This window comes from Cyprinus carpio, chromosome A5, assembly GCF_018340385.1.
Source record: "Cyprinus carpio isolate SPL01 chromosome A5, ASM1834038v1, whole genome shotgun sequence".
Classification (NCBI taxonomy): Eukaryota; Metazoa; Chordata; class Actinopteri; order Cypriniformes; family Cyprinidae; genus Cyprinus; species Cyprinus carpio.
The window spans coordinates 35662681-35734769 of record NC_056576.1 but is presented as its reverse complement, the minus strand read 5'-3'; the positions used below and the strand labels follow the sequence as shown (position 1 = coordinate 35734769).

General features: G+C 39.0%; 1 pseudogene; it reads left to right on the top strand.

Annotated features, from left to right (window-relative positions):
* The first annotated feature begins 37142 nt into the window (after nt 1-37142).
* On the top strand, nt 37143-69881 carry LOC109086240 (annotated as a pseudogene).
* The last annotated feature ends 2208 nt before the right edge of the window (nt 69882-72089 follow it).

The following is a 72089-nucleotide window of genomic DNA, read 5'->3' as shown; positions in this document are numbered from 1 at the left end:
GTTAATTTTTCATTCAGCAGATGCATAAGATTTCCTGACAAAAATTAAGAAATTTCTGTGACAGATTTTTTATCATAATATTTTATAATAAAACCTTAGACAATTTTAATGAGTCATATTTATAGGCGCCTTGCATGTTAACAGGATTAAACACGTTTAAATTATGCTTACACTCTAAATGTTTGCACTTCAGTAACATTTACAGTATAACTCACCTCAATTTTGCCATTTTTAAAGCATCATTATTTTGAGTTGTTTCCAAGGACAAAAGGCAGAATCAACGTACAATCTAGGATATGGCCTAGGTGATGGCAAATCTGCTTGTACTCTACATGGTGGTTATTGAGAGTGGATACATTCATTAACTAACAAAATTTTAATTGTAATTTCTTTTGTATTAATGTATTCATATAATGTGAGGTCCAGTTACCAGCGTGACACTAACAGGTAGTAGTAATGCCTAGTTTTTTACTTAAGTACATGTCAGAGCATGAGTATCTGTACTTCTATTTGAGTGAAGGATGTGTGTACTTTTGAAATATCTGAAAACAGTCGATTGTAAAATGCTAAGTTCTCTGTACAACTCCAACCAACTGCTGAACAAGTCTAACTTATAATTCAAGTGGAGAATGGCGCTAACAGTGCAAAAGTCATTGGCTCAGGATATACATGAACTGATAAAACTTAAACCTGCAATGCAAGTTGTTTTGGTAAAAAAGCAACCACCACTGGCACTTAGAATGCTTTGTTCATGCTTCATCTTCAAAAGCTTAATGTCTCTCATGGCAAGTGAACTTTAATAACATTAAGATTTAAGGAAGGGTTTTCTGTCCCTACTATTTATCTTTAAGTTCTCAAGAAAACCATTTGCTTATGTTTAAATTTGGTGAATAACAGGTTTCATGAGCAGCTCCCTGAGTCTCCTAGCAACAGATGAGGAGCCCATGGCAAACTGTTACCTTACTATCCCATGACCAGGATTCTTCCTTTTTCAAGTGAGAACACTTTCATGTTGGGAAATATGAATTTGAGAGGCCAATTCCCTGCCCACCACCACTTCATTCCCAAAAACAGACACACACACATTCTCCTCATACCCCCCAAAGCAATGTCAAGCACGCCCCTCACCCCCACCCTGTCGAAGGGCATTGGCCTCACGTGCTTTACCCCAGCAGCAACTGTTCTTTGAATGGTAGCCAACATAAAAAGAGGCAGATCAGAGTGACTGCAATCTGCCGCTAGTGAACATGAGGAAAAACTGTGAAGCATGTGAAGATCAGGGAGATTTGAAGAGAGGGAGACAGAGATAGAGGGAGGGTGAGAGAAAGACAAAGAAGAAGGGAGATATAACACCTAGGAAACTGTCATAAGCCACGCTCTTGCATCTTTGCCTGATTGAATCTGCAGTGAAGAATGGTAGATGAAGATGTATGGGATGTTGATACAGGGTTTTATTTTTCCCTTCTGACTATACTGAATCAAGCTGTTAATGCAGGCAGCAGGACTGAATGCAACTGTTAAATAACCATTTAAAAAGTGACATAATAATGTATCATTATGGCTTGGCAAAAAAAAAAAAAAAAACTCATCTCACTCACCTGTAAAAGCATGAAATAAGATCCCACAAATCAGTGAATTTGAGTTTAGTGTGGGTTTAGAAACTCTGTGCATATATTAACATGATTAAAAGTATTTTTGTTGCTATACAGCAGGGTTCCTCAATAGGTGGCCAAAAATATTTGGCCCGTGCTAATTTCAAATAATGTGGCATGAGAATTCAAATGCTGCATCAGAAAGCGACATTAACTTACATCTTGTCTACACCGGACGTGAGCGGCACAACGCAACAAATTACAATAGAACTTATTATAATCAGTGATGCTGTCTACACTGGATGCGGTGCAGCACGGTGCGACAAATCCCCGACAGAAAACTGCTGAATTGTTTTATTTATGATGTGCTGACACAAAGTTCAAATGATTTGCAATGTTTTGTCTCGTCCAGTGTAGATACGATGTGACAGCAAAAACATGGCAAGTATAAAGTAAAGAAAAGTGGACACTGAAAATAGATGATTCAAATGTGAATGGACTGAACAGTTCTGAGTAAGTGACTGACTGATACCATCTTTGATATGGATGTTGGTTCGCAGTCAGTTTACAGTTTTAACTTAAGTTTGCTTTAGCCTAATTTATTTTCGAGATCTGAGGTAAATATTGTTGCTTTCACTATGGCTATAAAGAGATTACGCATAATATTATTCAAACTCACATTAGACACTTTTAACATTGAATAAAGCACATAATCATTACCTCAGATTATAACTGTCATATTTTGTATGTTGTTCCTGCCGCGATGTCGCAGAAAATAAAAACCAATTATAAAATAGAATTCCGTGTCGTTTATTGTCACGTGTCGCTGTCGCAGGTGGTTGGGAGAAAATTTACATGGAAAATATACTTTTTATCGCATTGTGTCATGTCTGGTTGGGACACATGGTTCTACAGTTTGAAAAAAATCCCCAAAAATCTAAGTATAAAAATATTAATGCTGACAGATCTAATAATTGAATCTGCAATTAGGGATAGAGGAGAGAAGAGATCCAACCAGTCTGGAGATGAGCAGGAACAGTTGATTTGCATGGCAGACATGGAGATGCAGATTTTTTGTTTGTTCATTTTGTTTGTTCACTTGTTTTTAATATTCCACAGGCAAAGTACTTCTGTATCTAAATGCAAAAATGTTCATAATTGTTTGAATAAAACAGACTACAGTACAGGGGGAAATCTGAATATTTATCTTGTGACCATCTTTTAAATTTTTTAACAAAAGCAACAATAATATAATATAATATAATATAATATAATATAATATAATATAATATAATATAATATAACATAATATATATATATATATATATAGGTTAGTGGCCCTTGGCTTGGTATTGTTGGCAGGATTTGGCCCTCTGCAAAAACTAATTGAGGAACCCTGCTATACAGTAACAATCTTATTTTGACAGATGTGGAGATTAGTATTATGAAGTTATAAAGTAACTAGTACAGTAAGCAGCATCATTTTGCTGTTTAAGTGCTAGTGTAATATAAATAATTTTAATGCACATGAAAAGTCTTGTTGCACACAACACATGGTAAAAAAACATTTGGGGCTTTACTGAAATCATCCGGGGCTTCAACCCCCTTAGCCCACCCCTAGCACCACCCTGCTAAGCTGTTAATGCCCCTTTTTGGGTGGAAGCAAATTTAGAGCTTGTGCCTCGGATACTCTGCGAACAATAAACAAAACATTGGTTTGTTTTTGTTTATCATCTCTATTGCAGTCAAATATCACTGCAGTTCTTCGTCATCATGAAAGTTTATCACCTGCATAACTTTTAAAAGCTTCTGATATGCGTCTTTCTGAATGCACAGCACAGAAAGCCAACTGTCATGCAATGTGTGAGTACATCTGCAAAAATGTCGTAAATGTCCACTAAGTAGCCTGTTCTTGACCAGAATAAACTACAGTGAAAACCAGAATTCATGCCAGTATGATATGATATGATATGATATGATATGATATCATATGATATATGATATGATATGATATGATATGATATGATATGATATATCATATAGCACTTTATTGGCAGACAAGTCTGAATTTTTTCTTTACAGTATCTTTGTTTACAACAATCAACATCCTCTAAGCAACAACATGCACTTCATCCACACAAGAACAAAACACATTATACATTACCCTCCTACTACACTTATACAACTACACAATGTTCACAATACTCTTGATCATATATTAAGTTTCTTATTCAACTCAAGGATTGCCTGATGCACAAAAGAATGTTTTAGCCTAACTTTGTTAAATCTTGGGAATCTGTACCTCCGGTTTGAAGAATCTGCTTTCTTACTCCAAATGACCTAAGACGACGAAGAAAGTAGATTCTCTGCTTTGCTCTTTTACAGAGAGCATCAATATGATCTTTCCACAATAACATATCATCTATCATCACTCCTAAATACTTATATAAATACATATGTTTTAACCTGTCTGATTTTTAGTAGTCAACGTTTGGCTAAATTCTTCCTCCTGGTCTGTCTTGGTGCATGGTACCCAGCTGACTGTGGTCAATCATCTTGCTCTCCACATATTACTAGCATCTACATCTCTGCCAGGCTGAACAGATGAAGTGGCCACTTACCTCTGTAAGTTTCATATGTTGCGTCAGCATCTTTGGCTCCCTCTTAACTTTGTGCCCAAGGTATGGGTCAGTTAACCAGATCATGCCTTTTTCTAGTATCTGCAATTGTTTCCTTTTACACACAGAAAATTTCTGTGCTGCCTTTTTAACAAATTTTGATGGTGACTCTTGTTCTTCTGGTCATATTTCTTTCAGTAGGTCCAAAAAGGTCGGAGGATGATCTCTTCATTCTATACAACACAGGTGACCAGTTTACATGTCAGTCACAAAAGACCACTGCAACAAATGCTCTAGCTTGGTTATCTATCCTGAATCCTGAATGGTCTGGATAATCTCTAAAGCTGGGATCCTTAGATTCAGTTATGTGTCCAATGTGTAACCAGTAACCTAGGACAAGTGGCATCACCTGTTTTGCATTTTTGTAAATAAATGCTGTATTATTTAAGTTCATAGTTGACGGAATTCTAGCTACTGTATGTGCATTAATTTCCCATCTCTCACATTTCTTCTTGTGGAAAACTGGCTCATCTTATCCCACTTACTTCTATAATTATTATTATTTGATAAATAAAGGAGACAGACAGTAAATCACAGCATCTCTCAACAGCACACACCAACAGAATATCTATGCCAGTGGTTTCCAACCCCCAAAACACTGCACATTTTACATCTCTCCTTTGTCTAACACACTCATGTCAGGTATTGGAGTCTCTACTAATGAACTGAATCAAGTGTGTTTGATTAAGGAGACATGGAAAACATGCAGTGTTTGCCCTGATCTATGCACTTCACTGTGACAAACACACTTGCACAACTTGGTCTTGCATGTACAAAGACTATATGCCATTATTTATGAATGTTTGAAGGTAAATTAAAGTCCCAATTTAAACAATTCAAGTTCTTTACAGAAAACAGCATGAACAGCACTGTGGCAGTAGTGGAGTCATTCGGGTTCTTGGGCACGACAATCTCACAGGACCTCACAGGAGCAATGGTGCACGGCTTCTCTTTTAATCATGCATGGAGATTTTAACAAATCAAATCTTTCCCGTGAACTGCCAAAAATACAAACAGCACATTACATGTCCCACCAGAAACAGTAATATATTGGATCACTGTTACACCACAATAAAGGAAGCATATCACTCTGTTTCATGGGCAGCTTTGGGGCTCTCGAATCACTCTCTTTGGGGCTCTCGCTCTGATCTGGGCTCTCAGTTCACCAACCTACAGGTAGAAGCTGAAATCAGCTAGACCTGTTCTAAGGACTGTTAATAGATAGACTAATGAAGCAGAGAGGGATTTACAAGCCTGCTTTGACTGCACTGACTGGAGTGTTGTGCAGTCAAGCTGCACCCACAGATCTGGACGAGCTCACAGAGACTGTAACTTCATGATTAAATGAATGAATGAATAAATTAGGCATTTATATAGTGCCTTATTGTGTATTGCTGTAAAACCAAAGCGCTTAACAATAATATCATGGTGTCTCTCCTCTACCACCACCAGTGTGCAGCATCCACTTGGATGATGCGACGGCAGCCACAGCACAATGGCAGCAGTGCACTCAGAGAGAGTGATAGAGCCAATTCAGTGAATGGTGATTATTAGGAAGCCATGATTGATAAGGGCCAGTGGAGGAAATTTGGCCAGGACATCAGGGATACACCTCTGCTCTTTACGAGAAGTGCCATGGGATTTTTAATGACCACAGAGAGTCAGGACCTCGGTTTAACGTCTCATCCGAGGGAGGGTGCGTTTTACAGTATAGTGTCCCCATCACTATACTGGGGCGTTAGGACCCACACAGACCACAGTGTGAGCACCCCCTGCTGGCCTCACTAACATCTCTTCCAGCAGCAACCTAGTTTTACCAGGAGATCTCCTATCCAGGTACTGGCCAGGCTCAACCCTGCTGAGCTTCAGTGGGCAACCAGTCTTGGGCTGCAGGGTGATATGGCTGTGGAAATCAGCTATATCACCCAAACTGATTAATACATCAGTTTCTGTGAGGATATGTGCTTCACCGCCAGGACATTCCTATCATTCAATAATATGAAACCATGGTTTACTGGGAAACTCAAACAGAGTTGTCAAGCCAAAGAGGATGCTTACAGAAGTGGGGATAAAATCTTGTAAAGCCAGGCCAGAAACAGACTGACAAAGGAGATCAGAGCGGCTAAAAAAAGCTGAAAATAAGTTTTCAGCCAACGAACTGGCATCAGTATGGAATGGTCTGAGAAACATCACCAAGTACAAGACACCACCCCCAGAGTCTGTGGAGAATCAACAATTAGCTGACGATCTGAAGGTATTTTACTGCTGATTTGAAAAGCCCAGTCTTACACCCTACACCTGCTCTGATCTGCACTACACACATTCATCTACCCCTCTTGCAACCCCCTTTCCTGCCTCCCCCACCATTCAACCTGCACTTAAAGGGATACTCCACCCCAAAATGAACATTTTGTCATTAATCACTTACCCCCATGTTGTTCCAAACCCGTAAAAGCTTTGTTCATCTTCAGAACACAATTTAAGATATTTTAGATGAAAACCGGGAGGCAAGTGACTGTGCGTCTGACACAGAAGAGCGTAAGCTGCCTGCGTACAGCTCATGTTCTCCAAAATGTCACTACGCTAATGTGGAGTGACACAGAGGAGACAAATTGTTGAATAAAGTCATTATTTTTGTTTTATTCGCGTACAAAAAGTATTGTCATCGCTTCATAACGTTACGATTTAACCACTGATAGCAGATGGACTATTCTGACGATGCTTTTCATACTTTTCTGGACCTTGACAGTGTATTTTACTTGGCAGTCTATGGTACAGTCAAAAGCCTCCTGGTTTTCATCCAAAATAACTTAAATTGTGTTCTGAAGACGAACAAAGCTTTTATGGGTTTGGAATGACATGGGGGTAAGTGATTAATGACAACATTTTCATTTTGGAGTGGAGTATCCCTTTAAGGGTTGTGTAGAGGATGTGAATTGGGTCTTCAGAAAACCGAAGACTAAGAAAGCTTCAGGCCCAGACGGTGTTTCACCTGCCTGTCTAAAAGTCTGCACTGACCAACTGGCCCCCATCTTCACACATATCATCAACAGAACACTGGAGCTGTGTGAAGTTCCCTGCTGCTTCAAATGCTACAACATCATTCTGGTCCCCAAAAAACACAAAATCACTGGACTTAATGATTACAGAATTGTCATTCTCACATCTGTGGTCATTAAGTCATATGAAAGACTGGTCCTGGCCTACCTATAGAACATCACTGAACCCTTGCTGGATCTTCTTCAGTTTGCCTTCAGAGCAAACAGGTCTGTGGATGATGCAGTCAACATGGGACTGCATTACATCCTGTAACACCTCAGTAGACCTGGGAATTATGCAAGGATCTTATTTGTGGACTTCAGTTCGGCCTTCAGCTCTCCGTACCCACCCCAATCTGTCTGTGGATCACCAGCTTCCTGACAGACAGGCAGCTAGTGAGGCTAAGGAAACTTCCATCCAGGACTCAATCAGCACTGGCGCCTCAAGGATGTGTGCTCTCCCCACTGCTCTTCTCCCTGTACACAAATAATTGCACTTCTAAAGACCATTCTGTTAAGCTCCTGAAATTCACAGATGACACTACCATCATTGGCCTCTTCCACAATGGAGACAAGTCTGCTTACAGACAGGAGGTTAAAGAGCTGGCTGTCTGGTGCAATCACAACAAACTGGAGCTGAACATGGTCAAAACTGTGGAGATGATATTGGACTTCAGGAGAATCCCCCTGCTCTACCCTCACTCACCATCATGAACAGCACTGTGGCTGAAGTGGAGTCATTCAGGTTCCTGGGTACCACCATTTCTCAGGACCTGAAGTAGGGCACTCACATAGTCTCCATTGTTAAAAAGGTCCAGCAGAGGTTGTACTTCCTTAGCCAGTTGAGGAAATTCAACCTGCCATAGGAGTTGCTGGAACAGTTCTACTCGGCCATCATTGAGTCTGTCCTGTGTACATCAATAACTGTCTGGTTTGATACAGCCACCAAATCAGACATCAAGAGACTATAAAGGACAGTCAGGACTGCTGAGAGAATTATTGGTTCCCCCCTGCCCTACCTCAAATATCTTTACACCTCCAGAGTGAGGAAAAGGGCTGGTAAAATCACTCTGGACCCCTCACACCCAGCTCACTTTTTCTTTGAACTGTTGCCTTCTGGTTGGTGCCACAGAGCACTGACCACCAGAACAGCCAGGCATAAGAACAGTTTTTTTGTTTTTCCCCACAGGCCATATCCAGCCCGAACAATTAAAAAGTTCATAACCTTCGACACTTTTATACATAGTGTCTGGAAATTGTATTTTCTCTTCAGGAATTTGAGCTGCATCGAAACGCTTTGGGAATGCCTCTGCATGACCGCGTTCTGAAACATGTGTGGAATCAGTCCAATAGAGAATCGAGATGTCACAAGCAATGTCACAATGTATCGTATTGACAGACCCAGAAACAGAGCTTCGCAACCCGTACCCCCCTGCACAAAGAGCAGAGGTCGGGGTCTTCCAGAAAGAAAGTAGATCTGCAACCCATTATTTTGTCTAAGAAGATCTCAGCCAAGCAGTCCTGATGCCACAAGCATCAAGGCCTTGAGGGCAGACCCCCTGGTGAGGAGAGGTACACCTGAGTATACGGTGCCTGATCCTCCTCAGTGCCCTCAGACAGCCATTCTGTCAATGAGTGCTGTTCTCAGTTGCCACCTTTCAAAGGTACAGCACGAGAATGCCCGTCGCCTCAAGTGAGGGCGCTAGAGCTGTCAGAACGGTTGCTCCCTGCTGGTCATCTGCTTCAGGGCTCTGAAGTGACTCCTCTAGCCACACCAGAGGCTAGCCTTGAGAGGTTGGTTCCCTTAGTAGACTTTCTTGGCTGCATAGAAACTTCTGCCAAAAGTCTCACAATGGGTCCTGCAGACTGTACAGGTCCTTCTCAAAAAATTAGCATATTGTGAAAAAGTTCATTATTTTCCATAGTGTAATGATAAAAATTAAACTTTCATATATTTTAGATTCATTGCACACCAACTGAAATATTTCAGGTCTTTTATTGTTTTAATACTGATGATTTTGGCATACAGCTCATGAAAACCCAAAATTCCTACAGTATCTCAAAAAATTAGCATATTTCATCCGACCAATAAAAGGAAAGTGTTTTTAATACAAAAAAAGTCAACCTTCAAATAATTATGTTCAGTTATGCATCCTTTTGCAGAAATGACTGCTTCAGTGCGGCGTGGCATGGAGGCAATCAGCCTGTGGCACTGCTGAGGTGTTATGGAGGCCCAGGATGCTTTGATAGCGGCCTTAAGCTCATCCAGAGTGTTGGGTCTTGCGTCTCTCAACTTTCTCTTCACAATATCCCACAGATTCTCTATGGGGTTCAGGTCAGGAGAGTTGGCAGGCCAATTGAGCACAGTAATACCATGGTCAGTAAACCATTTACCAGTGGTTTTGGCACTGTGAGCAGGTGCCAGGTCGTGCTGAAAAACGAAATCTTCATCTCCATAAAGCTTTTCAGCAGATGGAAGCATGAAGTGCTCCAAAATCTCCTGATAGCTAGCTGCATTGACCCTGCCCTTGATAAAACACAGTGGACCAACACCAGCAGCTGACATGGCACCCCCCAGACCATCACTGACTGTGGGTACTTGACACTGGACTTCAGGCATTTTGGCATTTCCTTCTCCCCAGTCTTCCTCCAGACTCTGGCACCTTGATTTCCGAATGACATGCAAAATTTGCTTTCATCCGAAAAAAAAGTACTTTGGACCACTGAGCAACAGTCCAGTGCTGCTTCTCTGTAGCCCAGGTCAGGCGCTTCTGCCGCTGTTTCTGGTTCAAAAGCACACGCCTGTGCACGGTGGCTCTGGATGTTTCTACTCCAGACTCAGTCCACTGCTTCCGCAGGTCCCCCAAGGTCTGGAATCGGTCCTTCTCCACAATCTTCCTCAGGGCCCAGTCACCTCTTCTCGTTGTGCAGCGTTTTTTGCCACACTTTTTCCTTCCCACAGACTTCTCACTGAGGTGCCTTGATACAGCACTCTGGGAACAGCGTATTCGTTCAGAAATTTCTTTCTGTGTCTTACCCTCTTGCTTGAGGGTGTCAATGATGGCCTTCTGGACAGCAGTCAGGTCGGCAGTCTTACCCATGATTGCGGTTTTGAGTAATGAACCAGGCTGGGAGTTTTTAAAAGCCTCAGGAATCTTTTGCAGGTTTTTAGAGTTAATTAGTTGATTCAGATGATTAGGTTAATAGCTCGTTTAGAGAACCTTTTCATGATATGCTAATTTTTTTGAGATAGGAATTTTGGGTTTTCATGAGCTGTATGCCAAAATCATCAGTATTAAAACAATAAAAGACCTGAAATATTTCAGTTGGTGTGCAATGAATCTAAAATATATGAAAGTTTAATTTTTATCATTACATTATGGAAAATAATGAACTTTTTCACAATATGCTAATTTTTTGAGAAGGACCTGTAGATGAGGCTACAGAATTCAGTTCGGTTCTCAACCGCCTCATTTCAGCTGGGTCATTCCCACACTTGTGGGACCTCAGGAACTGAGGTTTAGTCACTTTATTGTCCAGGAGTGGAAATTTGTCTTTGGCTACACCACACAAATACATTTAGCATCATCACACAAATTACATAAAAAACAACAAGTAACACAATCACCCCTGCTCTCACACAAATCTGATTATCTAAAATTCTAATGGCAGTTGGCACAAATTACTTTTGATAAACATTTTTGCTTGCGTGAGGTTGCCTAAAACACCTTTTTGATGGTAAAAGCAGAAATTTAATATTCAAAGGATGGGAACAATCTTCAATGATAACCTGTGCTTTTTGTTTAAATCTTGTTTGATAGATTTAATTCAATAGTAGACACTCTCTTGAGGAAGGAGGCCATAGAACGTGTGCCTCCTCTCTCCAGAGAGGCCGGGTTCTACAGCCGTTAATTTACCATTCCGAAGAAGGATGGGGGGGTTGCATCTGATCATAGATCTGTGTCTGCTGAACTACGCTCTCTAACACCTTCAGTACGAGATGCTCACTATCTAACAGATCATGTCTCAAATCAGGTCTGAGGACTTGTTTGTCATAATAGATCTGAAGGACGCATACTTCCACGTATCCATCCTTCCTCAACACAGGAAGTTCCTGAGGTTTGGTTGATACTAGCTCAATCAGAGCAGTTGGTGACTTGGCATCAAGATGTCGTCCTCACCCGTATGAAAGAGCTGTGGTTAAGGCTAAATGGCAAGAAAAGAGTGCCTTCTCCACCACGGAGAACCACTTATCTGGGCGTGGTGTGGGATTCGATAGCGATGCAGGCACGTATGTCTCCTGCTCATATAAAATCAATTCTCAGAGCCATAAGAAGAGTGAGAGAAGGCCAGTCATTCACTGTCAAACCGTTTCAGAGACTGTTAGGTCTGATGGCAACTGTGTCCAACGTGATACCTTTTGGCCTGCTGTACATGAGAACTTTGCAGTGGTAGCTCAGGACCAAGGGTCTTCCCAGAGGGGAAATCCACTTCGCATGATCAAGGTCATGCGGTGATGCTTATGTGCCTTTGACATGTGGAGGAAACCTTGGTTCCTGTCTCAAGGCCTGGTGTTGGGGGCTACTTGTCATCACGTAACACTAACGATGGATGCCTCCCACCTTCATCAACCAGCTGGAGGGGGTTCTGCGCTTGCGTCCCCTATACAGGCTGGCGCACCAGATCCTCTTGTGGGCTCAGGGGAAACTCCTCACACTCAGAGCAGTTTACATCCCTGAGCACCTGAATCAGGGAGCAGACATCCTGTCATGACAGGGGCTGAGGCCTGGGAAAAGGAGGCTCCACCCCATCCTTCACCCTCTCCCGGAGTTATGGAAGCTGTGGGCATGGACCCGGAGGAGGCACAGCTCTTAGCATCTGGTCTCTCAATCGAGGCTGTTGAGACCATAGTCCAGTCCAGAGCTCCCGCCACGAGGAAACAGTATGCCTTGAAGTGGAGACTTTTCAGTTCTTGGTGCAGAAAGTGACTGCAAGACCCAGTCAACTGCCCAGTTGGTACAGTTCTGGAGTTTCTGCAGGAGTGTGTCTCTATAGGGTTACCTCCCTCCACTCTGAAGGTATACATGGAGGCCATAGCTGCTTACCACGCCCTTCTGGGTGGTCAGTCATTAGGAAGACTTGTCACTTGTTTCCTCCACGTCACCCTGAGGCTGAAGATAGTACAGTGCACCAAGGTGCCTTCATGGGACCTGGCTGAGGTTCTGGAGGGCTTGTCCAATGCCCCTTTCAAACCCATTGAGGAGGTTCCAGACAAGTTCCTCATTCTGAAGACAATGTTCCTCCTTGCTATTTCCTCCCTCAAAAGGATAGGGGATCTTCAGGCATTTTCAGTTTTGTGCCTGAAGTTTGCCATGGGCATGGATAGGGTGTTCCTTTACCCGAAGCCTGTGTATATCCCTAAGAAAAGCTAAAGATATTGTACAGCATGGGTAACTCTCAGAGAGACCCCTAAAATATATATTGTTGCTCCACTGTCTCTTACCCTTTGACAGCCACTAACACACATACACACATACACACACACACACACACACACACACACACACACACACACACACACACACATATATTTATATATTCATATATACATATATAATATTATATTCATATATAATACATGAAAATATATATTATATATATTTAATTATGTTAGTCGCATGTTAGGTCTGTTAGGTCTGTTTTGTATATGCTATAGCCATCAGGCAGGCCCAGTATGCAGACGAGGCAACGTGTGTTCAAGGGTCACCATATCAATCAGTGACATACATTCTGACAGACATCCTACAATGGCCCAGAGGACACAGACATGAGCACAAGCACAGACATGTGCATATGTATGTCTGATTTATTATGTTTCATATTAAAAATTGGACCCATATCTTTACCCATTCACAGAACCCCCTAGCAACTTTCTTTTCTTTTCAGTTGTGCTGTAAGTAGTGTAGTTCTTGGTGTTGCTTTTCTCTTGTGTGTGTCTTCCATTTGAGAGTGAACAATTCGAGCCCAGCCTCCCTTAATAATGTTGTGGTACCATATTAAAGTGTTTTTTATGTGTTTCCATGGTACACCAAGTTACTTGCAAGAGTACTACGGTACATGTCCGACAACATGTTACATGTTCACAAAACATGTTTAGTTTATTGTGGTCAAACCTGACATTTGAGTTAAAAGACAGGGCAAGATTTTTCCTCATACAAAACTATCATAAGACTTCAAAAGATTAAGAATAAAAACTTCTCAGGTAACGAATGTAACCATGGTTCCCTGAGTAGGGAACGAGACACTGCGTCCTCTAGGGGTCGCTATGGGGAACACCTCGTCGTGACCCGTGTCTGAAGCATACATTGAAAAAACACCAACGAGTTGGCCGGCGACAGCCCCTGACGTCACTACCGGTGCGATTCGTAACCTGAGATGTTCCCTTTCAATGGAACTTCAAACTGCGTCCTCTAGGGGTCGCTATGGGGAACAGTATACCCACGCCGCCATGCTGAGTGGAGTGCAGGCCAGAATCATGGCGAACACTAAGTACCAACTCTACCATTTCCATGGGAATTGCCCCTGGGACGTTAGACGGCTGTCCGTGAAATTACCCCTTACGGCCAAAGGCCTAGGCTACATACCCAACTTACCTGTTAGGGCCTCGGCCTGGGGTAGAGCTGAAGGCTTGGAATCAAGAAAGATTCCTTTAAAGGAGTATGGCAAAGAACCTAGCATTTTATACTAAGTCTTGCCTGTCACACAGGGGCTACCGCTTGCTCTTGCATAAGCTTGCTGAAGGAGCTGTCTCAACAGATTCCTAGTAGCAACACCCTGTTTAGGTAGGTATCCGAGGATATATAAGTGCAGTGGTGCCCAATATGAACGTGGCTTTTACCAACTCAATAAAGGGCACGAAGCAACCGCGCGAAGCCCTCACCATATAGGACTCAATCTCACGTGAGAGGAGAACTCCGAATTCAGAAAGAGAGTAGCGCACTCATAGGTGACCCTTTTTGGTAAAGGGGAGTGCTGCTAAACTACCACGAGAACCGCCCAAATAGCCCCTCATGTTGAGGGAAGCGATGCTTGAAGTGTAAAAATAAAGATACACTGGCTGAGTGGAGCCCAAGGAACCAAGGTCTAACCAACTCAAGGAAAGGGAACGAAGCTGAGCGTGTAACCCTTACAGTACAGGATTTCAGAACATGCGCAGAGTCTTGCGTGCACACTTACCACTTATGTGGATTTTAGAAAGTGCGCAAAGTGTTCAACGTGCACACTCACCACCATATGATTTTCAGAAAGTACACAGAGCTTAGCGTGTGTACTTAAAGCTTCCTAAGCATCGCAGAGGTCACCAACAGCAAGGAAAAAACCAACTTAAATTTACAAACCTCTGGCAAGGGGAGCATCACCTGAGACAGCATATACAAGAAGATTCTCGCAACTGCCACCTCCACTTCCCGCTCGATGCGTCAGCAAGAAGGGATATCCAAGCAACCAGGAAGCCCCTCAGGGTGACCTGGCTGGACATCCAGGAAGTTCCTTGCAGTGCCGTGCCGGGCCTGATGATCAAGAAGGCTCCCGCAGAAACCTATGATCTGGCCACCTGATACCGGAAGCATGAAGCCAGAATCAGGGCTATCATGCCGACGAGTGTTTAGTAAACACTGTGATTGAGCACTGCAAAGAAAACTCACACACATAACCACCAGCAATTTAATACATATATAAGTATATATAGAATGGATCATACTCACCCACCCTGGTTCCCACGCTGGAGCCTCGCTCAAGAGACCATAATGCAGGAAGTTCCCACCTAACCTCAGTCAGGTGGAGAGCTGGTGGTTTATAGGGGAATTAGGAAGGGGAAGATAAGGGAAGATGTAAAAACCCCCAAAGGGAACGAGTAGATACTCAAGTATCAGTCTGATCCGGAAGAAGTGATGACGCCTTGTCTGGATCACCTCCCTTTGCCTATCTTCCTTTGACCAGCGATTCCTCCTACACCTACCCGCAGATGGGGGAGGAGCGCAAGCCGCGACACTAGCCTTCTGTGCCAGTCTCTGATCCTCAGACCGAGATGGACCAGGACCCCTATGTTGTTCGGGCTCAGACCTGGATGTTCGCTCAGCTACCTCATCCAGAACCATTTCTGCGCATCACCTCGATATTGCATACTCTTATCCTAGAATTGACGGATGCGCAAGAAAAACTGCCTCCTCCATTTCTACTTGATCTCTGTATGGAGTTGGAGGGCCATGGCCAGAAAGATAACGCTCATCGAGACAACCTTGCGGCGTCACCCTCTTAGCACGCTTCCATGGCAAATCCAACCTTGCCGCGGCGTGATCCATAACCTCCAACAGCTCAAGGGAAGCAGATGTCTGCCCCTCTTTCCTCGAAAAGAGAGACAGTTTTTTATAAAACGCTCACAAATGCCAGCAAATTGCCCCCTCAAGGACATTGTGTGCATGCTCTTAGCCCAAACAAACAACGCAGAGATTGTGTGTGTGTCATCGGCTATCAAATAACGATGACATGGATGCACACATCCTCTAAACATTTTGCTAGTGCTTGCTTTGCAAGGAGGAAGTCTTAAAAGACTTACATCTTTAAGAGGATTTTTTTTCTCTTAAGCCGGAGTGCAGCATAAACAAAAGAAAAAGACTGATAGGGAGAAATTTCCCGTCAGATCCTTTCCATGTTCTCACCGCGGCGCAACGCGCAGCATGCATTTAGCTCCCGCGGGAGCTAAACACGCTCTGCCCACTCGCTAGATTACCACAGAAATCAAGCGTGGGCAAGAACTGCTGCCGCGTATGCATCGCTATTCCCGCGAGAGGCGAATGCACTCATGCAAATGTTGCTACAAACTCGGGTAAATGGTGAAATACTCACATCCCCTCAGAGTCTCGCGAATGCATCACAATGACCTATTTATCCATAGTTGCACCAGTAGTGACGTCAGGGGCTGTCACCGGTCAACTCGTTGGTATTTTTTCAATGTATGCTTCAGACACGGGTCACGACGAGGTGTTCCCCATAGCGACCCCTTGAAAGGGAACTACATTTAGAAGAATTGTTCACACTAAAATGAAAATCACTATTTAACCACTTTCATGTGGTCCCAGTCCTATAGTATTATTATTATTATTATTATTATTATTATTATTATTATTATTATTATTATTACAGGTTCAAGCGCATAGCACTGAAACCCTATTGTAATTGTTAGAATGGTCAAGGAACAGCAATCCGTAGACCAAACCGTAAGTCATAGAGACTTGAAACTTGGAGGTATGGTAATACTCCTACCATCTACAACTTCACCAAGGCTCAACAAATTTTTTGAAAACCCTAATCTTATGAACTAGATCTTGATTTTTCGCCTGATCAGAACCAAACCAGTGTAGACCATATTTCAAAATGACCTTGTTATTATATATATATATATATATATATATATATATATATATATATATATATATATATATAGTTATGAACTCGTCCTATGTTTTTAACTCAAAATCAATAAAATCAATGCAGTACAATTCTCTGGACTTTCAAGGTCAATAATTATCAAAAAAATTTTGAACATTTGCATTTGGACAGCCATAACCGGGTCATTTTAAAATAGTTCTTCATATAGTGTACTCAAAAGCTTATAAATCCTCTAAAAGAAATCTCAAAACTTAAAAAAACTAAGTAAAATTGTTTGGTGAGTTGTTTCATGTCTGTAGTCAAGTCAAGTCTTTGTGTTTTGTTTGGATTTTGGATTTCACACTGTATAATAAAACTGCACTTGGATTCATCTACAACTTGCCGTTCAGTGGACTATTATTACAAAAATCATGCATCATATGATTATAAACAAGCATGCAATTTTATGGAGATCAGGCAAAAAGTGACACTTTTATAGTTATAATAGTTAAAAACAATATATTTATATGAGGAATTCCCTGAAATTGTAATTATAGATGGCAGCAGACGACCACTACTGGGCTCATTCAACTTATTAAAACAGTAATTTTCATACTGTAGGTTTTGCTTTTGGAATCATATTTAGGCATTATAAAATCACTATTATAACAGTACAAATCACATTTTATCAAAACTTTAACACTTAATATCTACAAAGAAATCAGTTTTTGCAATTATGCCAAAGAAGACTTGCAGTAAGTATATTGTTACCTATCATTTATTTAAAATATATCTGCATGCTTAATGAATGTTCATATAATAGTTTAACCATTTCATTTGTGTGTGTGTGTGAGCGTATTTCTCCATTGTTGATATGTTTTAGTGGCAAACATACTTTTTGGTTTGGTCTAAACCCTAACAGCATCCGTCATAAAGGCCTTAAAGTGCCTGAATCCCAGTAATCGCTGCTTGCAGCTATCATTATTATTATTATTATTATTATTATTATTATTATTATTATTATTATTATTATTATTATTATTATTATTATCATCCATAACTATGGAATTCCTTGGGGATGAAATTATAAGATGAACTATTCTGTTAATGGTGCATTGTAAAAGTCAAGTAATTTTTATCGACATAGCACTATATTATACAAATAAGTAATAACTGAAAATATAATTGTTTTCTTAAAATGTCTTTAAAAAATCAGAAATGGAAAGATATTAAACTTTGCTTCGTGACTATTATCGTATTTGGTATAAGTTATTGGTCTGATTTTATCCTTTCTGTCTCAGATTCCACAACTTGTTTTTCTTCTGTGGAATGCAGTGGTTCTGCTCTGTTCTTTCTTTCTCTCTCTGGCTCTACCCCAGTGGGCTTTGTGACTGGTGACCGGGGTCTCAACACCTGACAGTAGACTCAGCAGGATCTCAACGGCCCTGATGGAAGCCACAGATGGTCCATTCCCTTACAAATGCACACACATCCACATGTAGAGAGTTTAACACACACACGCACACACACACACATTTTAATGCATTGAGAAGTGTTTCCCGCTGACTCCCAACAGTTTCACACAATCTGAAGGGGTCAGAAGTCGGGTCTCCAGATGAAGCTTGTGTTGTGACAAGAAACAAAGGAAAATAGTCCCTCTGTCCACCCTTCTTCTCTTCCCCTTTCCCTCCCCTGTCAGAAAGAGCCAGACACGGACAGACAGAGGCTGGACTGAGGATTTGGGGGGCCCTAGCACAAGGTGGATTGTGAATCAGGGGCAGCAAGGGCTCAGAAAGAGGAGGAGGGGCTCAAGTGTAATGTTGGAATATATAAGGGCAGAGGGGGAAAGTCATGAAAAGCCAGAGCTTTGTGTGCAACTGTGCTGTGTGTCTATGTGTGTGTGTGTTCTTGTGTCCCAGATAGCAAGCAACCATTGAAATAATACTCAAGTCAACCTTGATGCATCAGTGTTAATGCATTGCTGTTAATATATTACAAGGTGATGTTGATTTGGTGTCAGTTTTGCACCCTCACTTAATGTTGAAACAATGTTAGAATAAAAAACAAAAACAAAAAAACAATGTTAACATCATTGACAATATTTAGGAAGGTTACTTTTAAAAATAATGCATTACAATATCACATTACACCTTACATTTAACTGGAAATGTAATAGTAATTTTATGCCAGGACATCATCTGTTTTTTTTGTTGTTGTTGTTTTTTTGTTTGTTTGTTTGATTGTTTTTTTTACAGATTTTGTGAGCCTTCTGTTTTTCTAAAAATAAATAAATAAAATACAAATTAAAAAAAGTGTAAATTTTGGGGAAAACCATCTGCTTGCAAGTACCCAAGCAGATGAAATTATCTGAATGTAAAGGGACTCTGTAAGATGCTTAGGGTTGAAGAGACACTTGCGAGCTATCTCTCCCATGGCATGATGTTTTCTCTGAAGGACAAATTCTTCCTCATTGATGTCTTTATCTCACCCTATGGCCTCTTTGGTATTGCCATGAGCACGGTTATTCAGAGGTTCATAAAGGCAAGAGTTCAATCTGTGGCATTTGAGAAATTCATTCCCATCCGTGGTCATGGTCTTTCAGCCCCCACAAGCCCTTCTGACCCTCAACCAGGGCCTTCTCTTGGAGGAAGGGAGGGAGAGTCAGAAGGTGAGCGTGGCCACCCATGCCTCTCCTACTAGGAATCAAGGAGCAAAGCGGCATGCCCACAGAAGATCCAGCAAGGATCTTATTTGCAGGTTATTTGCACTTGAACATCTAAGAAGCCTAAACTTAAGATCCTTCCTGGGGCAGATCCAGGGACAGGCACACTGCAGAAAAGAGTGGATTGAATTGCCATTGTTTTAATGTCTCACCCTTGTACTGTTGCCCCTATCCAGCATATTAAGCCTAGAGGTGTTAGTGCAGATGAGGGTTGCATCAACACTGGTCCCTGAAGAGTCAATGAGGGAATAAAGGAGATTGAGCACAATGCTCTTTTACTCATCACCCTTGCTTCGGAGCAGATAGGAGCCGTAGTAAAGATTACATGCACCTCTGTCACCCTCTCTACCTTCTCAGTTTAGAGATTAGAGGGGAATTAGACTATGTCCATTTGCTTCTCTAGAAGAAACATGCTCAGTGCTTACAGTGCTTAGGCCCAGAGAATGCACTAATTTCAGAATCAGAATCAGAAAGAGCTTTATTGCCAAGTATGCTTGAAATTCCATACAAGGAATTTGTTTTAGTGACATAAGCTTCCAGTACACAGAGATAACAACACACAGACAAAAAAAATGCAAATAAATAAATTGTATAAACAGTTGTGCTATAGATGATAATGGAATATAATTGAGTAAGATGTACTAGGACGGAAGGGTAACAAATAAATATAATGATATTGTATATTTTTATTGCATAAGTGGGGAACATTTAACTGTTCATCAGGTAGATTGCCTGGGGGAAGAAACTGTTCTTGTGCCTGTCTGTCCTGGTATTTGTGGCTCTGAATCTAAGCCCTTTTCCTCACTCTGGATGTATACAGTTGATGTATACAGTGACAAATTTCACGACTTTCACTTTTTTTTTTTTTTTTTCAGTTCTTGAAGGGTGGGCAGGCCGAACTGTTCTCTGTAGTCTTATGATGTCTGATTTTGTAGCTTGTAGAAGGAAGTACAACCTTTGTTGGGCCTTTTTAACAATGAGTCGATGTGAGTCGATGTGATTGTCCCACTTCAGGTCCTGAGAGATGGTGGTTCCCAGGAATCTGAATGATTCCACTGCATCCACAGTGATGTCTATGATGGTGAGTGGGGGGAGTGCAGGGGGGTTTCTCCTGAAGTCCACTATCATCTCCACTGTTTTGAGAGTGTTCAGCTCCAGGTTGTTAATACTGCACCAGACAGCCAGCTGCTCAACCTCTTGTCTGTAAGCAGACTCTTAACTGTCCTGGATGAGAGCGATGACCATAGTGTTGTCTGCAAACTTCAGGAGCTTGACAGAGGGGTCTTTTGAGGTGCAGTCACTGGTGTAGATGTTTTTGTAGGGAAAGCATAAAGTTGTGATGAGATAAGGCATACCACACCAATGCTGATTTCTTAGCATGCTTTCCTGATGTAAAGAATGCTGAGGGATAACCTTTGAGTGGAAGGTGTTGGTCATGGTGAGATGATTCAGCCCCGTTCGCTCTTATGGTCTCAGGGCATCCCTTTTTAAATCTGTTTCTTACTTCAGCACAGCACCAGAGACTGCTCAAGGTCAAGTTTCCCTCAAAAGGGAACATCTTAGGGTTATGTAACTATAAAGGTGTTCCACGAGAGGGGAATGAGATGCTGCATTGCATTGCTATACTTCATGCATGCCTGTGCATCTGTCTTCGAACAAAAAAATTCAAATAGTTTGGAAGCCGATAAAGAGAGGCTAAATTATTTTATTACTAAATATAATACTAAATATTTTAGTCAAAATCCTTGCAGCAGCAAAAACTTAAGTTTATAGTTTAAGTGATAAAAACTATTCTTGGTAATATAATTTATTCACTGGGTTAAGTCAAACTGCATTTTAAAAAGTCAAAAATTACACCAAGATTTCTTATGTGGGAGGAGACTGAAAGGGAATGATTACCAAGAAATTTAATAAGACCATCTCTATTTCAGTTTTTTCATTAAGTTTGAGAAAGTTTTTAGACAAACACATTTTTATGTCATCAGGAAAGTACATAAAAAGGATGAATAAAGTCACCAGCTTTCAAAGGTAGGTAGAGCTGAGTGTCATCCACATAAAAATGAAAAGAGACATCGCACTTCCTGATGATACCCGTTATTAAGAGGAAACATGTACAAGTTAAAAAGAAGTGGGCCCTCCCAGTATAATTATTGTAATGTTGCCTAATGTTGTATTTCTGTTACCCATCAGCAAACAAACAAACAAACAAACAACAAAAAAAAAGAAAAAGAAGAAGAAGAAGCGGGCCCAATATGGAACCCTGAGGCACCCCACTAATAATAGGATATGAGGAAGAAGAAAACTTACTCAGTGCTATAGAGAAAGCCCTATCTTCAAGAGAAGAACAAAACCACTGCAATAACTTCCCTTTTATGCCTCCCCAATGTTCTAGATGCAGAAGAATACTATGATTCACTGTATCAAAAGCAGCTGTAAGATCCAATAACATAAATGCGGCATTCTGGGCAGAAATTACCATGAGCTAAATATTGCTTGTCACTTTCAGCTGAGCAGAATCAGTTCTGTGATAGGTTGCAAAGCCTGATTGAAAATGGGTCAAATAACTTAGCTGAATTTAGGAGCAATGGGGAAAGTACAACTTTCTCTAGTAATTTAGACAAGAACAGTAATTTCAAGACTGTTCAAGCAGCTTTTATCCAACCCTTGTTTCTTAAGCAGGTGTTGAACAATAGTATGCTTAAAACAGCTTGGAACCACACTGGAGTCAAGGGCCATCGCTAGTGGGGTGAAAGGTGGTGACAATTATAGGGGCCCACGGCTGAGGGGGGGCCCCCTGGTGATTTCGACCGACTGCCCGAGACCAGCATAAGAAGACGGCTTCGTGCGTAGTCACGAAAGCTTATCAATTGCACGTGTTTTAAGTCTTGCCAATTTAAACATTCAAAACAGAGCATTCAAACACAAGACGCAGAAAAACTCAACTTAGAGTTTGCGCGCAGAGTTCGTTGCGCACATGGAGAGCCACGCAAACACTGAACAGAGCTCTTCTTAACTTCATCCCGTGCCTGAACGAACAAATACACCTTACCAGTTTAAACATAGAAACACAAAAATATATGAAAAGCTCAATTCAGTTCTGTGCATACAGCACGCACAGAGATCCGCGTCTCACAGTCCTTGAACACCGAACTGAGTTTGGTCTCTTCTTGCTCTTGAAACGACACATACATACAAAAACTCGTCTTTGCGAGTATCCTCTCAAAAATGGTCGGTTATGTCTTAAGTGAAAGTAAACAGTTGAGAAAGAAATCAGATGTGTATTATATTGGATGTATTATCTTAGGTGACAGCACCTAATTTACTAGCTGCTGTCAGTGTCCTTAATGTTAATCCAATAAATTAAATGGGAGAAAATCATTTACTGCTCTTTACTGAATTACTTTGTAGTTTTAACAAGAATTAATCTTAAATAATGTTTAATTTATACATTAAAGACTATGCAATGCTATTTACATTTGATTATTTAGTTTCTGTACCTGGACACCTACAACCTTGAAAAAACTTGAACATTGTTACATTTGTTTATTTGTGCTATTTACACAATTTCAAACAGGGCCCATGGGTACAACCTGCACCAGGGCCCCGCAAACCCCAGCTACGGCCCTGCCGGAGTCTAAGTGGAAATTTTTATAGCTTGGATATTGATGCCAGTTCTAGAGAAAGCAGTTTTTATAATATCAGAGTAAGAAAGGTTTGGGTTAATCAACTGATACTTTGGGGTTTATAGGACCATAAGTTAACCCTACTTTCTGGAATACTCTGGTGAAAATGCTGTCAATTAAAACCTTGAGTTCCCCCACCACTGCACTTTTATGTCACCTTTATTGGACACCTACATTTCCAGTCTTTCATTCTCTATTAATGAGTTGATGAGCTGAATCAAGCAAGATATCCAAAATGTGCAGTTGAGGGGGAACAGGTTTGAGGACCACTAGACTACAATTCAGTATCATCGTCAACAAGAGGGTGGTTCTCATTACTTAAACTGTCCATCCTCGTCTGTCTAACTTCTATCACTAAAGGAAAGAATGCATGGTGCTTTCCGAGAATTGAACAATAGATTCAAGACATAGGCTATGTATAATGTATACTATTTTTGCTCATGTATGTGTCACTTGTGTTTCAAAGGATCTGCTAATTGTTGGGGCTTTGTTAGTGAAGACATTTCTAGTAAATCTTACTGTAGTAAAATAATTTTTTAAAGGGATTATCCACCAAAAACGAAAGCTTTCAAATAATTTTTTTTTGTAACCACTGCCCAGACAGCAACATAGTGTTGGCCCAGATCCGGCCCACATGTGGTCCGCGTGAAATCCATGCGGGCCAGATATGGCCCGGATCTGGGCCGAAACTGCTTGCTGTCTGGGTGTAACCATGGTTCCCCGAAACGCTGCGTCTGAATGTTTTGGCAACACCTCTGCGTGACCACGTCCTGAAGCACATGTGAAATCAGTCCAATGCAATGGCAAGACTTCATGGGGTGACACAAAGGAGTTTAAGGGAGTTTAAAAGTGCATCAGAAACAAACAGCGTTAGCTTCCAAAACCAGCCGCTCATATGGATGCATGAAGTATATGGCAGGGCGACGCAGTGTGTCTCTCAGCCTCTCAGGGAAAGATGGTTACAGTCATAACCTAGAGGCATTCTCCTTCAAGAGAACTCAAGCTGTGTTGGAACACTTTAGGAATGGCAATACCCACTCAGCCATGCTGACAAAAGACTGTCTAACATGCAATCCTGGCAAGCACAGCTAAGACAGAAGCACCTGAGAGCCTGGAGGCAAGATTATAAAATATAACAAATATGAGTTTAGAGGAATAGCCCACTCCATCACACACATCTTGCATGGAAACCCCTGAGAGAAAGGCTTTAGAAGCCCCCATACTTCTCCTGGTTCAGATCCCTAAACTGGGGAGGACAGAAAGCCTGTAGCACTATGCAACAGATTAGCAGCACATAAGTAGGCACCTTTGGAACATAAACCAACTTCAGGTGCAAAAAAGCTTTCACCATGCCTGGTGCAAATTCTAAGCATGATGGTACAGACAAAATTGCCAAAAGGAACACTATCTTAGTGTTAGAAAATTCTCAGGGACTTCCTCAATGGGCTCAAATTGAGCTTTAGAAAGTAGGGGTGCAACGGTACACAGAAGTCATGTACCTGGAACTAAACATTCCAGATAGATGCAGCATTGTGCTCTCACTTGGTCTACAACACATGGTCTATGACAATGACAATTTATTTATATAGCACAATTAATTTCAACTTCTGTCGACCAATGTGCTTTCCAGTAAGTCAAAAACAGAAAAACCACACAACAAACAAACAAACAAACAAACAGTAAAATTATAAATCATACAAATATCCCATCAGCCATACGCTTTAGAAAATAAGAATGTCTTTAGCCTGGACTTAAAAATATTAACAGAAGAAGCTTGTCTAATGGAGAGTGGTAAGGCATTCCAAAGCCTGGGAGCGGCAATACAGAAAGCATGATCACCCCTGCACTTCAGCCTCGACTTAGGAATAACCAATAGATCCTGGTTGGAAGACCAAATGTATCTAATGGGTTGATAATCAGTCAGTAACTCACATAGATAGGTAGGGGCCAAACCATTTCGAGATTTATAAACAAGGAGCAAAATTTTAAAATTCACAGGCAACCAGTGTAGTGAGCATACAATAGGAATAATATGCTCGAACTTTAGAACTGCTATAGAACACATGATCTAAAGTGCTGCCTGTTTTCTTTGCTCACCATATAATGTTGTGATTGTGCACTGGCACTGACAAACAACATGTATTTCAGACTTACACACACAGAGCACTTGCTGAGAACACACAAGCTAATGTTGTTTGTTTCCAATGTGCTTTTGCACTTCCTGGTCTCTATATCACCCTGCCCGTGATGTCTTGCCTTTCCATTGCTCTGATTTCATACTTGCTTCAGGACATGGTCACTCAGAGGCGTTCCCAAAGTGAGTTCCCTAGAAGGGGAACAAAACAAATATAATATTTTGAATCATATTTCCCATGTTACAAAAACAGCATTCTTCCATCTTAGAAACATAGCCAAGCTACGAAACATGTTACCTGCTCCTGATGCAGAAAAGCTAGTTCACGCATTCATGACCTCTAGACTGGACTATTGTAATGCACTGCTAGGTGGTTGTCCTGCATCCTCAATAAACAAGCTACAGGTAGTCCAAAATGCAGTGGCTAGAGTCCTTACCAGGTCAAGAAAATATGATCATATTACCCCAATTTTACAGTCTCTGCACTGGCTACCTATTAAGTTCTGTATCAGTTACAAAATATTATTACTTACTTATAAGGCCCTTAATGGCTTAGCTCCTGCGTACCTAACTAGTCTTCTACCACGCTCCCTAAGGTCACAAAACGCTGGACTTTTGATAGTACCTAGGATAGCAAAGTCCACTAAAGGAGGTAGAACTTTTTCACATTTGGCTCCCAAACTCTGGAATAGCCTTCCTGATAATGTTCGGGGTTCAGACACACTCTCTCTGTTTAAATCTAGATTAAAAACACACCTCTTTGGCCAAACATTCAAAAAATGCATCTCATAATTTTGGACTGCAGTTATATCTAATCAAATGTGCATTATTATTCTTTAGCTTGGGTTAAACTAATTAATTTTACTTGGCTGGAACAGCAGCTACGCTAATTATGTCTCTTTTTGTTTCTCTGTTTCTGCTGGGATTTACATCCCGTGGTAACTAGGATTTACACAAGCTCCAGTCTGGATCCAGAACACCTGAGAAGAGATGATGCCAACCCCTCAGAGGACCTCAGATGATGCTAACCCAGAGACAACATACAGAACTACCACATTTTTGCTATAAGTTTGATTGCATAATTGCTGTTAATAGCGTTAATCGTCTGTTTGTTTACGTCTTTTATTGATTTTTCTGAACATTTCTGCCGTATGCACATGAACTGACAGTCACCACTGATAAGCTACTACTAAATATTGTAGAAACTTAATTTTCTGTAAAGTTGCTTTGTAATGATTTGTATTGTAAAAAGCGCTATACAAATAAACTTGAATTGAATTGAATTGAATTGAAGAATGTTGATAACCAAACAGATGTGGTTCCTTCATTGACATGATTTTCATGTTTGGGTGGACTTTCTCTTTAAGCAGTAGAAAAAATACTTTATTTATTTAAACACTATCATAACTTAAACTAATGTATTTAATTTCAGTCAGTAACAACACAAATCAAACACACACACACACACACACACACACACACACACACACACACACACACACATGTTTGTTTTTGTGAAAAGTGGGGACATCCCATAGGCGTAATGGTTTTTATAATACCTGTGTCATACCCATGACATTATACAAAGTTGTGTCCTGATATGTCACAAAAACAAACACACACACACACACACACACACACACACACACACACACACACACAGGTGAACACACACACACACACACACACATTTGATTATTTTATTTGGAATGACAAATACTGATTAGAACAACACAGCATCCAAATATTCACAAAGAGCCTATTATGTTTCACCTGACAATACAGACAATGCTAATAGTCGCAACCACATTAATAAGTAGACTATGGATAAAGATGACATCGTCTTCTCCAGATATGCAGACTGCCTATGATTGCTGACACGGAACAATATCTGGCTGTTTGCTTAGAGGTCTTTTTACTCAGTCCAGCAATCTGCAAGCCTCTGACACATAATCTGTGCACATTTCCCAAGCAACGAAAAATAAAAATAATCAGTTTGGTCCTATAACCACACACTGCCAAAGCATTTGTTAATGACTGATACTTCAACATTCTCTCAGAAAAACACAAGTCCATGTAAAGATCAAAACAACAGCCCACTTCCAAAATCAGAATGTTCTTAGAAAGTTCATTGATGACTACGATGTCTGGAGTGTTTGGATATTCCCTAAAAACACTACTAAGGGAGTTTATATTATTATCATTCAGGTTTAAAAACCAGCTAGTTTTAACAGTTTTGTTTGTATGTATTGCACTTTGTCCAGATACTTTGCGCAGTTCTTGAGCTGTTATGTTTACGATGCGATCATGACGCGCAATGTAAAGTCCTTTAAACGCGGGGCATCCGTTCAGTATGTGCGCTGTGGATTCCATTACCTTATCGCTTTGTAGTAAACAGAATGGTTCATGGTGTTTTGGGAACCACAAAGAGAGGTTGTATTTAGTTGGGAGAGTTTGCAGCCGAGCTTTAATAACAAATTTTAGGATATCTTCGTTAACGGCTGAATTTTGTAACGCAGAGTGTGAGACTGTATGATCCGCGCTCTGCAGGCATGCAAGTTTACCTTGAAGGCGCAGGTTAACCCGGTAATCACGCTGTTGTGCTTGAAAGTATTGGAGGATTTCATACCTGCACGTCCGGCTGTTCAACCTCTCACTGGTTCCAGTGTGATGTATAGACGCCTCTCTTTAAGCAGTAGAAAAAAATACTTTATTTATTTAAACACTCTCATAACTTTTAAACTAATGTATTTAATTTCAGTCAGTAACAACACAAATCAAACACACACACACACACACACACACACACATACACATACACAACAGTTCTGCTTGATCTGTCATCAGTATAGAGTTCTCGAGTGACATATGAAGTTGGAATCATACTCTTTCATCATGAAGAGAAAAGAGCTCTCATCTGCCTTTGATATGGCCTATATTACTAACAATGCCATGCAACTATCTGCAGAACACAATTTCAAACAGCTGTCTACATCTGAGTCCTGCTTAAGAGTCCCATGTTGAACTGAACTTTAGGAATTTATGTCAAATTTGATGTGCCCCCTTTTTCGATTTTCCAATAGAATTATGTTTTGTAAAAGAGTTGTTGTAAAGACATGTTTATTTATAACATGCGTGAAACCACACAAATTTTTATTAAATAATAATAATTACAGTCAAAGGGAATGATAATCTTTAGGCTTTTATTTATTTGGAAACAACCATTAAAGTCATGAAATAAAATTATATATATATATATATATATATATATATATATATATATATATATATATATATATATATATATATATATATATATATATATATATATATATATATATTTCTTCCTTTAATGGAATATTGTTTACATTTATTCAACATGTTTTGTGACCCTTTACCACAAAACCAGACTTGAGTGTCAATTTTTCGAAACTGAGATGTATACATCATCTGAAAGCTGAATAAATAAGCTTTCCATTGATGTATGGTTTGTTATGATAGGACAATATTTGGCCGAGATACAACTATTTAAAAATCTGGAATCTGAGGGAGAAAATCACCTTTAAAGATGTCCAAATGAATTCTAAGCAATGCATATTACTAATCAAAAATTAAGTTTTGATATATTTACGGTAGGAAATTTACAAAATATCTTCATGAAACATGATCTTTACTTAATATCCTAATGATTTTTGGCATAAAAGAAAAATCAATAATTTTGACCCATACAATTTTTTTTCAGCTATTGCTAAAAATATACCCCAGCGACTTAAGACTGGTCTTGTGCTCCAGGGTCACATTTATCCCTGCACTTTATGTTTTTTTTGTCTTTTTTATTTCCCATGCCCTTCTATTTCATGTTCATCTCCCCTTCACAACAGTATCTCTTAAATACATTTCACAGGCCATTAGTTAATGCAATTTTTTATTTTTTTTATTCAGAAAATGTGAAGACTAAAACTTTGAAATTTGGCATGTCAGCAAAGGCATTTTTATTCATGAAAAAAACACTAACGTAAATGAAACTGTCCATTTCCAGGAGCAGGACTGAATTGCATTACATTTACCGCCCTGTTGAAACACCTACAAATGTCATGGATAATATATGATAATCTTTCATTTTTAATTGTAAATTACCTATGATATGTTAAACATTATATAACATTTCTTAATGACTTATTATAAAAGCGTTACTGAAGTGTTATAACTTATTGATGCAGCATTAAATGTTTTGGGCATTATTCTCAAATCTTATAGAAGCTACATCTAATTATGGATACATGATTGCTCCTATTCCCATATCATGTGGTAATAGGGGGTATGTGTAAAAGACTGTGTGTGTGTGTGTGTGTGTGTGTGTGTGTGTGTGTGTGTGTGTGTGTGTGTGTGTGTGTGTGTGTGTGTGAGCCTCTGGCTATCCAGAAAATTAAAACGCTGATGATGTGTTACCCTCCTGTCAGCTGAATTAACAAATGAAATAAGAGAAGGAGAGGTGTTAATAAAGACACAGACATTCTATCTCACTCTCTCGCTCTCTCATCTATTACTAGTGTTCTTGTATTTACTTCTCCCTTTCTTAATCTTTCCATTAAGAAAGGGAGAAGATTTTCCAAAATAATAATAATAATAACTATTAATAAATACATTGTTTTATTTTTATTTTTATTATTATTTTTAAACGTATTTAATATGAAAATAATTTTAAATCATTTTTATGTTTTCTGGTATATGTTGATAATGCACTGAGGCTTGGTTATTGAATGGTTTCGTGTGATCCCATTACTGTAAATGTTTACAGAACTGAAGATGATTTGATGGAACCAAGAAGGCCAAGAAGAAAAATAAGATACCAGAAAGAGATGTTGTGAATAAAAAAGACAGAGAAAGAGAGAGAGTGTGAGAGAGAGAGAGAGAGAGAGAGAATGCCATAAATCCAAGTGACAGAGAGCAAAGGGTGAGAAAGAGAAGGGATTTTCACTCCATGGTCCCTGAACGACCTTATATTTTCAACACCACACTCTCAGGTGATGACAGCCTGTTTCAAAGTGCGGTAATAGGCAATTGATTTTGTTCTGCTCTCTTAGTGGCAGCCACACATAAATCAAAGAGTTTGTCAGAAACTGGACAAAAAATGTGTGTGAGGGTGTGTGTGTGTGTGTGTGTTAAGTCATGTGTCAGTATTTAGTAATACGATATATCACGATAATAAACATGCATGATATTGTTATCGCGGACACTTTAAAATATCGTTAATAATTATTTATTACAAATTTTTCAGTTCTTTTGAATGCATTTTAAGAATACTTCTCCCACCAACTGGTTACAATGCACAACACCTCTGTATGCTGCGTCAAAGAAGCATGCGCACTCAATCAAGCCCCACACGGATGAGAAGCACATGGTAGAACGAGTGAAGGAGACGTGCTGAATGAAAATACACATTCACTCTCTGACAGCAAATGGCACTTACCCATAGGAAAAATTTATTGCTCAGTGGTTGTTTTTTCTAAGCTTAGGAGACTTAAATGAGATTCTCATATATCTCTCATTTTAGTATCAACAGCATTTCTTAGGAGAAATGGAAGTAGACATAAATGAGAAATGAGAAATATTTGAGAAAAAAAGAGTCAAAACAGAGAATGTGGTGGAAGAAACAGAATATCTCTTTATTGTCTTGCTGCAATCTCTATCAAGACTCCATTATAGGTATATTTTATTGCTCAGTGGTTGCTCTTTCTAACCTCAGGAGACTAAGTTGTGATTCTCATGTGTTTCTCATTTTAGTCTCAACAGTGTCTCAGATGTTTCTCCTAAAAATCCTGTGGAGAAATAAAAGTCGACACAACTGAGACGTGAGAAAGTTCTGAAAGAAAGCGCTATATAAATAACTTGACTTGACTTAAGATGTCTTCAGTTTTTATTTTAGGAGAAAGATTAGACTTTTACTAATATTTTAAATACTAAAACTGTCATTTAATAGCATTAAACATTTCAGAATATCAAGGGTTACTAGTTTAAATGTTTAAATTTGTCTTTAGTGTCCAGCATTGTATACACCACATTTTCCAAAAATATTAGAAATGACTTACAAGTGCAATATGATTAGTATAATCAGAATCAGAAGAGCTTTATTACCAAGTATGTTTACACACACAAGGAATTTGACTTGACGACAGGAGCTTTCAGTGAAGAAGAAAGTACAAACATATTGCAGACGTACATTATAGTGCAGACATACATAGGAATAACACAGTAGGGATGTAATATAACACTAATATAAAAAGAAAAACAAAACATTAAATAGTGTAGTATATATACAGAAATAGAATATTTTTTAGATAAATGTACAGGTATGTTATTAGTGTGCAGATATGTTATTTACAAAGTGTGCAGTTTAATATAAATATGTCAGATAACTTTGTAAGTTGTGATGGACGATGTATAATTATGAAGATTAATTGTTCAGGTTGAATAAAGATAAAGAATAAAAACTGTTTTTTTTTTTTTTTTTTTTGCCAGGCTGTTCTGGTGGTCAGTGCTCTGTAGCGCAGACCAGAAGGCAACAGTTCGAAGAGAGAGTGAGCTGGGTGTGAGGGGTCCAAGGTGATTTTTTTAGCCCTTTTCCTCAGTCTGGAGATCTTGGAGGCTGGGCAGAGGGGCACCAATGATCCTTTCAGCAGTCCTGACTTTCTGTTATAGTCTCTTGATGTCTGATTTGGTAGCTGAACCAAACCAGACAGTTATGGATGAACACAGAACAAACTCAGTGATAGCAGAGTAGAACTGTTTCAGCAGCTCCTGTGGCCGGTTGAATTTCCTCAGCTGGGGAAGGAAGTACAACCTCTGCTGGGCCTTTTTTGCAAATGGAGTCAATGTGAGTGTCCCACTTCAGGTCCTGAGAGATGGTGGTGCCCAGGAACCTGAATGACTCCACTGCAGTCAAAGTGCTGTTCATGAGGGTGAGTGGGGGAAGTGCAGGGGGTTTCTCCTGAAGTCCATTAGCATCTCCACAGTTTTGAGAGTGTTCAACTCCAGGTTGTTAAGACTGCACCAGACAGCCAGCTGCTCAACTTCCTGTCTGTAAGCAGACTTGTCTCCTTCCTGAATGAGGCTGATGACTGTAGTGTCATCTGCAAACTTCAGGAGCTTGTCAGAGGGGTCCTATGAAGTGCAGTCATTCGTGTAGAGAGAGAAGAGCAGTGTGGAGAGCACACATCCCTGGGGGGTGCCAGTGTTGATGGTGATAATCCTGGATGTGAGTTTGTCCAGTCTCACTAGCTGCTGCCTGTCTGTCAGGAAGCTGGTGATCCACTGCCAGATGGAGGTGGGCACGGAGAGCTGTGTGAGTTTGTCTGAGAGAAGGTCAGGCATGATGGTATTAAAGTCCGAACTGAACAGTTACTGAAGTCCACAAATAGGATCCTTGCATAATTCCCAGGTCTGTTGAGGTGTTGCAGGATGTCATCCACAGACCTGTTTGCTCTGTAGGCAAACTGGAGAGGATCCAGCAAGGGTCCAATGATGTCCTTCAGGTAGGCCAGGACCAGTCTCTCAAGTGACTTCATGACCACAGATGTGAGGCCTACAGGTCTGTAGTCATTAAGTCCAGTGATTTTGGGCTTTTCGGGGACCGGAATGATGGTGGAGCATTTGAAGCAGTAGGGAACTTCACACCGCTCCAATGATCTGTTGAAGATATGTGTGAAGATGGGGGCCAGTTGGTCAGCACAGACTTTAAGACATGCAGGTGAAACACCATCTGGGCCTGAAGCTTTTCTAAATTTCTGTTTCCTGAAGACCCGGTTCACGTCCTCTACACAGACCTTAAGCACAAGTTGAATGGGAAAGGGAAGGAGGGGGGTTGCAGGGGTGGTAAGTGAATGTATGAAATGCAGATCAGAGCGGATGGGGGGTGGTAGACTATCCTTTTCAAATCATCAGTAAATCACATTCAGATCGTCAGCCAGTTGTTGATTCTACACAGTGATGCTGGATCGTTTGCTGAAAGCTCTTTTCACAGCTTTTCCGAGTAGTTTTTTTTTTTTTTAGCCACTCTTATCTCCTTTGTTAGTCTGCTCCTGGCCTGGTTATACAAGATTTTTTCCCCACTTTTGTAAGTATCCTCTTTGGCGTGACAAAGCTGTTTGAGTTTCCCAGTAAAACACGGTTTATCATTATTAAATGATAAGAATGTCCTGGTAGGAATGCACATAACTACACAGAAACTGATATATGAAGTTAGAGTGGCAGCAGCTTCAAAAACACTCCAATCAGTGTGGTAAAAACAAGCTTGTAAATCATTCACTGCTTCATTAGTCCATCTTTTAACAGTCCTTAAAACAGGTTTAGTTGATTTCATTTTCTGCCTATAGGTTGGTATAAGATGAACCAAACAGTTATCGGAGAGCCCCAAAGCTGCCTGTGGGACAGAGTGATATGCATCCTTTATTGCTGTGTAACAGTGATCCAATATATTGCTGTCTCTGGTGGGACATGTAATGTGCTGCTTGTATTTTGGCAGTTCACAGAAGAGATTTGATTTGTTAAAATCTCCAAGAATTATTAACATAAAGTCTGGGTTCCATTTCAGTTATTTGTTTGGCCGCATATCTCATCGCGGCTCTTACGCAGATGTCCGGGGGCACGTACACATTCACAAGAAAGAAAGAGGAAAACTCCCGCGGCGAGTAGAAAGGTTTGCAGTTTATGTTGTGTGCCCCTAAGCTAGGACAGCATACCTTTTTCAGTATTGTTGCATCAAGTGTTGAACACCAACTTTCATTGATGTAGAAACACAATCCACCACCTCTCGTTTTCCCTGTTAACTCCACAATGCAATCTGTTCTAAACAGCTGGTAGCCCGGTAGATGGAGTGTGTTGTCAGGAATGGCTTCACTCAGCCAGGTTTCAGTGAAGCACAGTGCAGGAGAGTTTGAAAAGTCCTTATTGGTGCGGGTGAGGAGAAGTTGTTCATCCGTTTTGTTAGGAAGGGAATTTTGTCAGTTTTTGTCCGTTTTGTCAGTCCGAAAGCTGCACGTGCGTAGCTTCATCAGCCTCTAACACACACACTGGAGAGTAAAATCTAAGAATTTTTCAGACAATAGCTAACAATAGACATTATTTAGTCACCCATAGTAAGATTTAGTCGCATATGTGAGTGATTAACTTACAGTGTATAGGGTTGCATAGTTATGGGTTTTTCTTTTTTCTCAGCATTATTGCCATTTGATTATTACTGATAAGATCATAGACACAGATCTATTTCCACATATCAGATGTTTTGTCCTGTTCTGAAAACATAACTGACTGTTTACATCAATTTTGTATCATAAAAGTAGATGCAAGTGCATTTAACTGCAGCCATGAGCTTCAGGACAAACAAACACAAAGCACACGTGAAAGTCTGTCAGTATGTGAGTTTCGTGCATCTAATAGTACTGCATTCCAAATGGCAGAAATGAAAGCATATCTAAAGTAAAAGACTAAAATAACAGCGAGTGGAAGAACTGTCAAGCAATAGGCCTACGCACATGTCTCACAGCGCATATTCTGTGCAATGAAGCCCGCCACATTTGTCTCAAGGGCACATTTTTAATACTTGCGTGACAAGCTTGCGTACGTACGTCATAGGCTATAATCGATTATGGTATTTTACTGCATTGATGCAGAATCGTCCACATCCATATCGATGCAACAATTAATTTTGACACCGCTACTTGCACAGCCCATTTTTGCATGTATGTAAATATAAGTTATGGTTGCAATATAAAACACTTGCTACATAAAACAACTCCGAATATGACAATGCATGTATTGTCTTTGATGGAAATGGTGTAGATAAATGACATTGAAGCTAACCAGAGGGAAGAAAAATAAAATAAAAAGAGATCTCTTTACCATTTCAAATATTTCTCCTAGACAGAAATGATGTTACCTTAAGACTGAATGGAAGATCCAAGATGGCGCCGAGCATGGCGGCCGAGTTACGAGCTCTGAGTAAACTTTACAGTTTTTTGTTTGTTTTACTTGTTATTTTGTTGTCCTACGTGTTTGATTTTTGTATAACTGTCTACGATTGTCATGATCCAGTCTTTGAACTGCCGTTAATTCACCACACAGACTTTCACACTCCACAGTACACCCTGGACTACATTTCCCATGATAAATTGCACCAATCACAAGTTCACCTGATAACAATCACACCATGCACCTGAGACCAATTACACACACACAATTAATCAGACAAGCTTTATAAGCATTGGACTTCCATTCACACAGGGCTGAGTATTGTTCTGCATATATCCCTCTCTTTGCGATAGCTGCGATACCAAGCCAGTCCGTGTGTGTTTTCATAGTCTTGTCTTAGTTTCTTGTTTTCATAGTCTTGTCTTAGTTTCTAGTCTTCATAGCCTTGTTTCAGTTTATAGTTTTCATAGTCTTGTGTCAGTTTGTTGTTTTCATAGTCTAGTCTTTTCCTTGCCCTGCCCTCCTTCTCGTGTTTTGACCCGTTTGCTCTGGGTTACTGGATTACCCCTCTTGTCTACCCCTCTGGATATTGTTCGCTCATCAAAGACCCACGCTTGCCCTAGGATTATTCTTGTGTCTTGCCCTCTATATACCTGTTTGCCATTGTTTGACCCATGCCTGTTATGACCATGCCTCTGTCTAATAAAAGCTTGCACATGGATCCGCACGTCTCATGTCTCATCAGCCCCGTTACAGAATACTCAGCCACACGAGGATCCAGCTGCTTTTCTGAGGAACATTGGCCAGGTATGGACACGGCAAGAATTTTGTTAGCCCTTAGACAAGGCCCGCGATCGCTGAAGAACTATGTTCGCGAATTTTTAGCCATAGCACACTATTCGGACCTACTGGACTGTCTTTTGATAGTTTTTTTGTGATGGCCTTAATCAACCTCTACTATCTGAGGTTAGACGAGAGGGTCCGCGTTCATCACTCTGTCAGTTTTTGGACTATGCTTTGTGGTGTGTTGGCTCTTCATTCACTCTGGGTGTTGCGGAGGAAGAACGCGACACCACACTCACTCATGTAATGGCAGCCGCACTAGAGCACAAGCACAAAATGGCGGTAACAGCAGAGCCCGATTGCAAAATGGCAGCCACAGCTGATCTTCACGAGTCAAGTCAAGTCATGGTTCATCTTCATGAGGCCAGTCAAGTCACCGTTGATCATCATGAGGCAAGTCAAGTCACCGTTGATCGTCATGAGACAAGTCAAGTCACAGCTGATCTTCCTGAGTCAAGTCAAGTCACAGTTGGTCTTTCTGAGTCAAGTCACATCTACGCTGACCTCCCAGAGTCTCTTCACTTCTCAGCTAACTTTCCAGAGTCCCGTCATGTCACAGCTGCCAATCCTGAGTCAATTCGAGTCACCGCTGATCTTCACGAGTCCAGTCAAGTCACAGCTGAACTACCAGAGTCTCGTCACGTCTCGGCTGAATTTCCAGAGTCTCGTCACGTCTCAGCTGAACTTTCATAGTCTCATCAGGTCTCAGCTGAACTTTCATAGTCTTGTCATGTATCAGCTGAACTTCCAGAGTCTCGTCACATCACAACGGATCGTTCAGAGTCACATCACTTCACAGCTGATATTCCAGAGGCTCATCATGTCTTGTCTGTTGCACCCAAAGCCTGGAGGTCAGCTCTTCAGTATCCCAGACTGGCATCCAGCATGGAGGATCCACCGCTGTTGTCAGTAAGAGCAGCTGGTATCCCTATACCAGCGTGCTCAACCCCTCCTGTTCAGGAACTAATTCCCCATTCTGAAGTGCTTCCCATGATGGGGATCGCTTTATGTTGCATTTGGGCTGCATACACCACTACTGAAAGGGGTGGTGGCATCCACTATGATTTCTCCAGAGGTGGCAACTAATGCTGTTGAACCTTCCGAGGTAGTGGCACTCGCTGATGTGTTCCCAGAGGTGATGGAGTCCGCTGCAGTTTCTCCAGAGGTGGCAGCACATGCTGCAGAACCTTCCGAGGTGGCGGCACTCGCTTTAGCTCCTTGCGTGGTGGTGGTGCCCAGAAACTCATTTTCAACCCGTTATGTCACTGTCGAAGGAACTATTAATGAACTCCCCCTGTTTTCTGTGGGTACCGCTGTAGAACTTCTAGAGGTTGCGGCATCTGCTGCAGAACCTCGAGAGGTGTCAGTGGTATCAACCTGTGAACCCTCTGCCTTTCCTGTCATGGACAAGGAGGCTGTCTGTGAACTTTCGTCCTGTCCTGTTACGGCTATGGAGGCCGTCCATGAACTCTCGTCCTGTCCTGTCACGGCTATGGAGGCCACCTTTGACTCACTGCCTGTCCTGTCACAATCACGGAGGCCGCTCATGAACTCAATGCCTGTCCTGTCACGGCCACGGAGACCGCCTACAAACTTCCTATCTGTCCTGTCATGGTTATGGAGGCTGTCTGTGAAACTTCGTCCTGACCTGTCATGGCTATGAAAGCCGTCTATGAACTCTCTGTGTTCCCTGCCTCGGTCCCTTAGACCATGAATGCATTGCCTATGTTGTCTGTCTCTGTTTTCCCTAGGCCACGGTCTCTGCCATGGGTCCCAGCCCCATCTGCTCCACCCTGGCGGGCTTCTGTTCCATCTGCTCGGCTGTGGTAGTCCTCTGCTCTGCCCTGGTGGGCTTCAGTTCCATCTGCTCCAGTGGGCTCCAGTTCAGCCTGCTCAGCCCTGGTGGGCTCCAGTTCCTCCTGCTCCGCCCTGGTGGGCTCCAGTTCCACCTGCCCTGGCTGGTGGACTCCAGTTCCGTCGGCTCCTCCCTAGCGGGATCCAGTTCTGTCTGCTCCGCCCTGGTGGGCTCCGGTTCTGCCTGCTCCACCCTGGTGGACTCCTGTTCCGTCGGCTCCACCTGGGCTTCCTGCTCTGCTGACTCTGCCTCAGTCCCCGGCCACTCCACTTCCACATGGACCTGGCCCCCCGTCCCTCCCCGAGTTCCGCCTCCGCTCCACCGCCCTCCTAGATTGTTTAAGAGCGTCTGGAAGCCGCTCCTTGGGGTGGGGCTATGTTATGATCCAGTCTTTGAACTGCCGTTAATTCACACACAGACTTTCACACTACACAGTACACCCTGGACTACATTTCCCATGATCCATTGCACCAATCACAAGTTCACCTGATAACAATCACACCATGCACCTGAGACCAATTACACACACACACACACACACACACACACACACACACACACACACACAGCACAATCAATTAGCTTTCCTTTCACACAGGGTGAGCTGTTTTCATAGTCTTGTCTTAGTTTCTAGTTTTCATAGCCTTGTTTCAGTTTATAGTTTTCATAGTCTTGTTTTCATAGTCTAGTCTTTTCCTTGCCCTGCCCTCCTTCTCGTGTTTTGACCATTTCAAATATTTCTCTTAGACAGAAATGATGTTACCTTAAGACTGAATGGAAGATCCAAGATGGACGGTAGCAGTCTTGTCTTAGTTTCTAGTCTTCATAGCCTTGTTTCAGTTTATTGTTTTCATAGTCTGGTTTGTTTTACTTGTTATTTTGTTGTCCTACGTGTTGGATTTTTGTATAACTGTCTACGATTGTCATGATCCAGTCTTTGAACTGCTGTTAATTCACCACACAGACTTTCACACTACACAGTACACCCTGGACTACATTTCCCATGATAAATTGCACCAATCACAATTACACACACAATTAATCAGACAAGCTTTATAAGCATTGGACTTCCATTCACACAGGGCCGGGTATTGTTCTGCATATATCCCTCTCCTTGCGATAGCTGCTATACCAAGCCATTCCGTGTATGTTTTCATAGTCTTGTCATAGTTTCTTGTTTTCATAGTCTTGTCTTAGTTTCTAGTCTTCATAGCCTTGTTTCAGTTTATAGTTTTCATAGTATTGTGTCAGTTTTATTGTTTTCATAGTCTAGTCTTTTCCTTGCCCTGCCCTCCTTCTTGTGTTTTGACCCATTTGCTTTGGTTACTGGTTTACCCCTCTTGTGTACCCCTCTGGATATTGTTCGCTCATCGAAGACCCACACTTACCCTAGGATTATTATTGTGTCTTGCCCTCTATATACCTGTTTGCAATTGTTTGACCGATGCCTGTTATGACCACGTCTCTGTCCAATAAAAGCTTGCACATGGATCCGCACGTCTCGCGTCTCATCAGCCCTGTTACAACGATAGACACACGCTTTTAAATATAGGTTCCTACATCACAAAACTCAATCCAGACTTTGAGTTCTTGAATGCCGGCGCTTTGTTTACAAACACCGCATCAGAGCCCTTTGTCTGGGCTGCATGGTCACGAACGAGGAAACGCAGCTGGAAAAGGGGGAAGAGAGCCGGCGTCCTTGTCAGACTCAGACGTCGTCCCCTCTGACCTCCTCTCCCAACCATTTTGCTGGCTAATGTTCAGTCACTGGACAACAAACTCTTTGAACTGTGGACACGTATCTCATACCAACGAAAGAAACCTGGATGTCTGCAGCGGTTCCAGACTCAACTATCGAGCTTATGGGGTTATCCATGCACCACTCGTACAGAATGAAAGAGCTCACAGGGAAAAGCAGAGGTGGGGGCATTTGTTTCTTTATCAACAACTCGTGGTGTGATGAAAGGAACCTACAATCTATTAAATCCTTCTGCTCCTCTGATCTGAAATTTCATATGCTTCTGTGTCGACCATTCTGGCTACAGAGAGAATTTACAGCGGTCATAATCACAGCTGTCTGCATTCCCCCTCAAGCCAACACAGACCAGGCACTCAAGGAACTGTATGGGAATATAAGTAAGCAGGAAACCGCGTACCCAGATGCGGCATTTATTGTTACGGGGGACTTTAACAAAGCCAACTTCAGAACAATAGCTCCAAAATATTTTCAACATATCACCATCAACATGCGTGGTGATTGTGCACTGGACCTCTGCTACTCTCCTTTCCAGGATGCCTACAAATCTCTCCCCCGCCCACCTTTCGGCAAATCGGATCACGCTTCCATTCTGCTCCTGCTTGCTTATAGGCAGAAACTGCACCCGCCCTCAGGACAATTCAATGCTGGTCTGACCAATCAGACGCTATACTACAGGACTGTTTTGATCAAGTGGACCGGGACATGTTCTGGGCAGCGTCTGATGACGACATAGAGGCGTACTCAGAAACTGTAACATGTTTCATCAGGAAGTGTGTAGAAGATGTCGTGCCGAAAAAAACAATCCACATCTACCCCAACCAAAAACGTGGATTAGTAGCGATGTTCGAGCAGCCTTGTCAGCGTGGATGTTACGGTCCGCGACCTTTTGCGCTGTACCTGTTGTTGTTGTTGTTGTTTTTTTTGTCTCTGCTCAGTTCTCACTCTCATGCTCTTAGCTACCACCTTGTATTTCTATTGGATTCTATTGGCTATCTTTGCTGTAAATCATCATTAACATCTCATTTCCTTTGCCAATCATGCTCTCGTCCAAGAGGTTTAAAAGGAGAACATCCACAGAAGAGAGGAGGGATGTTTCCTGCTGTGACTATTGTGTGCGGTTGTCGCATTGTTGCTTTCTGATCTGATGTCTTTGTCAGCTCGCTGTTGGTTTGGAAGACAAGGAAGGAGTGGAAGAGTTTAGTAAGTCACGTGACCTACATATCTGCATGTAGTGATCTTGGATGTATTAGAAACACTAGTTTAGTTGTGTGCACTTGTTTTTGTATGTTTTGGTTTTAGTACATTTAGTGTAGTTTATGACACTTTTGCGTGGAAGAATTTTTCTTTTTCTTTAATAGTTTAGGGGTTTGGGAATTTAGTTAGTGTTTTTTTTTTATATTTTATTTTATGATTTAAGCGCCACTTTAACTTCCCTTCTCTCCTTTGTCTTGTCTGTTTAACTTGTTGTTCCTTGGGGGCAATAAATATTTCTTGTAGTGCAGTTTGTGTCATGTGTTCCATTGCCTCCTCTGTCCCTGGCTTATTTCTTTAATATGTTAACTTAATGTTGCCTCCTTTAATCCCTAGACAAAAAGTTACATCAGAGACGTAACATTAAATGGGGGCTCATCCTGGATATATTTTATCATTTTTCTCCCTGTTTAGGAAAGAGAAATGGTCAATTATGCCCTTTATATAAATTGGCATGTTGAGAGAGGTTGGGGTGGTGGCAAATGGAAGTGTTGATTTTTGAGTAGTTGTGACATGTGGTAAAAGGCAGTGAGTAATGTTTTTTGTTGAAGGTAGTCACATTTGTAATGCACTTGAAACATGTTCAGTTTAGAAGAGTTTGTTAAGTGTCCTTCGTTGGAACAGCTTAACTTGTGTCGGAAACAGGATTTGTTTGCGATAGCTGATCAATTTAGTTTGACAGTCAATAGTCAGAATCGTAAGGCTGATATAAAGAGTAGAATAATAGATAAATTAGTCGAGCTAAATGTCCTTCTGACGTCAGGAGTTGTGATGGATGAAAATGCCGGTTTTCTCAGCCCTAGTGACGTGGCAGTGGCTTCTTTCAGTTTGGGAGATGCGGCTGTACTGTATGTAGTGGCGGAATTAATGTTGAAGCGGAGGTGGAGGCCGAAGCAGATACGAAAGCCGGCTTGCCACCATTTGATCTGTTATCTCCTCTTTCTTTGGGTTCCAGAGATGATATGCGAATGAAAGTCTGCTTGGCTCATCTCCATTATGATGCGCAGGAGCGTACTCAGACACGTCGGGGTAAAATTGATTTACGTTTGCAGATACGCAAATATGAAATCGAGGCTGATACGCAGGTGAGGCTGCGCCAGCTTGAAGTTGATGCTAAGGTTGCTAGAGAGCCTGTTATACGGCCAGTCCCAGCTCCTTTATCTGCTGTTTCTCCGGTGACTGTCATCCCACTGCAAATTTGCTCAATTCAGTGAATCAGAAATAGACTCCTATTTTAATGCTTTTGAGCGGATTGCTAAGTCACTTCATTGGCCTAGTGAAGTTTGGTCACTGTTGCTTCAAAGTAAATTGGTATGCAAGGCTTTGGAAGTTTATTCTACGTTATCTGTTGAAGAGAGTCTGAAGTATGATTCTGTAAAGTCTGCCATACTTCGTGCATATGAGTTAGTACCTGAAGCATATAGGCAGAAGTTCAGAACTTATAAGAAAACTTCTAGCCAGACGTTTGTGGAATTTGCTCGAGATAAAACAAAACTACTTAATAAAATTTGTGTTCTCAGGCAAACAATTAAAAATTGTTTGCCTGAGAAAGTGGTAGTTTACCTGAATGAACAAAAGGTAACTTCAATGTTATCTGCTGCTGTGCTAGCTGACGAGTTCATTTTAACTCACAAAAATGTTTTTGTACCTATACGTTCGGAAAATTTGCAACCGATTTTTGATGTTCCCGGAGTCCAGTTTGTGCGCTCGAAAGTTAATTCACCGCGAGCTAGAGAGGATCGCGAGTGTTTTTATTGTCATAAAAGAGGACATATTGGTGTAGATTGTTCATTGCTGAAACGAAAACAACAATTACTATCGAAGTCAGTAGGTTTTGTGAAAACTCTTAACCCTGCTGTTGTTTGCTCTGGTGACAAAGTCGAAGAGACGTATCGACCATTTCTTCTTAAAGGCCTGATTTCTCTTTCTGGAAATGCTGATGAGCAAAAGGAAATTATGATGCTTCGGGATACTGGTTCGATTCAATCTTTTGTAGTGGAGAATAAGTTGCAGTTTTCTGATGAAACTTCATGTAGCTCCAGTGTAATTGTACAAGGTATTGAGATGGGATGTTTAAAAGTGCCTTTGCAAAATGTGCATATGCAAAGTGATTTGTGTTCTGGGTTTGTTCGAGTGGCAGTTTGTATTTCCCTTCCTGTGAAAGGAGTAGATTTCATATTGGGAAATGACTTGGCTGGAGGGAAAGTTATGCCCTTGTTGGAGGTTTTGGATAAACCAGAAGTCTGTGTGACAAATGAGGTGGGTGAAACATACCCTCATGTTTTTCCCAAGTGCGCGGTTACCCGTGCGCAGTTGCGAAGCTTAAAAGAAGTGGAGTTGAACGACTCATTTTTTCCTGCTGTAGTTAATGGAGAGAAAGAAGAGACTCTTGTGTGGCAGCCATCTTACAACGGAGCTCTTCAATGTTAAAAAGAATCTCTTGAGTGACCGGCATGATGTGAGCAGGCTCTGGCTTGGAAGACGTGATGTGAAGAGGACTTGGCGTAGCAGGCATGATGGGAGAAAACCCTGGGGTAGCAGACATGATGTTAGAGGACTCTGGCTTGGCAGACATGATGTGATCAGGCTTTGACTTGGTAGACATGATATGAGTAAACTGTGACTTAACTGGCATGTGATGAGCAGGTCCTGGAGTAGCAGGCTTGACGTTAGCAGACTTTGGCGTAGTAAACATGACGTGAGCAGGCTGTGGCTTGGCAGACATGAGATGAGCAGGCTTTGGGGAAGTGTCATGTTCCTCTTCCATGACACCCACAGTGAAAGCAGACCCACTCAACTGTAATGCTAAGTCAGTGTATTGTTTAAGTGACCAGTGTGGAGTATTGCATGGCATTAACTGAGAAGAGTTCTTGTTTAAACCAAAATAGAATATGTCCTTCAGTAAAGTATCATTAATATCTACCAGGTAGTACAGTTGGCAAAAATCTGCCACGTAGTCCTCAACAGAGCGATTACCTTGACAGAGGCTCACTAGGCGATCTGCTGGATTCATTTTGCTGGTCATGTTTTCTGTAACGAGTCCACTGAAGGTGAGCGTAGATGAACCCAAGTGCAGTTTATTTACAAGGTGCAATCCAAAATCCAAACACATACACAGACTTGACTTGACTTGACGAGGCATGAACAGTCTTGACTAGAACAGACTAGACTCATCAACAGCAGGTACATACGTTAATACACGACATGGCACAATGGCAAAAACATGACTACTTATAACAAATAATACAGGTCACATGACAAAAGCAAACCAATGGGGAACAAGACACATGACTAAAACAAACAATCAGAACATGACACAATGAACAAGAGGAACCAATAGCATGAAGACAAGAGAGCAAGGGAAGCATGACACTAACAGAATGAAACAAACTACAAAATAAAAAGACATGAAAACAATGAAACAAGAAACAAAACCCATAACAGACCTTACATTAAGGCATCCGGTACATGATTATTTCCAACAACAAATTATGTGCCTAAGTACATAAACATTGTCCTATAAAAAAGTAACATTATCCTTATTTCTGCATAATTTCTCTCTCAATATAGCCTTTAACTCTGAATTTATGAGTTTCCTCATTTATTTAGGGCCTTTCAAGTATTTGACTTGATGCACACTTTGTAAAGTTGTTGAGATCTCTTCTAAAGCAGTACAGGAGACAAATATGAGACCCCGAAATTATTTAACTTAAGAGAAAAATCTGAGCACAGTGTGTGATGTTCTTGAGATCTCTAATCTAAACTTTTGAGGAGACAAATGTGAGACCCCTAGCCTAGTCTCTAGCTAAGGAGAAAAGTGTGAGCACAGTGTGTGAGTTTGTTGCAATCTCTTCTAAAGCTTTAAAGGAGACAAATATGAGACCACCAGAGTCTTTAGACTAGGAGAAATATCTGAGCACAGTGTGTGATGTTGCTGAGATCTCTTTTAAAACTTTCAAGGAGACAAATGTGAGAGATCCAGTGTCTCTAGCTAAGGATAAATATCTGAGCACAATGTGTGATGTTGTTGAGATCTCTTTTAACGCTTTAAAGGAGACCATTGTGGGAGTGTTAGAGTTTTTGTCTCAGGAGACAAGTTTGAGAAGCAGGAGACTCAAGCAAAAATCTCCATTCGATCTTAAAGTAACCTCATTTCTGTCTAGGAAAAATATATATGAGATGTTAAAGAGATCTCACTTTTGATTTTTCTTTCCTATGGGTATGGAACAGCAGAAATGCAGCCGTTACCTTGGTAACTCCGTAACCAAAGCAGCTGTGCTACTTTTTGTTTCTGAACTTTAATGTGTTTGAAACCTTTTTGATAACACTTTATAATAACTTTCATTAATAAATCATTAACAAATATTATATAATGCTAAATGGATCATTAGTTAAAATATATTCAAAGAGTTAGAAATGTGAGAATTGGCTTGTTAATGTGTGCTGATAAACATATTAAACATTACATAATGTTTAACAAATCATTATTTCATGTAAGTTAAAATGTTTAAAAATGTCATTAAACTATCAATTCATATGATCAAACATTTATTGAAAATCTACTGATTTTAACAGATGTTCTAAAATGATTGAAAGCTTCTATTAATTCACAACACTTTTGCTGCTGTTGAGGTGTGATATGGGTAGGTAAGGGACGGGTTTGGTGGTATGGGTAGGTTTAAGGGTTGGGGTCAATTTGATTACTATAAGGGAACACGGTTCAATCTGTTTATATCATATTGTTTTGATAAATAAAAAAGTATTTTCTTAAAAAAATTATTTGTTTTCCCTGTTTATTTATAATTCAATGAATATCCTGTTTAATGATACACTGAAGAGTAGTTTACTAATGTGAGTGTTGAGGCAATAAATAAATTTTTTTGCACCAAAATTACAATCGGTTATGTCTTTAGCAACCATTTAGCTTAACTTAACCAGCCACCCTTTACACAGTCTTGTTACATTAGCTAAAACGCCAATGCCCATAAATATACTAAATGATCAGTAATCATTTATAAACATTTACAAATGATGAATAGTTTCAACTTTAGATTGTCTACTGAAAAAGAAAAAACATGAACAAATGATTAATAAATGATTAGTAAAGATGCGTGAATAGGGTAAATTCAGGTCTTTCAGGACATTTTTTGCCATAGAGATGACTGCTCATGAAGGTAATAAAGGGGTCCTATTGTGCTTTTTCACTTTTTCAACTTTAGTTAGTCAGTAATGTTGCTGTTTGAGCATAAAAAAGATCTGCAAAGTTACAAAGCTCAAAGTCCACTTCAAAAGGAGATATTTTATTGAACAGAAATCACTTTTCAAAAACTACAACAAACGAATCGTTTGGACTACAGCGCATATTTTCCGGGATTTGTGACATCACAAAAACTGACAAATGGGATACAACCTTGTTGAGCTGTACTATAGAAGGCAACGACTGTTATCACTATGTCGGAGACGTGCTAGCTTTCTCAAAGCAGACGAACTTAGAATGGTTACCAGGGTCCCAGATCCTGTCGGAACAGGATCTGGGACCTCTCAGGTTTTGACTGTGTTTCGGTACCTACTTGTGCGGATCCACCACCTCACGTGGTATAAAATCAACAATAACACAAAACACAATATGTTACACACACACACACACACACATATATATATATATATATATATATATATATATATATATATATATATATATATATATATATATATATATATATATATATATAAAACATGCACATTTTTAAGTACATTTCACATTATTTATTAGTTTCTATTTTTTTATTAAGTGGGACTCAGACGTGAAAAGTGCTGCGTAATTACGTCATGTATGCAGCACTAATTGTCTAACTTCCAAAACTTAAAGCAGTCAGATCAAGTGTCGGAATAGTGCACATTAAAAATGTCAAAAAGACAGTTAAATTTGTTACCAATCTTCAAAAGAAAAAAGAGAATGTTGATGTTAAACGAACCAGGAGTGAAACGACTATACAGGAGGGGACTGCAGTACCGAGCAGGTGTACGATGCTGCTGGTGCTGTTAACGAGCAGGAGGCTATCATTGCCATGGCACCAGCCAGCCAGGATCAACAGCAAGGCGAAGCAGGCCTACATTGCATTTCGGATTTGGAGGGAGAGGAGAGTCTTTGCAGCGGAGAAGAGGTTGGGAAATCTGGCGACAGGTCAGGGATGGAATGCACTATTTGGACAGAAGCTCAGTTCAGTGTTAAACAGTCCTGCTATCCCTGGCTTGTAATGGACAAATCTAGATTGGGCTGCACAACATGCAAAGAGATGGGGTCATTAGGGCTAGAAAAGACTGGGGGAATGAAACTAGCAAAGGAGTGGGTAATGTGCACCGTGACCTCGTCTGCTTCGGATATTACAAAACAGCAACGAGCACTCAGAAAAAAAGTATTTGAACATGCCCGGACCAAGGCTCATTTAGCAGCTGCAGACATTCTTGAAAAGGCGAAAGAAGACACGATAGTACAGGCTATTGTTAATAGTCAGTCGGAACAGATAGCCACTACAGTTAGAGTTTTTTGCACAGCCTACAAGGAAGCTAAATGTCACAGGCCCGCATATGGCTTTGAACAGGAGACTGACTGCCAAGTCTTAAATGGAGTAGATATGGGTAGGATTCTACATTCTAATGTTGCATGTTCAAATATTCAGAGACATATTTCAGATGAAATGAAAAGAAAACTATTTGAAAAAATAGTACAGTATGCACCTAAACTCAATCTAATGATGGATGAGTCGACCAGCTTAAATAAAAAGAGTGCTTTGATCATATACGTTAGGGTTCAGTTGCCAGGTATGGACATGCCTACAAACATTTTAACTGAACTCGTAGAGCTAGATGACCTAACTGCTGAAGGAATTGTCCATCATCTATTATCTGCTTTGGAGCGTTTAAATTTGACTGAGGAAGTTCTTTCTAAAACCCTCATTGGAGTAACGTGATGGCGCTTCTGTTATGTTAGGTTGCAAAAGCGGAGTAGCAAGTAGGCTCAGGGACATTCCCAAATATTACTGTCTGGCACTGCTTAGCCCATAGGCTTGAACTTGCAGTAGGTGACGTTGTGAAAGAGATAGGTGCTATTAATTATTTTAAATATTGATCAAAAAACATTATACTAATAACACATCAAACAAAAAAAAAACCGAACTAAACTAAACTACACAGAATATAGATTAGATGTCCAGCTATGCAAAATTGGTCAGATGTTAGACACAAGATGGGTGGCATCAAGTTTTAGAACAGTAGAAGCTATGTGGAAAAACTACTCAGCACTTAACAAGCATTTTAAAATTGCTTCAGGGGATCCCGCTCGTGATAGGATCAAGAAGCAAACATACAATGGACTCGTTAAGCGCTTATCTTCCTTTGCGTTTGTAAACAACCTTGGCATTATGTGCGATGCATTGCAAGAATTATCTAAACTGTCACTTGAGATTAAAAAAAGAGAAAGTAGCATAATATCTGCCTACAAAGCAATCTGTAGGCAAATCAGGATATTTGAGGCAATGGCTGAAAGGCCAGGGCGCTACACTGAACTGAGGAAAACTGCTCGAAGGAAAACCCAGCGACAAAACGTTAAACCAAAGGCTGTTTTTCTCAAGTTTGGCTAAGAACATGGAGGAACGTATGTTATCTCAAGGTGGGTGGCTGCCAGATAAGACTGGATATAACAAGTTTATTGAGGAGTTGACATTGTTTTGACATTGACAGCCCACATGCAGTCATTCAGGCCCACAGAGAGTACAGAGATTTGGATGGAAATTGCATCCCTGATAAACTGAAGGAGCTGTTTGCGGCTGTCAACAGCGTTTCTATATCAAGTGCCGAGTGTGAGCGTGGATTTTCCCAAATGAACTTGATTTGCTCCCCGAACCGTGCATCTCTGCACACAACAACCATATCATACATACTTTTTCAGAATCTTGTTGGACCGCCCCCCCCCCACCCCGTCAAAATTCAGTCCAGTTCCTTGTGTAAGGTCGTGGATAACCAAAGGACACAGAACTGCCACAGACATATGCAGTAAAACCCGAAACCGGGAGGAGGAGATTCAAGAAATTGCTTTGGAGTGGGGTGTTTTAGACAACTAGATAAGGTAAGCAAGCGTTTGTTTATCTATTAATATTATAGACAGCTGTGTGTAACTGTGAAGTATGCTATACGTGTTGCAAAATTAATTTCTGACTGCAAATGCTGTAAGTTCAACAGTTAAGCATGAGGTTGATGTGGGCTTTTAAGTGTTGTGAAGATTAGTATAATAGTAAAAGGGTAGGCTATTTGAGGACATAGAATGCTGTTGTCAGCACCGTTTTTGTGCATTCCGTGACCTGCACCTGCCTCGTCACCCTTCCGCTTTAATATCCATTTTGCGTTCCGGCACCTTTTGATTTACAAATTAAGGACTGGTGGTTACAATCATCCAGGTTTAAATCTCGCTCAAATTGATTTGATTTTGATGCAATATTTACATTGAAACTTGCAGGCAGCTATGGTAAGGGGCATGACATTTCCCGGCGAGGCGCCAAGTGGAGCCAATCACAACACACACTGGCCCAGCTAACCAATCACAGCACATTTCATCTTTCAGAAGGCGGGCCTTCATTTGATACAGGAACTATTCGAGTCGTTCATGCCAGACTGGGGAGAGAGGTGCTGTAATAATGTAAAATATGTGAAAAATAATTTATTTTTATATAGTATGAGAGCCTGTTCTAGTACACCCCCAAAATAAAACCAAGACTTTGTAAAAGAGCATTATAGGAACTCTTTAATGATTAGTAAACATTTATAAACATTTGCAAATGATGAATAGTTTCCACTTTAGATTGGGTTCTGTAAAAACATGAACAAATAATTAATAGATCATTTTTTAAAATGTGTATAGAGGTCTACACAACAAACAAAGAGCAACGAATTATATGAACAAAGTTTACTGATATTTGTAAGCTTTTTAATTTACATTAAATAATCATATGTTAATTATAAGGTAATGTTTAGTAAGTTCATTAGTAAACATTAACAAGAACAGTATCTCATATGTCTAGCTTTGTGAATATATATTAACCAATGATCTGTTAAGAATTATGTCACAATATGTGAATAACAAGGAGCGAGGAACGAGGAAACACAGAATGCACGATACTCTTCATTTAATTTCAATAATTCAAAGGGTGCACATGGTAGACAGGACCACATGACACACTGACTGACTGACTGACTGACACACACACACACACACACACACACACACACACACACACACACACACACACACACACACACACACACACACACACACACACACACACACACACATACACGTCTATGTTAGTAAGAGGGGACTGTCACTCTACACTGACCAAGACGGGACCAGTGTTTCTGGTCATTTTGAAGAAACAAAAATGACATACAAAATTTTAATTTAAGGTCTTTTTTAATAATATAACTGAAAAAAAAAAAAAAAATTTATATATATTTTTTAAAAACATGCCAAGTGGAGACCTGAAGCTCTGAGCAATGTCTACCTATCCAACAGGGGACCTCCATAGACTGCAATGCAACTGTGTGTGGAAACACAAGGGCAATTGTACCAAGTGTTTCTTTACAATCTAACTTTATTTAAATGCAACTCTAAACTTTGAAACATTCACACATTATCAACATTGCACAAATATTCTGATAGAAATCCAAAATGCTTAATAAATTAGTATAAGCCGCAGATATTTTCTGGGCTTGAAACTAATACAAATACACGTCTCAATGTATGAATGCAATCATATACAGTCAAACCAAAAATTATTAAGACAAAACATGCAGGACACTAGTTCATTTATGTAAGTGAGGATAGCAAAATAAAGTAAACTGTGACATATTAATCACAAAAATTCATCATACAGTGAACTACCAGTAAAACTGATACAAATTTGAGACCAAAAATTATTCAGACATTTGACCTGACCATGTTTTGCATAAGTGTTTTCTGACATTATCAAGATGAATTTGTTCTGTCACAGTTGATTGTCAGTTGTCATATTTTATTAGCATTTTCTAAATAATGAATAAACTGGGATAATGTGTGAAATGTTGAAGGTGTCTGAATTAATTTTGTTTTGACTGTATATATATATATATATATATATATATATATATATATATATATATATATATATATAGAAATTATTTTTAAATTAACATGTAAAAAAAATAAAAAAAATTTATACAAAAAAAATATAAGGAAATTATATATAAATTAACAACAACTATTAAGAAAGGTTTTGATTATATGTATGTATAATACTGATACACTGAGAAGTGTATTGTGCATTGAGAATTGTCATTATAGTTAGTTTGTTAGTACTATTTTACAAATAATAATAATAATAATAATAATAGTAGTAGTAGTAGTAATAAAATTAGTCAGCCATATGACATTAGTTCAAGAGCAGAGGCAATGCCTCTTATAATTAACAATAGCATCTGTTTTATTTAACATTTGCTTGGCTTAACCCCAATACAATTCTCAACGTATGAATGCAATCAAAACCTAGGCTTCCTGGGAAGCTCCTATCATGATGATAATTTCATCAGACAGACAGACAGACGGACGGACAGATAGAAAGACAGACAGATAGATAGATAGATAGATAGATAGATAGATAGATAGATAGATAGATAGATAGATAGATAGATAGATAGATAGATAGATGCAATAGTGCTAATGTTCATCAAAACACTTAGGTCCCCTGTTAGATGGTAATTGCGATGTCTCTTTGGTTGCTTTGACATTTCTTGGCAATTTCATGTTGACTTTGAAAATGTTCAATTGGCTAAATTACTAAATTAATGTTACAATCAACATAAATTGTAACTCTGTATTATCAACATTGCCATTGCATTCAGAGATAGTGAGAATGTGAAATATTGTTAAATGTAAAGTCAGCTAAACAGGTGTCGCACTTCACCATCTAACAGGACCAGTGTCCTTTAGTTGTCAAGCTTGAAAACAATTGTCTCTATTTGCGCTTTGAATATAGAGAGAGCACTTATTGTTCACACTTAATATGACAGTTTTTTTTTTGTTTTGTTTTGTTTGTTTTGTTATTTATTCTATTTTTATTTCTATGTTCAATTTGTGAAAAGGAGTTCAGTTAGGAGGTCAAACGTTCTAGAAGCTCATAATTTATGTACAGTTCTAAGGTCTGAACAGACTCAGAATAAAATCAACAAAACCTAACAAAAACTGCGTTACAGTGCTTGAGTGTTGTTGTTTTTACTGCATATGATAATTCATACTCAGAAAATAGAACTGAAATGACATTTATTACAAGATGATTAGTTAAATGAATTTTTTCCAGTCATGTATTTGGTCATTGAAAATCTTTTCTTACAAATGTGTAAAAATCTCGTCTCGTCTCGTGTCTTGAGTTAAATGTCGGCATTAATGATAATCAAACAACAAAAGACGAGGAGAAAAATCACTCCCTGCTCTTGACAGAATGGCATTTGTGGCTTTTATAAGGCCCCATCCACACGGAGACGCGTTTTGCTGTATACGCATACATTTTGCATTGTATAGGCGTTCTGGCATTTTGGTTGAGTGAAACCAATATTTTTTGAAACCGGGTCCCAGAGTGGATAAATCTGAAAACGCCGTCCTTGCTTTTCCATGTGGATAGTGAATCCGTATATTTTCTGAAATGATGATGTCATCAGCCCACGTCTTGCCCCTAGTCAGACACCGCTACGTCACGTAACAGCAACACAAACATGAACAAACACCGAACCATTGTCTTTTTATTAACTAACATTAACACAGATTAATAAATGTATTGTTCCATGTTTGTTTGTATATCGCGCCTAAGGGTAAATGCGCAAGTCTACTTTTCCGTTTTTAGTGTATCTCTGTGGCAGAATAACAGCGCCACATTCTGCTCTGGCATGTATACTACATAGTTTTGTGTCAGTTTTTTTTTGGTTTCGTTTGGACGCAGATATTTCTTGGGATGAGGAAAAAAAAAAGATCGGATAGGGAAAGCTCTGGCTTCATGTGGACGTAGTCTAAGAATTGAAATAGTGTAAATTGTTCCCTGCCATCACATTCACATCTATCCAACCATTAAATAAATTACTACTACTAAGAAAGAGCACATTCTTCATTGATCTAGTCACTTGATTCTGTTCTCAAAATGCATCAGATTTATGCATTTAAATTTAAAATGAACAAAATTTTCTAATACCCGCAGAGCCCCCTAGACTAGAGGTCTCACAGTCTCACAAAATCCCGTGGAGACACCGGGAATATAGAGGAAACATTCTGTTGTGTGTGTGTGTATGCCAGTCAGGGGCGTAGGAATAAGTTTAACATTGGGGGGGACACATATTGGAAACCTGACAGATCCGTTAATGTATGCAGTGTTAAATTTGACGTATAATTAGCTCTGCCAGTAGAGCACAACGACCAGCAGCATCCTGCCGATTAAAAGCCTTAATAATCAAACCTGATGAACCTGAATTGTTTGCCACACACTTTTCCCTGAATTTTTTGCTTGGCACTTGGGCCTTGAAACTCTATTGCTATTAATATGCTGTATTAATCTTAGTTAATAAAAATACAGCTGTTCATTGTTTGTTCATGTTACTTCACAGTTTATTAACTATGTTAATAAATACAACTTTTGATTTCAATAATATAGGCTATTAGTATAGCCTAAATATTGAAATTAGCACTAACAATGCTGTAGAAGTGCAGTTTATTAATAGTAAACATTAACTAATGTAGTTAACTAGAGTTTAATAAATGGAACATTATTGTAAAGTGTTACAGATTTTTTATTCACCGATTCTTGTGAGTTCAGTGTTGGACAGATCAGTTGTTTTAACCATTCATTAAAGTTAATCGGTTCAAATGAGTCATTAGTTAGCGAAACGTGTCATTAGCGGACTACGGCACGCGTTGTGTGACTATCCCGGCAGTTTAGGAAATCGCACAAGATTTGTGTCAACACAGAAAACATTTCATCACTGGATAGGTTTTTTCGTTTATTGAAATGATAATTTATGTCAGCTGAATGTGTGGAACGCTTTTCAGAGAAGATAAGGCAACGTTTTTTGCACAATTGTCACACCCTGCAGTAATTCAGAAGAAAAAAATATCCAAATGCTCCACGTGAAACTTCGGTCTTCCCACCTTTTACAATCATGTCAATTGTTTGTGATTAAGATGCACGAGGGAGAGAGAGCAACTCACCACTTGCTCGTGTTGTTTGAACTTGACCAAACAAAACTCATTTTATGGGTTAAAACAAGCAGAAAGAGCTCTTTAAGATAACAACTGCACGTCAATAATTTTGATAGTAAAGAGTGAATTTGTTAAATAAAATGACTTTGGCCCCCAGTTAGATGGTGAAGTGCGAGACCTGTTTGGCCTTTTCCTGCATCACAAACACACTGTAAAAAATTTGGAGGTCAAGACACAACATTATATGTTGACTTAATGCATTGAAAAATTTTAACTGACTTCAATAAAATACCTTTTAACATTGGCACATTAGTTGTTTAACACACTGAAATTTTTCAATGCAGCGCTTAATTTAGAGGCTCCATTTTTTAAGGTTATTATCAACATTGTCATTAAGTGAAAAAAAGTGAAAGTCGTGACATTTGCCAAGTATGGTAACCCATACTCAGAATTGGTGCTCTGCATTTAACCCATCCAAGTGCACACACACAGCAGTGAGAAGTGAACACACCATGAACACACACCCGGAGAAGTGGGCAGCTATATCCAGGTTCTGTGCCTTGCTCAAGGGCACTTCAGCCATGGGTATTGAGTTCATAAAACACCCCCCCCAACCAACAAACCAACAACCCCAAAGGCATTTTGAATAAAATTAAGTCAAACTTTATTTAAAGTCAACAGACACTCCTAAAATGAAGGTTTCTCACTTGCTTCTGCTGCACTCCTCAGTTGAATGGAACCTTATTGAAAAGCTATTCCAGTGTGATAATGCATCTTAAAACTTATGTTTAATTGCTTAACAGTCAATTTAGTTTTCTAAAGTGTCAATGTTAAAAGGTTTTTTTATTGAAGTTAGGGGAAAATTTTCAATGCCGCAATTTATCATAAAATGATGCGTTTGGCCTCCAAAACTTTTAAAGCTCTTTCTGCTTGATTTAAACCATAACTAAGTGCATGTAGTAGTGATTTGACTAAACTAAAGGACACATCCAGGGATTTGAACTGTACTTGGTTAGATATGAACTGCATTGAAACAGCACTTTGACAACAACTGATGAAGTTTAACAAGAAAACAAGTACAGAAAAGAACGCATATTGAGAAACAGCCTGTGTGTTTATTATATGGGTTATAATATGTTGTAAACGCTGATGTACTGCAGTAATGGTGAATGGGAATGTATGTTGATGTGTCTCAGAGTCTGGCTTGCTGTATAGAGATGTAAATGAGCAGGGGGGCAGTGACGACTCAACACATTAGAGTGGAGGAGGGGAAGATGGCAGCTTTTTAATGTTATTTTCACACAGAGATTGGAAGGTCTGTTAGTAAAATCTCTTGACTTTAGCCATCTTTGTTGAAAAAACAACTTTCTAACAAACTTTCTTCAAAGTTTGCATACCTGTAATTCAAGAAGTAAATATATTTTGCCATTTTGCTTGTTGTTTTATAAAGAAAGCTTTATAAAGAATTTTTGAGGGCACTTTTTAATGACAGTAGTTCTATTTCAATAATTTTCACTACCATTGCATTTTTTTAGCACATTTGATAACTTATAGAAGTATACAAACTTTTAAATATTATTAGAGTTTTTGTATAGAGTAAAGCCTGCTTTCTTCATTAATGCATTTGGCAGATTAATAGAAATGTTGAATGATTTTTATACAGCCGCATCATTCATGGAAAGACTTTACAATGAGGTTCCATTTATTAACTTTAGTGTTAAATTTGTATTGTACTGTAATGTATTACAGTATTTTATTTATCTTTGTTCATGATAGTTAATAAAAATGCAGTTATTGGTTTATTTTCATTAATTCAGCCAACTACTGTTAGTTATGTTAGCTAATGTTAATTAAACATGAACTGACAATGAGCAATTGTATATGTATAAGCTAATATAAATAAGATTAATACACCATAAACAGATGTTGCTTTGAAATGATGATTAGTTGATGGTAAAAGTGTTTAGATAATTTAATTTAGCCAATTGAACATGTTCTATGTCAACATGAAATTTCCAAAGAGACGTTGCATTCACATTCTGATTATCGCTGAAACAACAATGTTGATAATAACACTAAAACACCAATTCTTGCCATCAAAAATACACTCTAAAAGATTTAAGGAGTCAAAAATCAGTTTTATGATTTTCCCACAAAGAAAATCTTCAGTGGGTTCAACTAAAGTAATAGAACAATAATAATAATAATAATAATAAAAAAACATTAAGTTTAGATTAGGGATAACCACAGTTAACTGGTAAACCGTTAACCGACATTTATTTATATATTTTACCTACTAATACTATTTGTAAAAAAGTAATTTAAGTCATTTTAATGTGATTTTTTTTTTCAAGCAATTTTTACAGCATCTGCTGCATAGTTAGAAAATTTGCTACACAAATCAAACAAAATTGTGTTTTTGACAGAAAAAAAAGTTATGTTTCATTAAACTCAGTAATAATGTAAAAGTATGGCTAATTAAACAAATAAACACTATAAACACAGCAGGCTATTTAAGTTTCCCTCAGTCCACAACAAACCCTTTAAATTTAATAGTATTTGACGTTGGGCAAGTTACTCTGAAAATGTAATTAAATTACTGATTACTCTTTTTAAAAGCAATCACATTACTGTTCTGATTATTTTATTTCAAAAGTAATAAGTAAAGTAAAGTTTCATTACTAGTTACGTTACTTTTTTCTCTATGAAATTTATGAAATCCCAGCATACACGCTCCCAATAAATATTTGTTATTAAAGCATCAACATTCACAGAACACTGTTATTTTTAACTAAATCAAGCGGTTGCTGTGTGCATGGTTTATATTGCAGAATGCCAGCAAAGAGCACTGCATTTATAATGTCTAAAAGACATCTCAGTTCATCACAATCTCACAAATCTCTGTTATAACAAAATAAATATATGCATAATGAATCTTTCATAATGTCTACAATTCATGTGTTATAATGAGAGGATTCGTGAGCACGCAAATTTCAGCTCTGCATTGCTCAATGTTGCAAAGACGTGTTATAACCTAAATAGAAACTCTGCATACATTTGCACCTGTTAATCGTTTATATTTTATATTAGTTCATGTTGCTTTTGTGCAATAGATGAATAACAATTTATTTGTTTTACATATGTTATGTTTAGATATTTGCATTTTGCGAGAGTTCCGTGAATCATTTTATTCTCCCGCATCCCGCACACACACACACGAGTGTCTACCCGCTCAGCATCTTGTCCCGCGCTGCGCTCAGTTGCGTCGGGTCTCGTGGGAGCAGGTCTCTAATCCTTGTACCTATACTCTAATTACTATTTTGAAAATTATAAGGCATTAAATTACTCAGTTACCAAAAAAGTAATCAAATTACAGTAACAGGTTATTAAGTAATGCATTATAGCCCAACACTGTTTGACAGTAATGTAAATGTTGAATTTTTAGCTCCAGAATCTTTATAGTGTGTTTGTGATGCAAAAAAATGGTGAATCAACCAAACAGGTGTCGCACTTCACCATATAACTGGGGACCAAAATCATTTGAACAAATTCACCATTCTGTTTAGGTCACCGTTTTATTCACTACTGCATGGCCATTTCCACACAGGCTAAACTGTACATGCTAAACATTCACAGCAACAGGTCTCTGCATATAGTAGTGATTTCACTAAACTAAAGAACACTGGTCCCCTGTTAGATGGTGAAGAGCAATGGTGGTTGACATTACATTTTACAATATTTTACAATATGTCACTCATTTGCAGAGCTGGGTATTAACGGATTACATGTAATCTGGATTACGTAATCAGATTCCAAAACTCAAGTACTTGTAATTAGAGTAAACTACTTTTTAAAATACTCGTAATCAAACTACAGTTACTTTTTTATGGATTACATGATTACATATTATTTACACAATGGTAATAAGTCGTTCAAAATGCATTGATTCTCCTAAATTTCCTTTTTTTAACGTTTATATTTTTCCTATTAAACCTGCCGCTTATATACGTTCGTGATTCTTCGAGTTTTTCCGGCGGAGAGGGGGAGGGGTGTCAGAATCGTGCTCAGAAGAAATCGGTAACAAGATAAAGGAAAATGGAGGGGAACGCAGCCTTTAATCACTGGATGTACATACATGATTTAATTTTTAAAGAAAGACACTGGAAAAATGTCACTGTTCAGTGTAAGATCTGCCTACCACGGATTAAATCTCTGACCTAGCAAAGTTATTGCTGGGAATTTCATGTTCTTTAATATATTTTTTGTAATGTTGATTTTTCTTCATTGTTACTACCTTATGCACTTCCAAGTGTTTTGAGATTAAATATTTGACCTAGAAATGGTCTTTAAAATATATATTAGCAATGTTATTGTGAGTTTCGTGTTCTTTAATATTCATTTTTGTAATGTTGTTATTGTTTGTCTTTAACTCATTTTCACTATGCACTTAAATGTTTTGAGCAAGGTACATTACTGTTAGTATTTTTTTTAATTATTAACTTTCCATACATTGCACTTGAAAAAGAAGCAAGTGTGGCTCTTGTTGGTGAATTAAATATATTTTTTGGAAAACATTTTTTTCTTTGTACCTGTCAAAATAGTACAAGATTAGCCTAATTCAATATATTACATTAAATTTACAATTTGTCATTTAGCAGACACTTTTATCCAAAGCGACTTACAAATGAGGATAATGGAAGAAATCAAAAACAACAAAAGAGCAATGATATACAAGTAATATAACAAGAGTCAGTTATCTTAAACGCAGTACACGTAGCAAGGGCTTTTAAATAATATAATAAATAAAAAGAAAACAGATAGAATAGAAAAAGAATAGAGCAAGCTAGTGTTAGTTAGTTAGTGTTATGTGATATCAAATAAAGGTTAGCACAAATGTAATCTAAATGTAATCCAAAAGTAATCAGATTACGTTACCAAAAATGTGTAATCTAAGAGATTATACAGGTCCTTCTCAAAAAATTAGCATATTGTGAAAAAGTTCATTATTTTCCATAATGTAATGATAAAAATTAAACTTTCATATATTTTAGATTCATTGCACACCAACTGAAATATTTCAGGTCTTTTATTGTTTTAATACTGATGATTTTGGCATACAGCTCATGAAAACCCAAAATTCCTATCTCAAAAAATTTGCATATTTCATCCGACCAATAAAAGAAAAGTGTTTTTAATACAAAAAAAGTCAACCTTCAAATAATTATGTTCAGTTATGCACTCAATACTTGGTCGGGAATCCTTTTGCAGAAATGACTGCTTCAATGCGGCGTGGCATGGAGGCAATCAGCCTGTGGCACTGCTGAGGTGTTATGGAGGCCCAGGATGCTTCGATAGCGGCCTTAAGCTCATCCAGATTGTTGGGCCTTGCGTCTCTCAACTTTCTCTTCACAATATCCCACAGATTCTCTATGGGGTTCAGGTCAGGAGAGTTGGCAGGCCAATTGAGCACAGTTATACCATGGTCAGTAAACCATTTACCAGTGGTTTTGGCACTGTGAGCAGGTGCCAGGTCGTGCTGAAAAAACGAAATCTTCATCTCCATAAAGCTTTTCAGCAGATGGAAGCATGAAGTGCTCCAAAATCTCCTGATAGCTAGCTGCATTGACCCTGCCCTTGATATAAAACACAGTGGACCAACACCAGCAGCTGACATGGCACCCCAGACCATCACTGACTGTGGGTACTTGACACTGGACTTCAGGCATTTTGGCATTTCCTTCTCCCCAGTCTTCCTTCAGACTCTGGCACCTTGATTTCCGAATGACATGCAAAATTTACTTTCATCCGAAAAAAAAAAGTACTTTGGACCACTGAGCAACAGTCCAGTGCTGCTTCTCTGTAGCCCAGGTCAGGCGCTTCTGCCGCTGTTTCTGGTTAAAAGCACACGCGTGTATTTCAGTTGGTGTGCAATGAATCTAAAATATATGAAAGTTTAATTTTTATCATTACATTATGGAAAATAATGAACTTTTTCACAATGCTAATTTTTTGAGAAGGACCTGTATTACTAACTACAAATTTTGTCATGTAATCTGTAATCAGTAACTGATTACAATTCATAAGTAATCTACCCAGCTCTGGTCATATGTCATTATTACATTCAGAAATAATAAAAAAAATGGCTAAATACAATTAAAGTTTTATAAATAAACACAGTAAGCTTTTGATGCTAGGCAAATCAACCAAACAGGCATTGCACTTCACCATCTAACTAGGGCCCAAAGTCATTTTAACAGATGTACTATTCTGTGTCCATTTCCACACTGCTTAAACTGTACACACGTTCTCAACTCGTCACATATTGACTCTTGGTCAGGAGCCCTCACCCTCACTTTATTACACACACTTTGCCCCTTCAGGGTTGTGTTTCCACATGCAGGTATTCCATTACTTTGTATGAGAAACCTTTAGCATCAATATGCAGAATCTATGGGCATGGGAATTGATGAAATAATATATTGGGGTATATGTAGCAAATTAATTTAAATTTTTACTTTCTTAGATATTTTGGAGCACCAAATCCACCCAGTTATATAAAACACATAATGCACACTCATGGGTATTTATTGCAAGAAAGGTCATAAAAGTATTGCAAACATCTTATGTTGTATTCAAAGTCTTCTGAAGCCATACAATATGTTTATGTGAAAAAAAGATTCAGAATTCATAAAATACAGCTGAATTTCACCATGACAGAGTTTGAAATAAAAGACATGAAAACCAATGCCATTTCACAATCAAAACTGACTTAATAAATTTCCCTATCCACAGCGTCTGTGTACTGATGCAAAGTTTTTTTTTTTTTTATGAAATAAATTAAATACCCTGCAGTTGGAAAAACAGCATTGGGGCAAACTGTGTGTTAAAAATTGACGCCAAGGGCTCCTGACCAAGCATCAATATGTGACGAGTCAAGGACTGAGAAAGTGTAAAAAATGGTCCCCAGTTAGATGGTGAAGTGCAATACCTGTTTGGTTGCCTTTACATTTAGCAATATTTCACATTCTAATTATCTCTGAAACAACAATGTTGATAATAACACTAAAACAAAAAAATACATACATATATATATAATTATCTTACCATTCATTCTGACTTTTTTTCTCAGAATTGCGATAGCTATATAGACAATGCGAGATAAAAAAAATTATAACTGTGAGATAAAAAGTTGCTATTTCTTTATTAATTCATTTATTAATTAATTTCTTTATTTAGTGATGGAAATGAGCTTCCATAAATAGCCCACAAGGTGGAAGTATTGTATTGTATTATAGCAAGAGATCCATGATAATGATATTCTGCTGTGTTCAGTGATGAGCGCCAATGTATTCTTTTAGACAGCGGCTGTTGGCACTAGGTGTAAATAGCATATTTTCTTAGCGATAGATGATATTTACACTAAGTGCAAATAGCAATGGATTCTCTTTACACTAAGTGAAAATAGCAGTATTTTTTTGAACGATGTGCCATTTACACTAAGTGCTAATATCTATAGATTACATTTACACTGTTAAAATAGCAGTATTTTCTGCTATTTATACTACTTATTTCAAATAATGGCAATTATCTGCACCTCAGTATTGTAATACATTATAAAACAGTACGCAATAATAACTTACTGTAAATGTCTGTAAATGATCATTTTAATTCAATTTTTTAAATGGATGCCACCTTACTGGGACAATAAAGCCCTCCCTACACCTACCCTACCCCTACCCAATATTTGTGTTAGTAATCTCTGACAACAAGGCAGGCTTGCACTTAGTGTAAATAGACACTGATTCTTTTAACATTATATCAAATGTTGCAACGGCTGACATGAGGCGTATGCATGTGTTCGTTTGTAAATAAAGGCTAACCAAATTTAATCCACAGCACACACGTCTCAACATTACGATATAAAACAGGACAAAAGCCTATTTAAGTCCTCTCTGTATAGACTACCACTTTTACACATGCTCCAGCTACATTTTTATTTCCATACTTTTGAATTAATTATGTATAAACAGTTTAAAATCACCCAAAGACGCAGGACATTTATTATACAGCTCTTAGACAAAACTGCGAATGACAACAGTTTCCAAGCCAGGATTGGATAAATAAAATGTTTAAGGTGGGGCTCAACAAATGTGTATTTGCATGCACATTGTAGATATCTATAAACGTATCTTGACTAGTCAAATTGTTAATTCCAGATATCTACATTGCAATTACGCCTAGTCACAAAGCTAAATGCAGATATCTCCAAATATAGTTCTTCCTAGTCAAAAATCTGATTGGGATATCCATAATTAAATTGCAGATATCTTCAAATTAGTTTTGACTAGTCGTAATTCCAATTCAAGATATCTTTAAATATGATTTGCCTAGTCAAAACTCTAATTAAAGATATCTCAAATTACAATTTGACTAGTGATAATTCAGTTAGAGATATCTTCAAATTAGTTTTGACTAGTCATAATTCCAATTAAAGATATCTTTAAATATGATTTGCCTAGTCAAAATTCCAATTCAAGATATCTACAACTGTAATTTGACTAGTCATAAATGAATTACAGATATCTACAAATGTATTTTGGATATCTTTAAAAATGTTGAATTAAAGATATCTTAAATTGTATTTTGACTAGTCAAATCATATTTAAAGATATCTTGAATTGGGATTACGACTAGTCAAAACTAATTTGAAGATATCTCTAACTGAATTATCACTAGTCAAATTGTAATTTGAGATATCATTAATTAGAGTTTTGACTAGGCAAATCATATTTAAAGATATCTTGAATTGGAATTACGATTAGTCAAAACTAATTTGAAGATATCTGCAAATATTTTTCAATGGAAGTCAATGGAAGATTATGACTAGTCGTAATAGCATTGTAGATATCTGGAATGTGTATTATGACTAGTCAAAATGACATTGTAGATATCTTCAATGCATTTTTTGACTAGTCATAATCACATTGTAGATATCTTAATTCCAATTACGACGAGTCATAATTGCAATATAGATATCTGGAATTACAGTTGTGACTATCCGTAATTATATTTATGGATAGTCAAAAACAAGTTTTAAATGCTAAAACGGCTTGCGATAGACGACATGGTACAGAGCCCAAAAGAGAATGGGCACGTTCGATTGCCCTCTCATTAAAATAAAATGCTCCTGTAGGCTATTTTTAATAATTATTTTGTTTTTATTTTGCCAGAGGCTATTTAACTCCGCCTACCAACGTGTGGTAATGTTACGCAACAATACAAAAAAGACCTTAATGAACTATTAGATTCTGTGGTGCAGACGGTAGAACACAAACTAGTTGTTTTTTGACGCAACGGACCCGGGTTCGATTCTGCCTTCTGCCGAGGTCTTTCTTCACCCTTTTCACATCACGTATCACATTGGAAAGGCACATATTTTCTATAAAACTGAACGAAATTATCGAAAAGTGAAAAATAACATGGATATTGTGCAAGGTTAGGGCTAGTTGTAGGGGCAGCATCCATTTAATAATTTTTAATTAAAAATTTTAATTTACACTCAATATGTTATTATTGTAGCCTACACTGTTTTATAATGTGGCCTACTACAATAATAAGGTGCAGATATTGGCCACTATTTGCACTAAGTAGTACGAAAAGCATCAAATTACTATTACTGTAAGAAAATACTCATATTATTAAATAGTTTAAATATAATCTATTGCTAATAAAATACGCTATTTTCACTTAGTGTAAATATAATTCATTGTATTCAAATAGCCCCTGCCAAAATCAAATTCTTAACTAATCAGCCATTTCAACTGGAAGATGAAGGCTGTGATATTAAGTTTATCCACTAGAGGGAGCCACATTATAAGGACATATTTATTGAAAATAAATGCAATAAATGTGTATAACCGTAGTGTAGCGACAGTAGTTTAATATTATTAGTGTGCACAGAAATATGTGAAATGCTTGTAGATCATTTACCCCAATAAAACAAACTTGATTAAATATACAGTATCTCACAGAAGTGAGTACACCCCTCACATTTTTGTAAATATTTTATTATACCTTTTCATGTGACAACACTGAAGAAATGACACTTTGCTACAATGTAAAGTGAGTGTACAGCTTGTATAACAGTGTAAATTTACTTTATCATTCATCTTGTCCACCGATGCTTCAAGAACTGGACAACATGTTATATAAAAATAATTCCTATTAGGACATGACTCATTCATGTAGCCAACCATAGCTATTACAAAAAAGAAAAAAAAAGTCCAGTAAATCGTTTGTATGATGCATTATTATCTGTTATATTTTTCCTTTTAGTTGTATTTTTTATTTGATGTATTAGAAGAAAGTGTAATAAAACCAAAAATAAACACCTGAAAAAACGCCATGAAGTTATTTTTAAAACTAAATTAATGCCTTGTTAACTTTTCCTTTAATTATCCGAAGGACTTGGCGGCCAATAAAAAGAAACAGCATAAACTTTTTTTTTTTTTTTTTTTTACAATTAACAAAAAATAAAGAAAAATGAATCCAGCCATAACATAATTTTCACGTTTCAATGACAAAACAAATAAATAAAAGAGGAGCCGTTTCTGCGCATGGATGTTCTTCCGCCATCTTTGGCCAATGCTGACAATAAAATGAGGAGTGTCTGAAAATCTCATTAATATTCATGATCTCATTACCATAGCTTTTCTTACATGTAAAAATGGCATTTCTACATATCTGTTAAAGTATTTTTACTAGTTAAAATGTTAAGATATCAGTAATTCTATTTTCACTAATTGCAAGGACAATTCCAGATATCAACTGCCTTTGTTGATATCAATAATTTGTTACTAGTAAAAATGTGAATTCCTGATATCAAGAATTTAGTTGTTACTAGTTGAAATGTTAATTCTTGATATCAGTAAATGTATTTCAACATGTTACAATTGTTATTTCTGATATCTGAAAATGCATTTCTGATATCAATATAATTTCTGATATCTAAAATGGCTTTCTTACTAGTAACAATCACATTCAATGTATCAGAAATGAACATTGTCGCTAGTGGCAATTGAATTGTTGATATCAAGAATTGAATTGTTGATATCAAGAATCGACGTCTGTACCAGTAACCATGTGATTACTGATATCAAAAATAAAGGTTGTTACTAGTAAGAATTGTATTTCTGATATGTGAAATTGGAATTTCAACTAGTAGGAAAGCAATTCTTGATATCAACAATTAAATTTGAATGGCAGCCTATGGTGACATTTAACTAGTGAAAATACAATTGCTGATATCAAGAATGAACATTTTAACTAGTGAAAATTGAATTGTTGATATCAAGAATTCATATCCTGTGAATGAATAAAAGTCAATATGGCTTGCCTATTGCCATTCCCAGGTTAAAAATGATTGATATCAAGAATTAACATTTTAACTAGTTGAAATATAATTTCTGATATCAAGAATTAGCATTTTAACTAGTGAAAACTGAATTACTGATATCAAGAATTAACATTGTTACTAGTGGAATTGAATTGCTGATATCAAAAATAGCAATTGTTACTAGTAGAAATCTAATTCCTGATATCAAGAATAAACATTTTATTTGCAGGTCTGGAAAATATGAAGAGTGGGAACATGAGCTCAACATGTGAGGAGGCCTTGGGGAGAAGATCTCAAAATCACAAAGAATGGATAACACCAGAAACCCTCAACATAATCCAGCAGAGGTGCAATAATTCTGGGCAATAGTTTGTTCACATGTTTGTTTGTTGTAGAGCGGACCATCAGCGTACGCTTTCGGGTAGTATAAATACAAGTAGTCCGCGTCCACGATGTCTGTGTATGCGTCCGGATTGCTTATGGGGAAAGTATAAAACAGGCTTCAGTAACTCACCGTCCGGTAAAACCGTTCACATCCATGAACTATTCCAGACTCCCTGAACATTTCTTACCTGTGTATACTTACCCCAGATCCTCCAACGATCCTCCAACATTTCCTTCCTCCATTCCTGGTCCTTGATCTCCAACGAACCTGCCAAGATATCACTCACCAGCATTCAGCTAAGAACCACTGAACTATTCATTGTTTTGGATACTCACCTGCCATTGGTCCTTACGATCTGCCTCTCCGAGCCTGTAAATAAACCTGCCTGTTCATTCACTTCACTTACCTGTTGTCTCTGGCTTGATCTGTGACAAATCTAGCGCTGATCCCTGAACTCACCAGCAAACCAGACTGTTGTACAGTCACTATGTCAGATAGATTTCCAACATTCCATATTGAAGTGTGAATTATACATTTCACTAGATTATCTTTACATGGAAGTGGCACTATAACTTAAATAATATAGTAATATAATCACATAATAATTATTCACATGCTTCCTTTCTCAGAATTTTACTAGTAGGAAAAATTACTAGTCATCCAGTTTTTTATATCAAATAAGCATTCTATTAGTTTTGCAAATTTGTATGTATCATTGGGCTGCGAAGAAATACAGAGCTGAGTATCATCAACATAACAGTGAAAGCTAACACCATGTTTCTTGATGATATCTTCCAAGGGTAACATGTAAAGTGTGAAAAAAGCAAGTCCTAGTACTGAGCCTTGTGGCACTCCATACTGTACTTGTGATCAATATGATATCTCATCATTCACTGCTACGAATTGATGACAGTCAGATAAGCAATTCCAATTGTGATTGTTTTTGCAGGCCATGTGTTTTTTTTTTTTGTTTGTTTTTTTTTGAGCACATGGCTTTTGTCTTTTTTTCCTGTGTGCCATGTGCTTAGGAAGGCTGTAACTGCATGGAAACCCATAAGTTCTCGCATCATCTTGGCAACCCTCAAAACCAGCAATAGGATAGTGAAAGCCCACATCATCCAGTGCTATGCACCCACCAACAATGCAGATGATGAGGTCAAGGACAGGTTTTAAAAATCTTTTAATTTTATGACAGCTTAAAACACCTACTCCGTAGTATTGGAGCTAGGGACCTCATTATCCTGATGGGGGACTTTAACGCCAAGATTGGAGGCCAAAATGAGGGATATGAGGCAGTGATGGGTAAACATCGAGTGGGGACTATGAACGAAAATGGCGAGATGTTTGCTGAGACCTGTGTGAACAATAACCTGGTGATTGGGGCGAGTGTATTACCCCACAAGACATTTCACAAAACAACCTGGGAGTCTCCAGACCATATTACAGAAAACCAAATCGACCACATCTGTATCAATAAAAAGTTCAAAACAACTATGGAAGATGTCAGGACAAGACAGGGGCAGATGTAGCCTCAGATCACCATCTCCTGGTGGGGAAATTCAAGTTAAGGCTGAAGAGATATCAGTGAGCAAAGCGTCAAAGAGCAAAATATAATACTGATTACCTCAGCAATGCGCAAGTGATGAAACAGTTCAAGGATATTCTCTCAAAGAAAAATGCAGAGATACAGCTTGGAAAGAGGGAAGAATGGACAATAAATGAAGAGTGGGAACATGAGTTCAACATGTGAGGAGGCCTTGGGGAGAAGATCTCAAAATCACAAAGAATGGATAACACCAGAAACCCTCAACATAATCCAGCAGAGGACGAAGGTGAAGGAAAACGTGAACAATGCAAGAACAAGGTCTAAAAAAGCAGTGGCTCAAAAGGAGTACAATAATTGCCACAAAGAAGTGCGGCAGAACATTAGGAGGGATAAGAGATCACAGATAGAGAGGCAAGCTAAGGAGGCACAACTCGCGGCTTCTCAAATAAACATGAGAGAACTGTATAACAGCACAAGGAAATTGTCTGGGACACATTGACAAAGTAATAAACCGATCATAGACAAGAATGGCAGCTCGACAGATGGGTAGAGCACTTCCAAGAGGTCCTGAACAGACCACCACCAGCAGAGAGGACACACATTCCTATAAACAGGATACCGTTAAACATCAAGTGTGACAGACCAACAAAAACTGAAATAAAAGCTGCAATCAAACAACTGAAAACCAGCAAGGCTGCAGGCCTGGACAATATTCCACCTGAAGCCCTTAAAGCTGATATAAATACATCTACAGACATGCTCTACAGCAGGGATAGGCAACGTCGGTTCTGGAGTGCCACTGTCCTGCAGAGTTTAGCTCTAACCCTAATCAAACACACCTGAACAAGCTAATCAAGGTCTTCAGGATTACTAAAGCTACAGAACAGTGAGATTTTTTTCCCATGGTTGGAGCTAAACTCTGCAGGGCATCGGCACTCCAGGTCCAACGTTGCCTACCCCTGCTCTACAGCCTCTTTGGGAGAATTTGGGAAGATGAGAAGACAACCACAGAATGGTCAGAGGGGCACATTGTGAAACTACCAAAGAAGGGTGACCTAAGGAAGTGCAACAACTACCGAGGGATTACCCTACTTTCAGTGCCCAGTAAGGTCTTTAATCTGGTCATCCTCAACTGTCTTCAGGAAACTGTAGACAAGAAGCTCCGGGACCAGCAAGCAGGATTCACTACACATCTACACTACACATCATCATTGAACAGTCTATTGAATAGAACACGTCCCTGTACATGAATTTCATTGACTTTGAAAAAGCTTTTGATAGCTTAGACCGGACAACACTATGGCAACTAATGGAACACTATGGAATCCCCACCAAGATCATAAACCTTATCAAGAACTCGTATGATGGCACCGTGTGTGAAGTCATGCATGCAGGCCAGCTTTCCCAGAGCTTCAAAGTCAAGACAGGTGTCAAACAGGAATGTCTTCTCTCACCATTCCTCTTCCTTCTTGCAGTTGACTGGGCCGTGAGGGAAACAGCTGATGGGAAGAGAAATCGAATACAGTGGACAATGTGGGAGCAGCTGGATGATCTGGAATTTGCGGATGATATAGTTCTCCTCTCACATACACAGAAACAAATGCAAGAGAAGACAGACAGACTTTCACAAACTGCAATAAAACTTGGTCTCACTCCCAATACAACAAAAAGACAAGTGATTAAGATCCACTCCAAAACCAGAAATCCCATTTTCTTGAACAGCACTGCTCTAGAGGAGGTAGAAGCTTTCACCTGCCTAGGCAGTGTTGTGGACACCACTAGAGGGACGGAGGCTGACATCAGAAGCAGGATTAACAAGGCCAGAGTGGTGTTTAACATGCTCAGAAAGATCTGGAGCTCAAAAAACATCTCCACCAACACTAAGACATGCATCTTCTATTCCAACGTGAAACAGGTGATGTTGTTTGGATCCGAAACATGGAGAACAACAAAACACACAACACACAGGCTGCAAACATTCATCAACACCTGCCTCAGAAGGATATTAAACATCTGGTGGAAAGACAAAGTCAACAATGTGGATATGTGGAAAAGGACAAGCCAAGACCCCACAGACTTACAAATCCGAAAGAGAAAGTGGAGTTGGATTGGACACACCCTAAGAAAACCTGCCACAAACATCACCCGACAAGCCCTGAAATGGAACTCCCAAGGGAAAAGGAAACAAGGTCGCCCCAGGAACAGCTGGAGAAGAAGTGTAGAGGCAGAAATGTCAGAGAGTTGGCTCAACTGGGGTGAGCTCGAGCAAAAAGCCATAAACATAATAGTTTTGGTTTGTATTATTTTTGCCATTAATAAAGCCCTTATCTTCCTGCATTGATTCCTCGCTCCATCCTTTACCCACACTCCTGACACACACAAAAGCTTGAAAAATAAAGTAACTAACTTACGGTTGAGCAGCAAACCAAATGTTTCTTAAACCAGGATTTGTTTGGAGAACAGCAGACACAATGAGGTAATTCAAATGGAATCTACTTTTTAAGCCCTATTCAGATGGGATTTATTTTACAAGGGTAGATGGAGTAATGTAATTTTACCACAGGACGTCTATAATATAAATGACCACTTTGCACAGAATAAAATAATGTCAGTAAAACTACTAGAAGTGGGAGGGATAACTCGATTTACGCACCACAGTCACCTCCCTGTTGTCATATGCTTGAGCAATATGATTGGATTCTGTTGGCAATAGGCACTTACCTAAAGCTAACAGAAGTGTTGTGTCTCTAACAAATGCTTTCAACCTCCTTTTTAATCTGAATGGTATGTGTTGTCATATGCAGAAAACTCCTGAGGTTTGCCACAGATTTGTCCCACAGCCTAGAACGCAACTGAATGCTTCTTCAAGCGCCTCAATATTTGAAAAAATGTGGAAAACTACTTTCAAACAGGAAATGATGGCATATATATGTACATATTTACAGCTAGTTTATTCACATGGAATTAGCATTACCTGAGATCACCTTTCCAGATATTTTTCCAGAAGGTAAAAGTCACCATAATATTTAATGACATTGTCCATAATGATTACTGAGATGGCACATTCAGACAGGACTAAAATCACTGACACTGTGTTAGGCACACTGTTTTGTTGTGTTTGAACATGTTTGGATATCTATTTTATTTAATATTTCACTGTTATTTGTACCAGTCTGCCTACCTTCTCTCTGGTGTTTCTCTGCCATGACAGTAATCAGTTAATGAAACCATGAAACCATTAAATAGCCACAATCGCAATGAATTTATGAGTTATGTCGTATGCCATCCATTTTCCATTTGTATACAATATATGAATAGAATACAGGAATGCAAGATTATTCATGTTTGAGTAATAAATTTAATTTAATGTATATATGGAAATGATTATGTCTATTTCCAAGATGGTCTGCCAGATTGTGTAGTCTCCTATGCTCTGCCAAAATAATTTAGGCCCCTTTCTTGCTATCTTCAGCCAGATTAAAACTGCCCAACCCTTTTCCCTCCCAAAACCCCACCATTCCAGCAGAGACTTCTGTGACTCACAGTTATGAAAGCAAGAGTCAAAATGGACGAAAATACAAGGGAATGTTTTTGAAGCAGTCAGTTTTGTTTTGTAAATGCAGTAGATATGAGAGAAAAACAAGAATGATGATGGACTGTCCTCAAAACAGGAGTAGGGATGAAGGAGAAAGGGATGAATGGGAAAAGTGAATTTTGGGAGGAGTGCAGGAATCTGGGATCTAAGGATCTGTGGGTCTTGATGATTCCCAGATGTTAAAGCAGACCCTCCCCCTCTAATGACTTGTCTGCTTGGGTTAGTGTCGTTGAGTCTAGTCAAGAAGAGGCCCATCTCTGTATCAGTTCTTGCGTTCCTTTCTAACTCTCTCATTTTATAAATTTATGACACCAGAAGCCCACAGCTTCACAGATGTGTATAAAGATGTGTAAAAGTCTGCAGAGTATACATGTATATAGAATGTCTTAACACTGGCATCAACGTCTACCAAATCCATTCAGATCTAGTTTTGCATGGCCATATTTAGACAAATTACATAACATCTTGCCAGAATGATGCATCCGTAATGTTCAAAGTTGTGCCGAGGCCAGCCAATTGATTGAAATCACCCATTTTGCAACAATGTTTGGCAGTTTTCTTGTAACATACATCAGACTGTCATTGAATGAACTGTAGGTGGTCCATGAGGTTTGCTGTATTAGGCTGAGACTGTCAATTACTAAACTGCTTTAAAAAAACTACTATTTTAGGAACCATCAAAGCAGCTCTGCAGGCTTTGCCCAAGGTGGGAGCTTAGGTGTTACATCAATACACCTTACAAATATTTATTTATTCCTGAAAGAATAAGAAAGACCAACGAGCAAGGTTAAAAAAGGGTACTGTGTTTGAGTATACTGGCAAGTGTGAGTGTACTGTATTTTAAATATGTTGTAATCAAAAGCTTTTTTGTGATTTAAAGAAAACTGCAACAAAGCCATCCATTGAGAAGGATAGCCAGCCACGCCGAGACTGATAATGCTTGATAAAGCAGAC